Here is a 72089-nt window from a genome sequence, read left to right on the forward strand (position 1 = left end):
GAAAGAACGCACTGCTTCAAACGGAAAACCGCACCACTGCAGACAGTCAAGTGCACTGCATCATTTCTTTTTGTCGGACGTAATTTTCTCACACAAGTTTTTGTTGTCTTTTTTTCAACAATTTTTATGAACGAGAGGTGGACTGTAGAGACGAGGACAAATGAACCGCGACATATGTTAAAGTGAACCTCATTGCTATCTTGTTGTTTTGTTTAAAAATATAACATTTTCATGTTGGGCGCAAGTGAACAGCATCACTCTTAAAAGTAAATCACATCCGAGGACCAAACACACTGCATGTAATAACATAATCGACTGATTTTTCAAAACACACGAAACAAATTGCACTTCATACATAGGGGTGATGAAACATATTCTTTTTTACACAAATTGAGTGAACTTCAAAAAGAATTCTCAAAAAAATGCAAGACATGGATGGAGTGCACTGTGTCGCCCAACTTTTCCATGAAAAGATGTACTACATGCGCATGCGGGAAGAGCATGAGATGCCTCAGTCTCTCATCTCTGGGTGTACAAACGATGAAGAGGGCATAGTCGCTGTCCAGTCTACTAGCCTGCAGCATGTGGTTCTGTAGGTGCGGGCATGCAGCTCGTTGGCGTGCTGCTCGCAATTTTGAAAGGTTGCCGTCCAGCTGCTTGTGGCACACGGGGCTTGTCCTCGGCCTCCCATCAAGATGGGGGAGGTGGAAGGAGGCAGGGTTGCGTCGGTGGGAAGATCGACCCCACCTGCACCTGAGCTGCACGAGAGCATCAACAGGGCTACACAAGAGTGATTCATGTGAGAAAATATGAAATACAGTGAATTGCAAAAACATAGAATCTGATGAAAATGTGATCCATGACCAAAAAAGCACACAACACACCGCACATCCCCGTGTTGGTGAATGTCAATGGGAACCAGGGGGGCTGAAGCTACTTGTTAACGGAGCTCGTGGATCCAGGGATCTCGCATGTCGGCGTCCCAGGAAAAGCAAGAGGAGCCAGTGGTTGGGCATCGTGATGGGCTTGGGAAGGGAGGTCGCCGCATGGGGGCGCCCAGATCCGACAGCAGCATGGGGAGGTACTGGCGGCGGGGATGCTCATCGCCCTCGTCATGCTATAGTTGGAGTTAGGGCGCAGGGGGAACTGCTCGGGATGAAGAAGAGAGCGGCGCCGCGATGCCAAAGAAACTGCACGCGCACTCTTCCTTCACTGCACACATGCGGGAGCAGCTGTGGAGTGCAGGCCGTCAGAGGAGATCTCACCGGAGGAACTCACCATCAGTGGTCCGGTGGTCGGGGGACGGCCGAATCCGTGGATGGAGAGCCATCGGAGCTCTCTGTCGAACTGCATAGAGGAAGCATCAGAGGAGCTAGCGGAGGCCATGGCCACCGGATCCGTGGGAGGGGAAGCCTTGGCGACTACCACGCCGGGTGAGCACCTCGCGCTGGTCAGCAGCGTGGGGCACCACCGCGGCACCGATTACGGCCCGTCCTGGGGCAGGAGAAAGGTGGCTAGGGGCTGGACCCAGCCGGATCCGTCATCGGGGAACCACCGGGGGGCAGGGGCACGACACATCGGGTTGCTGGAGAAGAGGTGACAGTGGATCTCACGGATCCATGGCGGGTTCGGCGTGTAGTGGTCGGGGCCTCTCGGATCTGATGACGGGGGAGGCAAGGCTGCTTCGATCCATCGCCGGTGTAGTGGAGGTTAGTGTGGCGCAGGGAAGGAGGCGACCACGCTGGCTGGCGTCGAGGGCGACGGCTGGTCTGGGAGCGAGTCGTGGCGTGGTGGGGCGGGGCGCTGCGGGATGTTAGGGGGCTAGATGCGGTGGGAGGCCGGTCGGTGGTGGGTGGCCGACCGACACAGAGCTGGTGGCTGGCGTCGACGGCGGAAGAAGGTGAGGGGGATTGGGGGGTCGGGCGGTGCGGTGCTAGGCGTGAGTGGGAGAGAGAAGGTGAGGGAGCTGGGGATCGGGGTGGTGCGTGAGTTGTGAGGAGAGAGAAGAAGGTCGGATAGGGTGGGGGGAAGTTCATTTTTGTGTTTTGGGGTGTTTTTTCTGTACCTGGCGCAGTGGTGAAGTGTTAGCAGAATAAGCAGGTTTGATGTGCAGAATATATATAACACCCCTTAAGACCTTATTCTGCACATCAAACCCGCTTATTCTGCTAACACCCCCGACCCACCCCGTAGCTAGAAAACTAACTACACAAAAGAACCGACCGAACTACGCAGTAAAAAACCCCCCCACCCCCGACCCTATCCTCTCGAACCCACCCACTCCTTTCTCTCATCGTGCTCCATCCAATCCCTGCAACTTCCCCCCACCCAGTCCGCCGCCGCACCACCTGCCTCCTCAACCGGCCGCCGCACCACCTGCCTTCCACCCCGTCGCCAGCCAGGGCTCACGCCGGCCCGCCGCCTCTCACCCGGCCACCGCACCTCCTCGCCAGCCGTCGCGGCTTGTTCTCTTTCCTCTCGGCGCCGGAGTGCCCTCCTTCCTCCCCATGTCGGAGCGCCCATACCTCCTTCTCCCCGTGGCGCGCCGCCCCTCCACCCCGCGAGCCGCCACCTGCCCCATCCCTCCCAGTACTGCGTCCTAATGCCGGCGAGTGCAAGTTCTGTGCCTTCCCTCCCCTAACCTCCCTCCCCCACTGTTTCCCGGATCTGCCTCTGCCATGGAGATGGCGCGGTTCCCCTCCCGGCGAGATCTGGCCGTGGGCACTCTCCCCTGTTGGCCTCAGATCTAGCTGTGACCAGGGGGTAGGGGCATGCTGCCTGCGTGCATCAGTAAGCTGCAGGTCCTCTCTGATGTTGCCCCTTTCACCACTGGTCGCCGGACTGCCGGTCCTCCTCCACTCTCCCTTCTCCATCGACCGCCCCAAGCTGCTGCAGAATAAGGCCGGTGTTAGCAGCAACCCCTGGAGATCGACAGCGCTGCATGTAGTTCACCGGTAAGAACTTTTAGTTTGTGTGCGACATGCAGTTTTGCGCCCCGTCCAGCTCCAGTGGCGCACCGATGCGGTTCACTCCATGTGTGCAGGTGGTAATTGATCAGCCTCGATGAAGTCCTTGTGCACTGGTGCGGCGGAGCATTTTTTTCAGATTTGGTTTTCGTTTCTATGAAGTTCAGTGCAGTAGAGTTCTTGTGATTTTTTGCTCTCTGTATGTTCTTGTGCTCTAGCAGCCTGTGTGTCGTAGAGGGTATGTGTGTGTTCGTGTGTGCGCACACAGTTTGTATGCGGGCATTGCTTGTCGCAGCCCACATCTCCAGCGGGAGTAGCTCGGATTCCGCCGGCGTGCAGTTTCGACAGTGTTCGTCAGCTCGCGTCCCATGCAGCTCAGTTTTGGCAGGCACGCAGTGCGGCATCTCGTATGGTACTGCTCGGTAGCTCATTTGCAGTCTGGTGCCACTACGCCGACAGCCGTTTGACAGCCGTTCATCAGCGCATATGTGCGGATTCAGTAGGACGGGCTTTGCAGACCAGCCGGACGACATATATTACGCAACTGCATGCAGCCCACTATAGATCATCGCGAGTTGAAGTGCGTGAGTGGACGCCTTGCAGTGCTCATAGTTCTCTAATGCAGTACTGAAAAAGCAAGTGAAGGTTTCATGTGTGGTGTTTGTTGTGTAAAAAGAAAAATGGCAGTGTTTGAAAAAAATTTGTATAATACAGGAGAAATTGCACTCATTGTATAACCCCTTCGTTGTTCACTATGAAAAAAAAGTGAAGTTCATTATCAAACGACATTAGTGCGTGTCCACGGTGACTGTAGCCGCTAAGATTCCAGTACAGTGCGCCTTGTGTGGTTCCATTGCAGTGCACTTTCATGATTTTTTTATTCCAATTGTCACATCTCGTTGTGTGGTCCTATCTTTTTTAATGGGGTTCCTATCTTTTTTTAAGAAAAAAATGTGTGCTCTATAAGCAGCCCGCAGCTCACGACACAGGGATTTGTAGTTCTCCACCCTGATGCATGAGGTTCACATCTCGCTTGATGGTTGTAAATGACAAAAAATCATGTCATTTACTTCTATTTGTGTTGCGGTTCACTTTCCTTCCCAATTTGCACTGCATACGTCTTGTGGACTATCATGTGTTTCAAAGCAGCTAATTGCATCGGCACTTAAAGTGCGCTTCGTCATCAGATGGATTTCAATTTTCAATAGTGTCACGGTTCACTTGCCTCGTCTCTGCGGTCCACTCCTTTTTCAAATTTTTTTGAAAAAAAGACAACAAAAACTCGTCTGAGAAAAATTTACGTCCGACAAAAGAAATTATGCAGCTCGCTTGCCCATCCGATGCAGTGCGGTTTTCATTCGGAAGCAGTGCGGTCGGCCGTATGATGTTGTTCATCTCGTAAGTGCAAAAAAATTGTTACAAAAGCGAAAAAAAGTAATGCGGTTCACTTCTTGATAGTGTTGTGGTTCATTCACACCCGATGTGGAGTGCACTCTATTTCCTCGTTCTTGGAAAAAAATACGTTTGAATAAAAGAGACCGTGCAGTTCTCTTAGCCGTCTGATGCAGTGCGGTTTGTCGTCTGTTGTAGTGCGGTTTTCAGTTGGATGAAGTACCCACGTCGATCTGGGTGTCGCGAAAAACAGAGTGTCCGCATTTCGGTGAATTCGAAATTCCTCTTAAACCATAAGGAATTAGAGAGTGTGTTATATATGAAAAAGTTGCGCCTCATCGATACAATTCCAACGGCGTATTGTTTGAATCATTCCGACCAGCGGTTTGCAAAAATTTCGCCAAAAACGACCGCTGTCACTCGTCATCCGCCGCACGATTTTCAAAATTAACTTAAAACCGTAAGGAATTTCAAAAATATTTCAACATATGAAAGTTGTGCCTCATTCGTAGTTTTCCAATGGCGTATCACACACCTCGTTTCGACAAGCGGTTAAAAAACTGGAGCCAAAACAGTACCAAAAATTTGAAAAAATTTGAAAAACAGAATTCCGCGATTTAGTAAATTTGAAACTGCTCTTAAACCGTAACGAATTAGAGAAACATTTATATATGAAAAAGATGCGCCTCGACGATATCTATCCAACGGCGTATCGTTTGCTTCATTCCGATGAGCGGTTTAGAAGAAAACGCGAAAAAACGCTCGCTGCCACTCGTCATCCGCCGCACCATTTTCAAAACTGCTCTTAAACCGTGTGGAATCTCAAAAAGTGTTCAACATGTCGAAGTTGCGCCTAATCCATAGCTTTTCAATGGTATATTATACGCCTCATTCCGATAAACCGTTAAAAAATTAGAGCGAAAATAGTACAGAAAAAATAACGCGTGCAGTTTTTTCCGACGAGAAGTTCACTAGTCTCTATTGCAGTGCTCGTCGTCAAAATGACGTAGTGCGCTTCTGTTGAGCGTGCAGTGCCGAAGTGGTGTGCAGAATAGTTATTCTTCTATATATACAGACGGTCTATTCTGCTAATATTAGCAGAATAAGAGGAGAGGGGCTGCAAGGGGCGCCCCAAGTGGGAGTAATCCTACTTGGGCGCCTCCTCCAAGTCGGCCTCCCCCCCTTCCATATACATCGGAGGGGGAAGGAAAGAGAGGGGGAGGGGAAGGAAAGGGGGAGGCCGAATCCTCCCCTTTCCTTCTCCTTTCCCTTCCTTCTCCCTTCCCTTCCTTTCATTCTCTTCCTATTAGGCCTATAGGGGGCGCACCAGCCCCTTTTGCGGCTGGCCTATCCCTCTCTTGGCCCATTAGGCCCATATAGCTTGCCGGGGGTTGTCCGGAACCCCTTCCGGTGACCTGATACGTACCCGGTAACCCCGCAACACTTCCGGTGTCCAAATACTATCGTCCTATATATGAATCTTTACCTCTCGACCATTTCGGGACTCCTCTCATGTCTGTGGTCTCATCCGGGACTCCGAACAACATTCGGTCACCAAATCACATAACTCATATAACACAAAATCGCATCGAACGTTAAGCGTGCAGACCCTATGAGTTTGAGAACTATGTAGACATGACTGAGACACCTCTCCGGTCAATAACCAGTAGCGGAACCTGGATGCTCATATTGGTTCCCACATATTCTACGAAGATCTTTATCGGTCGTTGAGGGAGTCCTGGACTGTGGGGTCCTCGGGGAGCTGGCCTATGTGACGTGGGCCAGACTGATGGGTCGTGAAGATACGAGATAGAAGGTCTTCCCCCGTGTCCGGATGGGACTCTCCTTTGCGTGGATGGCAAGCCTGACACCCGGATGTGTAGTTTCCTTCCTCTATAAACTGACTTTGTACAACCCTAGTCCCCTCCGGAGCCTATATAAACTGGAGGGTTTAGTCCTTAGAGGCAATCATAATCATACATGCTAGACATCTAGGGTTTAGCCATTACGATCTCGAGGTAGATCAACTCTTGTAACCCCTATACACATAAAAGTAAATCAAGCAGGAAGTAGGGCATTACCTCCATTAAGAGGGCCCGAACCTGGGTAAACATCATGTCCCCTGCCTCCTATTACCTTCGATCCTCAGGCGCACAGTTCAGGACCCCCTACCCGAGATCTGGCGGTTTTGACACCGACATTGGTGCTTTCATTGAGAGTTCCATTGTGCCATCGCTAGAAGGCTTGATGGCTCCATCAATCATCTACAACAATACCACCTTGAGGGAGACTTTTATCCCCGGCCAAGTTTTTGTATTCGGCGGCTTCGCACTGCGTGCCAACTCGATTGGCCATCTGGAGCAGATCGACAGCTACGCCCTTGGTCATCAGATCAGTTTGGGAAACCTGAACTATGTCGCTGACACCCGAGGAGACTTGATCTTCCAAGGGTTCACGGCTATCAGCATTCTAGGAACGGGGGTCCCCAGACTTGCCTGCCTGCGGCCTGCGGCGTGGCTCCACCAGTGGCCCAGTACGGCCCGTCTTCATCAACCAACATTCAAGATCCTTGCGAGGGGCCAAGCCTCGCGGGGCGGACGACACAGGGCCTCATCAGGAGCGGCCTCACCTGGCAGGCTCGTGAGGGAGGCGGAGAGATCAAGGCAAGGGGTACCTCGCGAGGTTCCCATGACGCAAGCCATGATGACCAAGGCCAGGCGGGCACCAGCGTGCGCAGTGTCCTCGTTTCCCCTTTGGTGCTAAGGGGGCAAGCACAGGCAAGGAGTACCAAGGCGTCAAGCAAAGGTTTCCATATCGGTGCAACAAGACCAAGACCAGCAGGACGACATGACGAAGGTCATCGTGGGGCCCAAGACGGCGTCACCACCAGCGCCTTTGGCAGGCGAAGACCACCTTTAGTCAGGATAGCATGTACTAGCTGTCCCCCATCAAAATGGTCGTTGTTCGATCCCTTCCCGCTCAATATTTGGGGAGAGGACCAGGGCCTCTATAAATAGGACTAGCCACCATCGTAGAAAGGGACGGACTGAGTTCATCTACACACCACACCAGCTCAAGAACACCTCTCCTCGTGAGGTTGTTCTTCCTTTGTACTGTTCATCATCAGCCCAAGAGGCAATCCACCACCACCACACAGGAGTAGGGTATTACACCACAACGGTGGCCCGAACCTATATAAATCTTGTGTCCCTTGTGTTGTGAGTTCATCGAGCTAGCTTAGAGATAGAGGCGAGGCTGAGGGCGTGTTTCGGTAGGGAGAAATCTTCGAGCGATCCCGAGTGTTCGAACCTCAAGGGTTTTGCCGGAACCCGATATCTGGCATTTGGCGCGCCAGGTAGGGGTGCGCCAGAGCTCTTCCTTCCGTCGACCCGCTCTCCACCAACACCGCACTTCGCCCTCATGGCGAACATTGCGCTTCCGGCTCCGGCGGCCGGTGCCTACGCTGGGGCCAGGGTGCTCCGAGATTTGGCCCCCGCCTTACGGTAGGTGCAGTGGCCGCACAAGTTCAAGCCAGAGATGCCGCCGCGCTATGATGGCGCGATGGAACCACTGGTTTTCCTGTTGGCATATGAGGAGGCCGTCCTCAAGGCAGGGGTCAACGACAAGGTCATGGCCAACTGGCTTCCCATGGCCCTCACTCGCATCCCCCGCGCTTGGCTGCTCAACCTGCCGGTGTCTCCTGTGGCCTCCTGGGAGGAACTGCGCGACCTCTTCCTCGCCCACTACATAGCACCGGCGCCCCCGGTCGTCGCAGCTCTCCTGGGCGGCTCGCATGTGCCACCCTCGGACCGCCATGCCAAGCCGTTCTTTCGCCAGATTGGCGCCACCCTCGCGTGGCAAGGAGCTCCCCCGGGTTGGGTGGCGCCCAAGGCCGACCTGACCTTCAACTCAGAAGATCACCCCGTCAACACCGCCTCCTCGGGTGCGCTCCCGATGCTCTGCACGCCCACCATCTACCAGGTGGCCGTCACCAAAACCCTCATCGACGGCGGTGCCGGCCTCAACATGCTCTCGGTGGAGGCCTTCAGCCTCCTCCATGTACCGCTGGAGCGGCTCCGACCCAGTAAGACCTTCTCGGGTGTCGGAGGCGGTTCCTCTAGTTCCTTGGGGCAGATCCACCTTCCCGTGACCTTCGGCACCCACGACAACTACCGCATGGAGCTGGTCGACTTCGACATCACCCACATCAGCCTCCCGTACAATGCCATCCTCGGATACCCTGCCTTGGCTCAGTTCATGGCGGCAACCCACCCGGCCTACAACCTCATGAAGATGCCCGGGAGCAGCGGCGTCCTCACTGTAGCTGGAGATACCAAGGAGGCTCTGCTGGTGCTAAAGCTGGACCTCAAGGCCGCTGTGGCGGCGCAGCCCGCCGGCGCGGACGCCTCCAAGGCCAAGGAGGCTGCACCGACCAAAAAGAAGCAGTTGTTCACTGAGGACAAGGCGGAGACCAAGCAGGTGCCAGTTGAGGAAGACGGGTCCTCGGGAGCCACCTTCACCATAGGTGCCGACCTCGACCCCAACCAAGAGAAGGCGTTGGTAAAGTTCTTGCGCTCGAACAAGGAGGTGTTCACGTGGGAACCCAAGCAGCTAGCGGGGGTCCCAAGGGAGGTGATTGAGCATCACCTGAATGTGTGCCCCAATGTACGCCCCGTGAAGCAGAAAGCGAGGTGGCAGTCCACGGAGAAGCAATCCTTCAACGTCCAAGAAACCCGCAAGATAGAGGCTGTTATTCGCGAGGTTCGCTACCCCGAATGGCTGGCAAACCCCGTTGTCGTGCCAAAAAAGGGAGGAAAGGAGCGCATGTGCGTCGACTTCACCAAACTCAACAAGGCCTGCCCTCAAGATCTGTTCCCGCTTCCCTGCATCTACCAGATCATTGACTCCACCACGGAGTACGACCTGCTGTGTTTCCTGGATGCGTTTTCGGGTTATCACCAAATCAAGATGGCGGTGGAAGACATGGAGAAGACAGCCTTCCTGACCCCATGTGGAGTGTACTGCTACACTTGCATGCCGTTCGGGTTGCGCAACGCGGGCGTGACCTTCCAGCGGCGGATGCCCATTGCCTTGGGCCGGAAGCTCAGGAAAAACGCCGAGGCTTACGTCGACGACATTGTGGTGAAGTCTTGGGAGGCAAGGACCTTGATCCAGAACTTGGAGGAGACCTTCGCGAGCCTTCGTCAGGTAGACCTATGACTCAACCCGCAGAAGTGCGTGTTCAGCGTCCCTTCTGGCAAGCTGCTGGGTTTCCACGTGTCCCACAGGGGGATCGAGGCCAACCCGGAGAAGGTCAAGGCAATCGAAGACATGAGTCTGCCGCAAACCCTCAGAGAAATGAAGAAGCTCGCCGGTCGCGTAACTGTGTTAGGACGCTTCATCTCCAAGCTGGGGGAGCGCGCCCTGCCGTTCTTCAAGATGATGAAGAAGAAGGGCCCGTTTGAGTGGACACAGGAAGCAGACCAAGCGTTTCAAGACCTCAAGAAATATCTGACCAGCCCTCCCGTGATGATGGCACCGCGCCCTCTCATGTCCCTGGTGCTCTACCTTGCCTCCACTCCCTACTCCGCTAGCACAGCCCTGGTGGCGGTTCAGGAGGAACGCCAGGCTAAGGCCGCGTCTCGCCCAGCCATGGCCTCAGCCAGGGCGACACAAGACCAGGAAAGGCTCGCAAGGACCACGACAATGACAGCAGGGGACCAAGCTCAGCAGGAAGACGCCCCCAGGGCTGAAGAGGCTGCACGAAGAAACCAGGTGCTGGGGGCTCCATCGTCTCAGGAAGCGCCTCGACCTTCGAAAGACACATGCCACATCAGTGCACCCACTCTTGTTGAGCATCCGGTGTACTTCTGCAGCACAGTGTTGCGGGATGCAAGGGCATGGTACCCCATGCCTCAGAAGCTCTTACTCGCGCTCTTGGTGGCCTTGCGTAAGCTGCGACACTACTTTCAAGGTCACTCCATCAAGGTCGTCTCGGCCTACCCCTTGGAAAGGGCACTCAGGAGCCCCAACTCCGCTAGGAGAGTCGCCGAATGGAACATCGAGCTGCAGGCATTTCAGTTGGAGTTCAACACAACCAGGGTCGTCAAGGGAGCCGCACTTGCTGATTTCGTGGTTGAATGGACGGAAGCACCAGGGCTCAAGGCGGGCGAGGATCGGTCCCTCTCCCTAGGAAGTGAGGCACCAGATGGTTGGGTCATGTACTTCGATGGTGCATTCTCGCGGCAGGGCGCGGGGGCCGGAGTAGTGCTTATATCCCCCCACTCAGGACAAGCTCTACTGAAAGTGCGTTATGTCGACTAGACGGGGGGTGAATAGGCAATTTTTATGAATTCTTCATTGAGGAATTTTCCGGTGAGGAAATTCCTTAGCGAAGAACTATTAGCAGCGGAATAAGTACTCAGAAGTAAGCATAACAGAATACAAGCATGGTCATCATGATGAAATGAAGACTAGCACAGAGTACAGAAAGCGTAATCACAGGATAACACAAGATGAAGACAAACAGACTGAAGAAATTGAACTGAGGAAATTGAGAAAGTCTTCAGTCACAGTCTTCAAACACAGATATAAACAAACATTCAACACAGTAATGAGGAAATGAAAGGGTTGAGGAAATAGAACCAGTTAGGTTGGTAAAGACAATGATTTGGTAGACCAGTTCCAACTGTTGTCTTAGTTGTACGTCTGGTTGGAGCGACTGAGTATTTAAACTCGAGGACACGCAGTCTCGGACACCCAGTCGCTGAGCACGCAGTTCAGGACACCCAGTGCTCACCGTATTCTCCTTGAACTAAGGTCACGCAGACCTCGTCCAATCACTCGTGGTAAGTCTTCAGGCGACTTCCAAACCTTCACAGACTTGGTCACTCGGCGATCCACAATTCCTCTTGGATGCTCTAGACCTTGATGCCTAACCGTCTGGAAGAAGCATAGTCTTCAAAGGTAACAAGCGTCGGATCCACGCAGGATCAATTTCTTCAGTGATGCTCAATCACTTTGGGTTTGTAGGGGTTTGGTTTTGGGTTTTCCTCACTCGATGATTCTCGCTCAAAGTCCTCGGAGGATGGGTTGCTCTCAAATGACAAGTGTCAAGTTCTCTCGGAGCAGCCAACCAGCTAGTGGTTGTAGGGGGCGGCTATTTATAGCCTAGGGAGCAGCCCGACATGATAAGACATAAATGCCCCTCAATGATATGACCGTTAGGTGGATAAGATATTTTGGGACAGCTGGCGCGCAGCACAGCAACGGTCGGAAATTTGACTCTCAAATTCCTCAGGGCTATCATGTTCTTCACTGTGTAGGTAATTCACACTGACGAATTCCTAACTCCTCAGTCAGAACAAATTCATCAGTGACCAGAAGAACTTCGTCTCTGTCACTGAAGAAAGTGACTGAACTGTATGAGATTTCCAAAGGCTTTCGAAGGGATTGGTAGGTGTAGGATTTTGAGTTGAGCATCACATGGAAATTTTTCCTTAGTATTTCCTCGACCCCCTTTAACAGTACGGTGTTTCCTATGACTCAAGAAGGAGAAAATGAAACTACGAAAACAAAAGTCTTCACGCTTCATGTTCCACAAATGAATACCAAGTCTTCAAGGTCACACCAATTTCTTCACTTTCAAAGTCTTCAGAAAGTCTTCAGAATATCAAAGTCTTCAGATGAAGAACTTCATTTTTAGGGGTCGACTTTCTCTGTAAATATCAAACTCCTCATAGACTTATAGACCTGTGTACACTCACAAACGCATTAGTCCCTTAACCTATAAGTCTTCAATACACCAAAATCACTAAGGGGCACTAGATGCACTTACAATCTCCCCCTTTTTGGTGATTGATGACAACATAGGTTAAGTTTTCAACGGGGATAAACATATGAAGTGTATACACTGATATTGAGGAATTTGATTACAAGATATAGTAGAACTCCCCCTGAAGATGTGCATAGTGAGGAATTTGCTTTTGAGGCAACACACATTTGAAGAGTTGAATCATGGAGATCTCCCCCTATATCTTGTAAGTCATACACGCATTCGATATATAATATGAAGAATTTGAAATGCATGATGAAATATGGTGCCTGATGAGATTCCGCATGCGTGCAATGTCATTAACGAGGAATAAGCATGCAGAGCATAATGCAATAAAAGTATCAGCGCACCATCGGGTTTAAGATTACAACTCGATCCAAATAAAAGTTTCAGAAGAACGAGAGTTGTAACTTAAAAAAATGCCCTTAATATAGACCCGCTTGAAGACTAACTTAGATTTCTCCCCCTTTGTCATCAAATGACCAAAAGGATTGAAACTGAGGACTAACGCCCCTGAAGAATTTCAAGTCGATGGAGGAGCGCCAGTGTTGTCGGGGTTGTTTGTTATAGCAGGGCCTGCCGCAGTGTCGTCCAAATCTTCATACTCATCAGTGTCACGCGATGAAGAATAAGAGCTGGCCACCAAGGAAGGAACTTTGACCTTCTTGAATTTCTTCGGTGGAGGTGCAGACCAGTCAAATTCTTCCTTGAGACCCATATTCTTCAGATCTGTAGCGCTGTAGACATGAGAGAGAACAACCCAGGTACGGTTGAAGGTTTCATGGAGGTAGTATTGGTTTTTCTTCACTGCATTGTGTGTTGAGGTCATGTTGTGAAGAATTGAACCAAACTGACGCTTGACCCATTTATGATTGCGATCAACCTTCTGATGAAGACTGAGGAGTAACTCACGGTCAGTCATCACCCTGGGTGCTGTGGCTTGAGGATTTTGCTTGGCTGAGGTATTTGCGGTAGAGTCATGTGTGGCGGAATCGTCATTGGTAGAGTAAGATGCAGCCTTGCGAAATTGACCATCCAATGGACAAATGCCTTCATCGATCACAGCAGCGGCCTTGCCTTTATCATCAGCGGATGAAACTATCTGTTTGAGGACTTCAATGGGAGGCAAATAGCTACCGTGGTTCAGAGTGTTAGCTTTGTAATTCAGTGAATATCTTGCCCTGATGAATCTCATAATCCAAGGAGCATAGGGCTTCAGCTCGAATGGTGACATAGCAATATTGGCCAGAGTCCTCATGAAGAAATCATGGAAGTTGACAGGAATGCCATGAATGATGTTGAAAAGCATATTCTTCATGATGCCAACGACTTCTTCATCATTTGAGTCGTGGCCTTTGATGGGACTCATTGTCTTCGTCAGAATTCGATAGACAGTCAGAGGCACATACAGTAATCCTTGACAACGAATTTGATTCGTGGGGCCTGCCTTGGCTTCAAAGGCTTCATCAGCACTTGCATATAGTGATTTGAAAGTTCTGGTTCATTGTAGATACAACGAGCACCATCAAGTGGAGGACTGAGTGGTAGAGCACGAAGCAATTCAGTTGCTGGTGCCTTGTAGTGAGTATTTTCAGACATCCAGTCTAATACCCATGAGTTCACGTCTTCAGCGTCTCCGGTGATGTGCAGAGTTGCATAGAATTGAAGAATGAGTTCTTCATTCCAGTCACAGATATCAATGCAGAAATTCAGAAGTCCTGCGTCATGAAGAACACTGAGGACTGGCTCAAAGCCGGGCAGAGACTCCATGTCCACATGAGGAATATGTGCATGATCGAAGACTTTGTCTTTGTTGAAGAGCACTAAGGAATAGAAATTGGCTTGGCTGGCAGTCCAGAAACGCCTCTTCCTTATGCGAGCAGAATCATATGGATTATAATCAGTGAAGAATACGTGCTCGGCAAAGAAATCTTCAGCCTTGAACTTCTGTTTGCTTGAGAACGGATTCTTTGGCTTTGGCAGAGGGGTGTCAGTGAGTTGCATCACCACCTCAGGAATCGCGAGCTCAGGTTCTTCAGGCTGAGGAATTTCTTGTTCCTCAACAGGTGCAGTCTGAGGATCAGTAGCAGCAGGTTCATCAGCACTAGTGGCTGGAATTTCTTCATGGACAGATGAAGTGGGATGAGTTTCTTCAGAGCCCATTTGAACTGTTGGTGCAGGGGACTGAGGTATCTGTTGGAGTGGGGTGAAGAGTGGAGAATTTGGATGTTGACTTTCCCAAAAGTCATCGTTCATCACTGGCGTTGTGCTTGCAATATCCACATCTTCTTCAAGTTCCTCAACACCGGCCTCTTCAGCTGTGAACTGAGGCATAGGCAAGGAAATGATTGGGGTTGAAGGGATTGCTTCCACTTCAATTTCTTCATCAATCTGCTCCGACGAAGCAGCAGAATGATTTTCTACATCAGATCCGCTTGGGATCTCATAGTCTTCTCCAAAAGGAACAAGGTCATTTGATGGCATGGAGGAAATCGGAACAGCATCAATTGGATTTTCGAGTGAGCTGGTCATTGGCTTCATTTTCTTCACAGCCGAAGAGTTTGACGCAGCTGATGCCTTCCTTTTCTTCACTGCAGCTTGCTCTGCAGCCTTGGTCTTCTTCACATCGAATGCACATGGAAGAATTGGAGTTGGTGTAGGTGCAGATGGAGCTGAGGAATCTGGTTGATTTTCTTCAGGCGCAACTGATGCAGTTGCCCTGACTTCTTCAGTTTCTTCAGGAGCACCACTAGTGGATGCCCTGGAAATTTCTTCAGCGGCTGGAATGGGATCATCATCCCTAGAACTAGCATTTTCATCAGCAGCCTGAACTTCATCAGCGGTGCTAGCATGTTCTTCAGTCGGCTGAGCTGAGACTCCAGCCTGAGGAATTTCATGTTGCGTTGGGGCAGCAACATTGGTGAATTTCTTTGTCAGGTTGACGAATCTGACTTTAGCTCCTTGCCAATCAGCATAGTAGGCATCAAAGTCATTGCTGAGGGCTTGAATTTCAGACTGAGCCTTGAGAAGTTCCTCAGGTGTCATTTTGACAATGTTTTTCTTCAGGAACTTCTCCTTTTTGTATTGAGCTTTCTTGATCTCTCTTGCCTTTTCAAACTTCCATTTCTCTTCAGCGATGAAATGGGTCAACATATGACTTTGTCCAGGGGTCAGATGAAAATCAGGCATTGTGGTGTTTGGATCCTTGTGCCAGAGATTAATATAATCGAGGATTTTCCTCGGATCCAACAGTAGTGGCACAGATGTGCCTTTGGCTCTAGTGGCCCTTTCTTGGCGATCTCTGATGATTTCCGCAAGTTCATCATCAGAAGCTTCATCATCAGAAGGCACATGGAATGTGACCTGTTTCTTCTTTGGACTTGGCCGAGGACCTCGTCCAGCTGTTGCTTTGGTCTTCAGCAGAGTCGGGCCAGATGATGACTTTGGTGCAGCCGAGGAACTTGCTGAAACACCAGAGGCAATCGAGAAACCAGCAGTCCTTTGACACGTAGCCAGATGCACAGGAGCTGAGGACTTTGAAGGAGCTGTTGAGGACTTTGGTGGAGCTGTAGCAGTGTGATGAATTTGCCGTGGGGGCGCTGCTGAGGAACTTGGCCGTGAGGGCGCTGTTGGTGAAGCACTTGGCTTACGAGCAGGCTTCTTTGGCATGGATTTCCTCGGTTTGACCGAGGCCTCAGTAGCAGTAGCAGTGGCAGAATCCTCATTGAATTTCTTCACTGCCTCCTTGGCTTGTCTTGCCAATTTAGCTTGGCGCTTAGCCCATTCTTCAGGAAAGTCCTCATCACGTTTGATACTTGTGGGATCAGCTACTTGGCCAGGTGCCAATGGAGCTCTTGGGCATGGAGGATTGAGGGCGAATTTCTTCATGTACTTTGGAGTCACATATCTGTATTCCCTCCATTCCCTTGCCCATCTCCGTTCAATCTTCTGAATGCGCACCTTGCGCTGATTTTTGTTTTCTTTGCCAAATTTTGCTTCATCAGGTGTGCAATAGTCAGCATAAATTTCCTCAGGGATTTCAAATGCAGTCATAACCTCAGGTTTCTTTCCTCCTTTCTGCGGCTTCTTACCGTCTGCCATATTCTTCAGTTGAGGAATTTGAACAATTGAGTTCTCTGAAGAAGTATGCATTTTTTCTTCGAGGAACGCTGCAAATGAGTTAAGTTGATGAGAACCTAGTGATTCAACAGCAGACATGAGTACCTGTGAACAGAGTATAGGTGCGAGGAATTCGGAGAGGTCATATGCGTTCTGAGAAGGTTTTTCGAAAAGAACAAGTTTTGAGGAATTTGACCAGATGAACCTTGAGGAATTTCACAAAGCGTTCTTGTCTTAGGTTCCAGAGTTGTACAGATCGAAGATCCACACAATTAGGGAATCTTGAAGAAAATGATTGCTTAGAGAAACAGTTCAAGATCATATGATGTGTGTGGTGTTCATATGTGTGAAGATTTGAAGAATAAACACCTTTGAAGATTTTCAGGAAAGCTTGAGAATCAAAGCGAGTAATAAAAGTAACTTTTAATTACCCGAAGTGAAGAACACGATGAACTGAGAAGAACAGATGGGAAGTTCGTCAGGTTAGATCTTCCTTGCCCTAACTCGGCGGAGGAAGACAGCTATGGCGGCGGCGGAGTGAAGATTTCCGCGGTCGGCGTGCCTATGACGGTGACGAGGTCGAGGCAGCGAAGCTCTTCCTCACCGGCGACGATGGAGTAGCGGCGGCGCTAGGGTTTGAGGAGCTCGAGCAGGAGAGAGAGGTCGAGCGGAGTAAAAGAAGTGAGGATGGAGAGAGGGGTATTTATAGAGACGGTGAAAAACTGTTCGCCCGAAGATTTGGGACGAACGTGCCCCTGACCATTCTCCTTCTCACGACATGTGTCACCCACGTACTGTGTAGTGGAGATCGTGTACGATCGTGGGTGAGTAAAATAATGCATTGTGGGATGCGGAACGGTTTGAGCGGCAAAACCGAAAATTTGGATAAGATTTGTTTTAAAGTTTCGTTCGCAATTTCTTCAGCTGACCAGGACACAGTGAAGATTTTGAACGAGTTTCAAATAGAACGCACATGAAGAATTTGTGAATAGATTGGGTTGAGTATAGCATAGAGGGGGAAGGGTCCGATCACATTCACTTAGCAAAAAAAAACTTGAAGAAATAGCTATAAGTGAATGCTGTAGAGGACATAAATCCATATATATATATAGCCAATGAAGAAAAATGAAGGAACCAGTGAAGATTTTGAAAAGTTGAAGAATTTGAAAAACTGAAGAATTTCAAAAACTGAGGAAAAACTCAAATTGAAGATTTTCAACTTTTTGTGGTGGCGTGACCCACCGTATAAGAATTATGATTTCAGACACCGCGTACAAATGTCGTAGGGTTCTGAGAATCAAATTCTTCATTAATTTCTTCACACTTACAGTGTTGTTCTTCATTGATTGAAGAAAAACGTTTCTTCATGTGTTGCACATCTAAGTCATCAATTTTGTAAATGTTAGAATGTGTGTCCTTTTCAAAGAACATTGGAAGATTCTAAGATATTTAGCTCACACCGCAACTTGCTAAATCTCTTCTCATCCAAGGGCTTAGTGAAGATATCAGCTAGCTGTTCTTCAGTCTTCACGTGCTCGATGGAGATGTCGCCCTTCAACACATGATCACGAAGAAAATGATGACGAATCTGAATGTGCTTTGTCTTCGAGTGCTGAACTGGGTTGTGAGCAATCTTGATGGACTCTCATGGTCGCAGAGGAGAGGCACATTCTTCACGTTGACGCCATAGTCCTTGAGTGTTTGCTTCATCCAAAGCAGTTGAGCACAGCAAGAGCCAGCAGCAATGTATTCAGCTTCCGCAGTAGACAGTGATACGCAGTTCTGTTTCTTCGAGGACCAACAGACCAAAGATCGTCCGAGGAAATGACAAGTGCCAGAAGTTGACTTGCGGTCCACACGATCACCAGCATAGTCAGAGTCAGAATATCCAATGAGATCAAAAACAGAGCCCTTGGGGTACCATAATCCTAGTGTTGGTGTGTGAGCTAGATATCAAAGAATATGCTTCACAGCCTTATGGTGTGATTCCTTCGGTGCAGCTTGAAATCGGGCACACATGCAAACACTAAGCATTATATCTGGCCTAGGTGCACATAAGTACAATAAAGAACCAATCATGGAGCGGTATACCTTGTGATCGAAGTCAATACCATTTTCATCAGTGCATAGATGGCCTTTTGTGGGCATAGGAATTTTGACGCCTTTGCAATCTTGCATGCCGAATTTCCTCAGTACATCTTTGAGGTATTTCTCCTGAGATATGAATATGCCATTGCGCTGTTGACGAATTTGAAGACGTAAGAAGAATTTCAGCTCTCCCATCATAGACATTTGATATTCTTCACTCATCATATAGGCAAATTCATCACTATAACGTTGGTCAGTACAGCCAAAGATAATATCATCAACATATATTTGGCACACAAACAGTTCACCATCATAAGATTTAGTAAAGAGAGTAGGGTCGAGTGAACCAGGTGTGAAGCCATTTTTCACGAAGAATTCCTTCAAAGTATCATACCACGCCCAAGGGGCTTGCTTGAGGCCATAGAGGGCCTTATTAAGTCTGAAGACTTTGTCAGGATTCTTTGGATCTTCAAAACCTGGGGGTTGAGCAACATATACTTCTTCCTCAAGCTTACCATTGAGGAATGCACTTTTCACATCCATTTGATATAAGATGATATCATGATGATTAGCATAAGCAAGTAATATGCGAATAGCCTCAAGTCTAGCAACAGGTGCAAAAGTTTCATCGAAATCAATTCCTTCAACCTGTGTGTAGCCTTGAGCTACCAGTCATGCCTTATTCCTTACCACAAGGCCATTTTTCATCTTGCTTGTTGCGGTAGATCCACTTTGTGCCAATGATATTATGCTTGCGAGGATCTGGACGTTTGACCAGTTCCCAGACATTGTTGAGCTCGAACTGATGTAATTCTTCTTGCATAGCCTGAATCCACTCCGGCTCCAAAAATGCTTCATCTACCTTAGTGGGCTCTGTGATAGAGACAAAATCATAGTGCCCACAAAAGTTAGATAAATGTGAAGCTTTTGAGCGTGTGAGAGGACCTGGCGCTTCAATGTCATCGATGATCTTGTCAACTTGTACTTCTTTTGCAACGCGAGGATGAGCTGGTTGTCGTTGAGGTATTTGATCATTTTCCTCAGCACCATTGTCTTCAGCATTATCTTCAGGTGCGTCAGCTCGACGTTCTTCGCATACTGGAATGAATTCTTCAGCAAATTCTTCAGTAGGAATGACATCCTCAGTTGCCTTGAACTTGATAGAATCCTCAGGTGCTGGTTCATCTAACACAGAAGGTAGGTGCTCTCTTTGCGAGCCATTAGTTTCATCGAACCGCACATCTACAGTTTCAACAATCTTGTGAAGAGCGATGTTGAAGACTCTGTAGGTGTGCGAGTCCTTTCCGTAACCAAGCATAAAACCTTCATGTGCTTTCGGTGCAAATTTAGAATTGTGGTGAGGATCTCTAATCCAACATTTAGCACCGAAGACTTTGAAATAACTCACATTGGGTTTCTTGTCAGTGAGGAGTTCATAGGCCGTCTTCTTGAAGAATTTGTGAAGATATACTCTGTTGATGATGTGGCACGCAGTATCAATTGCATCAATCCAAAAACGATGAGGCATTTTGTATTCATCAAGCATAGTGTGAGCCATCTCAACAAGAGTTCTGTTCTTGCGCTCCACGACGCCATTTTGCCGAGGAGTATAAGGAGCAGATAACTCATGAGTAATACCAAGTTCATCAAGATAGTCATCAAGATCGGAATTCTTGAACTCAGTTCCATTGTCACTTCTAATGTGCTTGATCTTCACACCAAAGTTGGTTGAAGCCCTCGAGGAAAATCGTTTGAAGACTTCCTGCACTTCATGTTTGTAAGTAACAATGTGTACCCATGTATATCGAGAGTAATCATCAACAATGACAAAACCATATAGAGATGCAGCATTAGAGACTGCAGAGTAATGATTAGGTCCGAAGAGGTCCATGTGAAGCAATTCGAATGGACGAGTAGTGGTCATGATAGTCTTTGCTGGATGCTTGGCCTTGGTCATTTTTCCAGCTTCACAGGCTCCGCATAAGTGATCCTTGAGGAATTTGACATTCTCAATGCCAATGACATGCTTCTTCTTCACAAGCGTGTGCAAATTCCTCATGCCTGCGTGACCAAGTCGTCGATGCCATAGCCAGCCTTCTGAAGCTTTTGCAAGTAGACACACGGCTGGTTGTGGTCCTGTAGAGAAATCAACAATATACAAATCTCCTCTCCTAAAGCCTTCGAAGACTTTGGAATGGTCAGCTTCCATAATCACAACACAGCGATACTTGCCAAAGACAACAACCATATCAAGATCACAAAGCATTGAGACTAACATGAGGTTGTATCCTAAGGACTCAACAAGCATGACTTTGTCCATGTGTTTATCCTTAGAGATCGCAACCTTACCAAGACCCAATACCTGACTTTTGCCTTTGTTAGCAAAGATGATATGCTTCAGATGTGACGGTGATAAGGGAGCATCCATCAAAAGATTCTTGTCACCAGTCATGTGATTTGTACATCCACTATCGAGGACCCATTCAGTGGTTTTGGGTTGATCATCCTGCAGATGAATTAGTGTAACTTACAATCTCATATGCTTCATCAGTGAAGAATATGATATCAAGTTCATCAGATGAATTTCATCAAGCGGTAAACAGATATAGCAGTATGAGGACGTGTGAAATGAAAGTTCATTTCATCATGGTTAGCCTGCGTCCTTTCAGGCAATTTTGTCAGGCCCCCAGCAAATTCTTCAGACGTTAAGGCACGTCTGGAGACCTGACCCTGCATAAGAGATTAGTTCTTTTTCTTCACCACCCACATCTGAAGGGGTGGCAAAGAGTTCATCACTCTGCGAGCACCATACAAGAATGGTGGCATAGAAGCCAAACCATTTCGTTTCACATAAGAGGGGTTAGGGTAAGGATATGAATAAGCAAAGAAATTCTTCGAGGACTTATGAACATAATGATTTGAAGAATAATGTGCATATTCGTAGCCCTTAGCTCTACCCTGCGAAAGAGAGTTGTTAGCACGATGATAATCATATGAGGACTTTGATCCATTTGAGGAATTTGATCCATATGAGGACTTGGATCCATATGAAGAATTAGGTCCATATGAAGAGTTTGTTTTGGGGTTCCTATTCTTCACAGGTGGTGTCATGAGGACATTCACCTGAAGACTTTCAACATAACTTTTGGGAACCCAGATTTTCTTCATAGGGGAACCGTTCCTGCAGTTAGTCCCAACATATCTAGCAAATAATTCACCATTCTGATTTTTGAACAGTTTATAGTTGGAGTCAAATGACTCATCAGAAGAATGAGGAGATTCACATGTAAATCCAGATAACTTGGATGGATCAACTGGAGGTCCCTTTGCAGCAACCCATGAGGTTTTGGGGTACTGCTCAGGCTTCCAATATGTTCCATCAGCATTAAGTTTCCTCTCAAAGGCAATACCCTCTTTCCTAGGGTTTCTGTTGAGGATCTGCTTTTTGAGCACATCACAAAGAATATGTGCCCTTTGAGGCTTTTGTACATGCCTATCATGTACAATTCCTTCAGCCCTGCATCGTCAGTGATACTAGCAATGTCCTCAGATGAGGAATTAGTGATAGTAGAGGCAGGTGAAGAATTTGTAATAGTTGAAGCATTTGAACATTCAGGTGAAGAATTAGCAGATTCACGTTCAATGCACTTTAAGCATGGAGGAACAAATTCTTCCTGAGAAGTGCTGATTTGTTGAGCAAGTAATGAATCGCGCTCCTTCTGAAGATCTTCATAACTCACTCTTAGCTTCTCAAGATCTTGCTTTCTTTGAAGAAATTCGTAAGAAAGTTTCTCATGATCAGATAAGAGAGTGTTATGATGACTTTGAAGGTTATCAAACCTAGACTGAAGTCTCTGAAGATTTTCAGTCAGGGCTTTAGTGCGATCCATTTCTTCACCCAACATATCATCACTTTTGTCTAGCATGTTTTGAACCTTTTCCAAGGCATGTTGTTGTTTGGTGGAAATGTAAACAAGTTTGGTATAGCTAGGTTCAATATCATCATCAGATTCATCATCATCAAATTCACAGTTAATAAATTCAGATGAGGAACATTCGGTTACCTCGACACCCTTTGCCATGAGACATGATGCAGAAGATGATGATTCTGGTTCGAAAGTCATCGTTTTGAGAGATTCCTTGAAGTCCTCAAACCAAGGATCATGACGGGTTCGATGACCTTCATAGACGTCGGAGATTCGGTCCCAGATAAGCTTTGCATTGCAAAGATGCATAATGTGCCTGAATTGATCTCTGGATAGGCAGGAACAGATGATATCCTTCGCCATGAAGTCAAGTCGAGTGTATTTGCGAATATCATCTGCGTTCGCCGACTTGCATAGATCAGTAAGACCAATCTCAGTGACGGTCCACAGCTCGCTGTCCCTTGCCATGAGGCGCTTCCTCATCATGGCCTTCCACTTGGGATAATCATGACCGTCAAAGATAGGGCATGTCACTTTCTTCATACCTGCGGTCGACATAACTAAAACTCGAGGCGGTTAAACCAAAATCACACAGAACAAGGGAGTACCTTGCTCTGATAACAATTGAAAGTGCGTTATGTCGACTAGAGGGGGGTGAATAGGCGATTTTTATGAATTCTTCACTGAGGAATTTGCCGGTGAGGAAATTCCTTAGCGAAGAACTATTAGCAGCAGAATAAGTACTCAGAAGTAAGCATAACAGAATACAAGCATGGTCATTATGATGAAATGAAGCCTAGCACAGAGTACAAAAAGCGTAATCACAGGATAACACAAGATGAAGACAAACAGACTGAAGAAATTGAACTGAGGAAATTGAGAAAGTCTTCAGACACAGTCTTCAAACACAGATATGAACAAACACTCAACACAGTAATGAGGAAATGAAAGGGTTGAGGAAAAAGAACCAGTTAGGTTGGTGAAGACAATGATTTGGTAGAACAGTTCCAACTGCTATCTTAGTTGTACGTCTGGTTGGAGCGGCTGAGTATTTAAAGTCGAGGACACGCAGTCCCGGACACCCAGTCGCTGAGCACGCAGCTCAGGACACCCAGTCCTCACTGTATTCTCCTTGAACTAAGGTCACAAGACCTCGTCCAATCACTCATGGTAAGTCTTCAGGCGACTTCCAAACCTTCACAGACTTGGTCACTCGGCGATCCACAATTCCTCTTGGATGCTCTAGACCTTGACGCCTAACCGTCTGGAAGAAGCACAGTCTTCAAAGGTAACAAGCGTCGGATCCACGCAGGATCAATTTCTTCAGTGATGCTCAATCACTTTGGGTTTGTAGGGGTTTGGTTTTGGGTTTTCCTCACTCGATGATTCTCGCTCAAAGTCCTTGGAGGATGGGTTGCTCTCAAATGACAAGTGTCAAGTTCTCTCGGAGCAGCCAACCAGCTAGTGGTTGTAGGGGGCAGCTATTTATAGCCTAGGGAGCAGCCCGACATGATAAGACATAAATGCCCCTCAATGATATGACCGTTAGGTGGATAAGATATTTTGGGACAGCTGGCGCGCAGCACAGCAACGGTCGGAAATTTGACTCTCAAATTCCTCAAGGCTATCATGTTCCTCACTGTGTAGGTAATTTGCACTGACGAATTCCTAACTCCTCAGTCAGAACAAATTCATCAGTGACCAGAAGAACTTCGTCTCTGTCACTGAAGAAAGTGACTGAACTGTATGAGATTTCCAAAGGCTTCACTCGAAGGGATTGGTAGGTGTAGGATTTTGAGTTGAGCATCACATGGAAATTTTTCCTTAGTATTTCCTCGACCCCCTTTAACAGTACGGTGTTTCCTATGACTCAAGAAGGAGAAAATGAAACTACGAAAACAAAAGTCTTCACGCTTCATGTTCCACAAATGAATACCAAGTCTTCAAGGTCACACCAATTTCTTCACTTTCAAAGTCTTCAGAAAGTCTTCAGAATATCAAAGTCTTCAGATGAAGAACTTCATTTTTAGGGGTCGAATTTCTCTGTAAATATCAAACTCCTCATAGACTTATAGACCTATGTACACTCACAAACGCATTAGTCCCTTAACCTATAAGTCTTCAATACACCAAAATCACTAAGGGGCACTAGATGCACTTACATCTACTACGATGTACAACTCTGTTTCTAGCAGGGCGAGAAGGTCTCCAACAACATAGCAGAATATGAGGGCCTCATAGCAGGCCTGAGAGCTGCAACAACACTGGGAGTGAAGTGCCTCATCATCAAGGGTGATTCATAACTCCTCCTCAACTTCTCCAACAAGGTGTATGAGCCGAAGTACGAGCACATGGAAGCATATCTTATGGAAGTACGCAAGATGGAGAAGCAGTTCTGGGGGCTGGAGTTGCAGCATGTGCCCTGCGGCACCAACCAAGAGGCTGATGACATCGCCAGGAGGGTGTCCCGACGGCTGCCTCAGGAGCCTGGCGTTTTCTACGAACGACTCTTCAAGCCATGGGCGGCACCATCACTTTCAAGCACGGCACAACCTCGGGAAGAACTCCCTCAGCCACCTACCACATGAGCCCCGACCTGTGGCCCGACCTCAGGAGCACGCCTACTCTTGGTGCTGGAGCCTCAGGAGGGATGCTGGACCACGGAATTCAAGGAATACCTGACACAAGGGATGATGCCGGAAAAAGAGGAGGACGCAGAACGCGGGGCCCGGCAGTCCACGACCTACTAGATCAAAGATGGTGAGTTACACCGGAAGCGCCCGAATGACGTTTCCCTATTTTGCATCTCTAGGGAACAGGGGAAAGAGCTGCTGGCCGACATACACGATGGAGATTGTGGGCACCACTCATCGTCACGGACCCTCGTCGGCAAGGCATTTCGTGTTGGATTCTAATGGCTTACGGCACTCAACGACGCGACCGAGCTGGTGAAGTCCTGCGAAGCCTGCCAATTCCACGCCAAGCAGATCCATTGGCCAGCTGAGGGCCTGCAGACCATCCCGCTCTCGTGGCCATTCATGGTCTGGGGGCTGGATATCTTGGGCCCATTCCCTCGAGCACCTGGGGGCTACCGCTACCTCTACGTCACCATCGACAAGTTCACCAAATGGGCGAAGGTGGAAGTCGTCTGCAACATCCCAGCTGGCTCCGCGGTCAAGTTCATCAAGGGCCTCGTGAGCCGATTTGGGGTCCCTAACCGCATCATCACCAACAACGGTTCACAGTTCACTAGCAATCTCTTCAAGACATATTGTGCTAACCTTGGAACGCAGATCTGCTACGCTTCGGTGCCGCACCCCCGGAGCAATGGACAGGCCGAACGCGCCAACGCGGAGGTCCTTAGGGGCCTCAAGACAAGGACCTTCAAGAAGAAGTTGGAGGCCTGCGACAGGGGTTGGCACGACGAGCTCCAGTCAGTGTTGTGGTCCATCTGCACCACCGCCACCAAACCAACGGGAGAGACCCCATTCTTCCTCATCTACGGAGCAGAAGCGGTCCTCCCTCACGAGGTCAGGTGTTGCTCCGCACGGGTCCTGGCATTTGATGAGGCACAACATGACATCATGTGGGGGATGGACCTCGTGCTGGGGGAGGAACGCCGCCGTGAAGCCATACTACGGGCGGCAAGGTACCAACAGGCGCTGCGACGGTATCACTGTCGTAACATCCGCCCAGGACGCTCGAGGTAGGTGACCTCGTCCTGAGGCAGGTGCTCTCCAGGGAAGGGTTGCACAAGCTCTCACCCATGTGAGAGGGCCCGTTCAAGGTCGTCCACGTTTCCAGGCCAGGCTCCGCGCGCTTGGAGACCCAGGACGGGGTGCCCATCCCGAACGCCTGGAACATCCAGCACCTCCAGAAGTTTTACCCCTGAAGAAAGGCCCAATGCCTATGAAGAAGGCCCAGTGCCTGTGAAGCCCGCTGCCCGAAGAAAGGCCCGGTGCCTGTGAAGAAGGCCTAGTGCCTGTGAAGCTCGCCGCCCGTGACACTCTCACGCAATAATGAGTGGGGTTGTACATGCCCCGGAGTCTCAGGAGTGCCGCCTTTGGGCCTCGGGGGCTCCCTCCCATGCCCAGTGGCAGCACTTAGCTCCGCGCTGGTGAGAAGACGTCGAAGACTAGACTAGGTGCCGGACGCGGCTTTTCATATGATTTCTGCAGTTGGCTCATTCTTGCTTGTTTGAACTTTGGTTGAAGTTGCTTCTGATGTTCCTTGCCGGTCTTATTCGAATCGCTTCCTGCTTCCTTTTAATGTCTTCAGCTCTTTGTCTGTCTTGCTCTCTCTCACAAGCCTCGCGAGGGGGCTGTCCGGGTGCCCTCGCAAGCCTTTTTCTTCTGATTTTCGCGAGGCTCTCCCATTCGAGTTTGCAGTAGGAGCACCCCTCTTAGTCCGTGCCCCTCGGGCATCGCGACAAAAAGCGCCGGACCATGGCCAGCAGCCCTAGCGACCAACAAGGTTCGGAAAATGATAGTCTCGCAACAAGTTTTTGCAGAGTTTTTGCAGCTCTTAAGGTACCCGATGAGGCCTGAGGCAGGCACCTCGCGAGGCGGAAACTACTTCAAACATACCAAGCTAAGTCATTCCTACACGCCAATGTACAACAACGACGCCGTGATACAGCACATGAACAATGGATGCAACATGTTAACTAGGAAACCATAATTTGTTGCACGCCCCCACGGGTTCCCATACTTGTCTCTCTCGATGCAGGAAAGAAGGAAAACAAAACAAAAGCAACACGTGCCTCGCAGCAGCTCGCGAGGAGGGATCCATGGCGTCCTCCTGAGCTCAGCCAGACTCCACCTCGCACTTCATCAAAGCGCGGCGACGGGACGACCCGCTGCCGCCCTCGAGGCGGGCACGGTGGCATGGTGGTTGATCATAGCCGCCGCTGGAGAAGCTGCCACTGGAGGAAGAGCCGCCGTAGCTTGACAAGCTTTGGTCGCCGCTGGGAGGAAGTTTTCCTTCACCCTCATCACGACTGTCACCAAGACCGAGCACCTCGTCGCCTTCGTTGTCTTCTGGGAAGCACCCAATGCGGTGGCCGTCCTCTCCAAACACCCTCACGTAGAGGGTCGCATCACCATCATATTTGAAGTGGAGGGTGCACCGCCGGCCCAGACCGCGCGCGCAGGCGAACGTCTGCCAGCCTCGGGCCAGGCTGCGTTGCCAGCGACGGAGACTTCCACCGCTACCCAGGAGGCCCTGCTGTAGCAGCCATTCGCCTTCAACCAGAGCCCGCCTGGGCCAGCGGCCGGCAGCTCACCGACGAAGGAGCGAGGGAGCTGAGGCCAGTTGCCGGCCGGGTTATCCGACCACACAACAAACTCCAACAGCACCTCTACCGAGTGGAAGCGTGGCCGGGGAGGCCGCGCAGCCACAGCACGCCTTCCCCAATCAACCGGACTACCTTGACATGGGCGGCCACCACCACGCGAAGGGCCACCGCCGCGACCGCGGGAAGCCACAACAGGGGTCGCGGAGTGTTTGCGAGGACGACCACGTCTGCGCTTGTGCGGAGGAGAGACATGCCCTTCCTGGCGAGCCTTCCCCTTCTCCACGGCCGAAAACCTCTTCGCACACGCCATGGGGGGTGCTGCAAGCAACAGGAGCGAGGGAGAAGAAGCGAGCAGAATGGGAAGAGATGGGCGACAAGGGCTATCGCCCCTCCTCATTTATAGCCCAAAGGAGGCCAACCGTCGACCTCCATGATAGCAGGTAATGATTCCTCTTTTTGCATGCAGCAGGGACTCGTCAAGTCGGGCAGTTGCCGAGGCAGCGTGGGGAAGCGGAGACGCCCATGTCCAATCAGTCGCCATGCGTCAACCAAGGCCGCACGCTGTTGGGGCCCGCGGCGCTCCGCACTTGCCCTTTGGCTTCGCCGCTAAGCCAAGTTGGAGCGCTGATACGTCTCCAACGTATCTATAATTTATGAAGCATTCATGCTATTTTATTATCTGTTTTCAATGATTACGGGCTTTATTATACACTTTTATATTACTTTGGGTACTAACATACTAATTGGAGGCCCAACCCATATTGTTGTTTTATTGCATGTTTCAGTATTTCGAAGAAAAGGAATATAAAACGAAGTCCAAACGGAATGAAACCTTCGGCAGCATGATTTTTGGAACGAACGTGCTCCAGGAAACTTGGAGTGCAAGCCGGGGAAGCATTGAGGAAGCCACAAGATAGGGGTGCGCGCCCACCCCCTGAGAGGGCCCTCCACTCTTGTGGGCCCCTCGAGGCTCCCCCGACTGACTTCTTTCGCCTATATATTCCCATATACCCTAAAAACATCGAAGACAAAGATAGATCGGGAGTTCCGCTGCCTCTGTAGCCACCAAAAACCTCTCGGGAGCCCGTTCCGGCACCCTGCCGGAGGGGGAACCCATCATCGGTGGCCATCTTCATCATCCCGGCGCTCTCCATGACAAGGAGGAAGTAGTTCACCCTCGGGGCTGAGGGTATGTACCAGTAGCTATGTGTTTGATCTCTCTCTCTCTCTCTCTCTCTCTCTCTCTCTCTCGTGTTCTCTCTATGGAACGATCTTGATGTATCGCGAGCTTTGCTATTATAGTTGGATCTTATGATGTTTCTCCCCAGGCCCAACCCATATTGCTGTTTTATTGCCTGTTTCAGTATTTCGAAGAAAAGGAATATCAAACGGAGTCCAAACGGAATGAAAGCTTCGACGGCGTGATTTTTGGAACGAACGTGATCTAGGAAACTTGGAGTGCAAGCCGGGGAAGCGTCGAGGAAGCCACAAGATAGGGGGCGCACCCACCCCCTGGGAGGGCCCTCCACTCTTGTTGGCCCCTCCATGCTCCCCCGACCGACTTCTTTCGCCTATATATTCCCATATACCCTAAAAACATCAAAGACAAAGATAGATCGGGAGTTCCGTTGCCGCAAGCCTCTGTAGCCACCAAAAACCTCTCAGGAGCCTGTTCCGGCACCCTGCCGGAGGGGGATCCCATCATCGGTGGCCATCTTCATCATCCCGGCGCTCTCCATGACAAGGAGGAAGTAGTTCACCCTCGAGGCTGAGGGTATGTACCAGTAGCTATGTGTTTGATCTCTCTCTCTCTCTCGTGTTCTCTCTATGGCACGATCTTGATGTATCGCGAGCTTGGCTATTATAGTTGGATCTTGTGATGTTTCTCCCCCTCTACTCTCTTGTGATGAATTGAGTTTTCCCTTTGAAGTTATCTTATCGGATTGAGTCTTTAAGGATTTGAGAACACTTGATCTATGTCTTGCCGTGCTTATCTGTGGTGACAATGGGATATCACGTGCCACTTGATGTATGTTTTGGTGATCAGCTTGCGGGTTCCGCCCATGAAGCTATGCATAGGGGTTGGCACAGGTTTTCGTCTTGACTCTGCGGTAGAAACTTTGGGGCACTCTTTGAAGTACTTTGTCTTTGTTGGATAGATGAATCTGAGATTGTGTGATGCATATCGTATAATCATGCCCAGGGATACTTGAGGTGACAATGGAGTATCTAGGTTACATTAGGGTTTTGGTTGATTTTTGTCTTAAGGTGTTATTCTAGTACGACCTCTTGAATAGATCGATTCGAAAGAATAACTTTGAGGTGGTTTCGTACCCGACCATAATCTCTTCGTTTGTTCTCCGCTATTAGTGGCTTTGGAGTGACTCTTTGTTGCATGCTAAGGGATTGTTATGTGATCTATCTATTTTATTATTGTTGAGAGAACTTGCATTAGTGAAAGTATGAACCCTATGCCTTGTTTCCTATCATTGCAATACCATTTACGCTCACTTTTATCATTAGTTACCTTGCTGTTTTTATATTTTCAGATTACAAAAACCTATATCTACCATCCATATTGCACTTGTATCACCATCTCTTCGCCGAACTAGTGCACCTATACAATTTACCATTGTATTAGGTGTGTTGGGGACACAAGAGACTCTTTGTTATTTGGTTGCAGGGTTGTTTGGGAGAGACCATCTTCATCCTATGCCTCCCATGGATTGATAAACCTTAGGTCATCCAGTTGAGGGAAATTTGCTAGTGTCCTGCAAACCTCTGCACTTGGAGGCCCAACAACATCTACAAGAAGAAGGTTGTGTAGTAGACATCAAGCTCTTTTCTGGCGCCGTTGCCGGGGAGGCTAGGTAAGCGACACTCACACCCCGTCAACTAAGCTCTTTTCTGGCGCCGTTGCTGGGGAGGTGAGTGCTTGAAGGTATATCTTTAGATCTTGCAATCGAATCTTTTTGTTTCTTGTTTTATCAATAGTTTAGTTTATAAAAGAAAACTACAAAAAAATGGAGTTAAGTTTGTCTCATACGCTTCATCTTTTTAATATCTTTCATGAGTATGATGAAATGGAAAATTGTGCTCAAGTGCTAGAAGAAGAATTACATAGAATGCTTGGCATTAAATATGTGAATGATGAGCATGATTGCAATGTTGTTAGTATGAATTCCTTGAATATCCATGATGCTAATGATATGCAAAGCTACAAGCTTGGGGATGCTATGTTTTATGAAGATGATATTTTTTGTCCCCCAAGTTTTGATGAGAAAATTTGTTATGATGATAGCATGCCTCCTATTTATGATGATTATATTGATGAAAGGGGGTTTGGAAGAGTGTCAACTTTAGGAAGAAGTGATGCCACTATTTTGGAGGATGTTGAATCTTATTGTTATGAACATGAAAGTGGATTTGGAAGAGTGTCAACTTTATTTAGTGATGATTCCACTATTTCGGAAGAGGTTCCAATTGATTATGAGAACAAAGTTGCTATCTATGATGATTATTGTGATGACTTGTATGCTATTAAGAATAATGATAACCATGAAACTTGTCATCATGATTTTAGTTTTCAATTGGATTATGCTTCACATGATAGTTATTTTGTTGAGTTTGCTCCCACTACTATTCATGAGAAGAATTTTGCTTATGTGGAGAGTAGTAAATTTTCTATGCTTGTAGAACTTGAAAAGAATGCTTTAGGTGCTGGTTATATTTTTGAATTCATTCATGATGCTACTGAAAATTAATATGAGGGAGGAATATATGCTTGTAGGAATTGCAATAATATCAAGTTTCCTCTCTATGTGCTTAAAATCTTGAAGCTATGCTTGTTTTACCTTCCTGTGCTAGTTGATTATTGTTCCCCTCAGTTGTTTTCTCACAAAATCCCTCTGCATAGGAAGTGGGTTAGGCTTAAATGTGCTATTCGTATGCTTCATGATGCTCCCGTTATGTTTCAATTCTTATCTTTTAGGTGAGCATCATTGTCATCATCATGCCTAGCTAGAAAGGCATTAAATAAAAGCGCTTGTTGGGAGACAACCCAATATTTACCTTTACTGTTTTTGTGTTTTTACATGATTATGCTACTGTATCAATCATGTTTTATAGCTTTTGTTTCAATAAAGTGCCAAGTAAGACTTTTAGGATAGCTTACGTTGATAGTTGTGTTGATCCTGTTGAAAATCAGAAACTTTTGCACCCAGTAAATTAGTTTTGTTAATTCATAGAAACGTGATTTTGATCTGATTCGTTTTGCTCTGGATTGGTACAACAAATTGCTAAGGACTTCCTAAGTTGGTAGGATTTTTGGAGTTCCAGAAGTATACATTTGATACGGATTACTACAGACTATTCTGTTTTTGATAGATTCTGTTTTCTATGTGTTGTTTGCTTATTTTGATGAATCTATGAGTAGTATCGGAGGGTATGAACCATAGAGAAGTTGGAATACAGTATATGTTACATCAATATGAATTTAAAATGAGTTCATTACAGTACCTAAGTGGTTGTTTTATTTTCTTATACTAACGGAGCTTACGAGTTTTCTGTTGAGTTTTGTGTTGTGAAGTTTTCAAGTTTTGGGTAAAGATTCGATGGACTATGGAATAAGGAGTGACAAGAACCTAAGCTTGGGGCTGCCCAAGGCACCCCAAGGTAATATTCAAGGACAACCAAGAGCCTAAGCTTGGGGATGCCCCGGAAGGCATCCCCTCTTTCGTCTCCGTTCATCGGTAACTTTACTTGGAACTATATTTTTATTCACGACATGATATGTGTTTTGCTTGGAGCTTCATTTTATCCTGTTAGTATTTGCTTGCTGTTATTTAGAATAATGTTTTGCATCTTTATTTTCAATAAAAGTGTCAAGGATAGCCTTTACCATGCTTATTTTGCTAGTATACATGTTGCTGTTTGAAAACAGAAAATTTACCGCTGTTGCAAAAATTCACTAGAAAAGTCAGAGAATGATATAATGTTGAAACTTTTTGCATAATGAGCTCTGATAAATATTCTACAGCTTAGTATTTTTCTTATAATTTTTGGAGTTAGGGAAGTATGATGAATCTTGCATTCTTTACAGACTGTACTGTTTTGACAGATGGCTGTTATGGTTGCATTGTTTGCATGTGTTTGCTTGTTTAATGATTCTATTTGAGGATAGGAGTATTAATTATGTAGAGATATTTAGTATGCAATGTTGAATAATATTTTTAGTGATTTATTACAGTAGAAAATGATAAGGTTTTGCATTGGTTTATACTAACCTATCTCACGAGTTCTTGTTGAGTTTGTTGTGGATGAAGCTTTTGAGAAATAGAGAAACCATGATATGAGAGGAATTAAGGAGACACAAAAGTTCAAGCTTGGGGATACCCAAGGCACCCCAAGATAATATTTCAAGAAGTCTCAAGCATCTAATCTTGGGGATGCCCCGGTAGGCATCCCACCTTTCTTCTTCAACAATTATCGGTTAGTATCAGTTGAGCCTAAGTTTTTGCTTCTTCACATGAGTTGTGCTATCCTTGCAATGTCATTTTGTTTTGCTTTTCTTGCTGTTTGAATAAAGTACTTAAGATCTGAAATTCCTTAATGAGAGAGAGTCTTCACATAGTTACATGATTATTTAGCTACTCATTGATCTTCACTTATGTCTTTTTGGAGTAGTTTTTCTTTCACTCATGTGCTTCACTTATATCCTATGAGTAAATTATTGAATGAGTTGATTGTCATAAATCTTAAATTATATATTTCTCATTTGCTTACCCCATGGGGAGTAATGACTTCACATCTAAGAAGTAGAGGTTGTAAATTTATTGAAGGTTAGCAAGCATCGTATTGGTCATTTGAACAATTCATGAAAGAATATTGAAGGAAGAGAGATTTCAAATATAAATACACTATCCTAGACATCTTTTATAATTGGGAGCACTCATTAAGTATGACATGCTAAAGAGTTGATGTTGGACAAGGAAGACAAAGTAATGGGTTATGTTTTCGCACATCTCAGTTAAAGTATATTGTCATGGATCATTCAAACATGTTGAGCTTGCCTTTCCCCCTCATGCTAGCCAAAATTCCTTGAACCAAGTAGAGATACTACTTGTGCTTCCAGATATCCTTAAACCCAGTTTTGCCATGAGAATCCACCATACCTACCTATGGATTGAGTAAGATCCTTCAAGTAAGTTGTCATCGGTGCAAGCAATAAAAATTGCTCTCTAAATATGTATGATCTTTTGGTGTGAAGAAAATAGCTTTATACGATCTTGTTACGGAAGCAATAAAAGCGATGGACTGCATAATAAAGGTCCATATACAAGTGGCAATATAAAGTGACGTTCATTTGCATTAAGATTTTGTGCATCCAACCCTAAAAGCGCATGACAACCTCTACTTCCCTCTGCGAAGGGCCTATCTTTTACTTTATGTCTTTTACTTTATGCAAGAGTCAAAGGTGATACTCACCTTTCCCTTTTTCATTTTATCCTTTGGCAAGCACCTCGTGTTGGAAAGATCCTGATATATATATATATATATATATATATATATATATATATATATATATATATATATATATCCAATTGGATGTAAGTTAGCATGAACTATTATTGTTGACATCACCCAGAGGTGAATACGTTGGGAGGCAACACTATAAGCCCCTATCTTTCTCAGTGTCCGATTAAAACTCCATAACCATTAGTATTGCGTGAGTGTTAGCAATTGTAGAAGACTATATGATAGTTGAGTATGTGAAGTTTGCTATTCCTGAAAATAAGATGAATTGCAATTGTTTGATGACTAAGAATGAAGTTTAGTTTTCAAGAAATTTTATGGTCTATGCTTTAACATGTGAATAGTTTGTTACTAGATCGTGAGAACTTTTATGAGATGAACTACTGTTATGACATATAATTATGCTAGAAAAGGTGATTGAAATTATCATTGATCAAACTTGTGCACCTTCTAGCATTCACACATCACAAATTCTTTCTTTTATCATTTACCTACTTGAGGACGAGCAGGAATTAAGCTTGGGGATGTTGATACGTCTCCAACGTATCTATAATTTATGAAGCATTCATGCTATTTTATTATCTGTTTTGAATGATTATGGGTTTTATTATACACTTTTATATTACTTTTGGGACTAACCTACTAACCGGAGGCCCAACCCATAGTGCTGTTTTATTACCTGTTTCAGTATTTCGAAGAAAAGGAATATCAAACGGAGTCCAAACGGAATGAAACCTTCGGCAGCGTGATTTTTGGAATGAACGTGATCCAAGAAACTTGGAGTGCAAGCCGGGGAAGCATCGAGGAAGCCACAAGATAGGGGGGCGTGCCCACCCCCCTGGACGCACCCTCCTGAAAGTGCAACTATCCCTAGGTGGTTTTGGTAATTCCTAACAACATATAGCTCATTGAGCTAACATCATTCCAAGATGAATATTTTAGGAAAAGCTCAATGAATGGCATGGCATGGATGAGAAAAGTGGATCCCTCAAAATGCTAAGGAGAAAAGGATTGGCTCAAGCTCAAAAGCTCAAGACTCTACATTTATATTTTAGTGATCCAAGATCACATTGAGTCTATAGGAAAAGCCAATACTATCAGGAGGGATGAGGTGTTGCTTAATGAGTTTCTTGCTCCACAGTTCTTAGTGATATGCTCCAAAACCCTCAACTACTTTCTCATATCCACATATGACCTAAACCAATAGTCAAACTTGGCCCCACCGATTCTTTCTACCCGGCGCCACCGAGTTCAGATGTCATAGCCACTGCCACAAACCCTAGGCAAATCGGTCTCACCGATAGGGATCTCGATCTCATCGAGATGGGGTTGTAATCTCTCTATTTCCCTTCGTAACGTTTCGGTACCGCCGAGATGAGCGATCGGTCCCACGGAGATTGCAATGTAAACTCCCTGTTTCCTTTTCGTAACATTTTGGTCCCATCGAAATGAGCGAACCGGTCCCACCGAGTTTACCTGACCAACTATCTGGTTAGCTTATTACCAAAATCGGTCTCACCGAGTTTGTGTAATCGGTCTCACCGAGATTACGTTATGCCCTAACCCTAACCATATCGGTCCTACCGAGTTGCATGTCGGTCCCACCGAAAATCCTAACGATCACTACATTTGCTAAATCGGTCTGACCGAGTTTATCAATTCGGTCCCACTGAGTTTGGCAAGTTGTGTGTAACGGTTAGATTTTGTGTGGAGGCTATATATACCCCTCCACCTCCTCTTCATTCGTGGAGAGAGCCATCAGAACAAACCTACACTTCCAACTTGCTGTTTCTGAGAAGGAACCACCTACTCATGTGTTGAGGCCAAGATATTCCATTCCTACCATATGAATCTTGATCTCTAGCCTTCCACAAGTTGCTTTCCACTCAAATCTTCTTTCCACCAAATCCAAATCCTGTGTAAGAGAGTTGAGTGTTGGGGAGACTATCATTTGAAGCACAAGAGCAAGGAGTTCATCATCAACAAACCATTTGTTACTTCTTGGAGAGTGGTGTCTCCTAGATTGGCTAGGTTTCACTTGGGAGCCTCCGACAAGATTGTGGAGCTGAACCAAGGAGTTTGTAAGGGAAAGGATATCGCCTACTTCGTGAAGATCTACCGCTAGTGTGGCAAGTCCTTCGTGGGCGACGACCATGGTGGGATAGACAAGGTTGCTTCTTCATGGACCCTTCATGGGTGGAGCCCTCCGTGGACTCGTGCAACCGTTACCCTTCGTGGGTTGAAGTCTCCATCAATGTGGATGTACGATAGCACCACCTATCGGAACCACGGCTCAAAAATCACCGTGTCTCCAAATTGCGTTTGAATTCTCCAAACCCTTCCCTTTACATTCTTGCAACTTGCATGCTTTACTTTCCGCTGCTCATATACTCTTTGCATGCTTGCTTGAATTGTGTTAAGATTGCTTGACTTGTGCTAAGATAGCTAAAATCTGCCAAAGACTAAAATTGGGAAAAGGATAAGTTTTTATTTGGTCAAGTAGTCTAATCACCCCCTTTAGACATACTTTCGATCCTATAAGTGGTATCAGAGCTTTGGTCTCCATTTGCTTTGATTTCCATAGCTTTTGGTGGTCATAGCCTTGGTTTCACAACCTAGGAGAGTATGGCGTCTAGCGAGGGAAATTATCACCATAGAGGTCCTTACTTTGATGGTACTAATTTTGCTAGTTGGAAGCATAAGATGAAAATGCATATTCTTGGACATAACCCCACTGTTTGGGCTATTGTGTGTATTGGCTTGCAAGGTGAATTCTTTGATGGGAGAGAACCAAACCGTGAAGCTAGTGCGGAAGAGTTGAAGATGCTGCAATACAATGCTCAAGCTTGTGATATCCTCTTCAACAGATTGTGCCGCGAAGAATTCAACAAAATCAGCCGTCTTGAGAATGCAAAGGAAATTTGGGATACTTTGCTTGATATGCATGAAGGTACCGACTCCGTCAAGGAATCCAAGTTGGATGTGCTTCAAAGTCAACTTGACAAGTTCAAAATGAAGGATGGTGAAGGTGTCGCTGAAATGTACACTAGGCTTGCTCTTATCACAAATGAGATTGCCAGCTTAGGAAGTGAAGAGATGACCGATAAATTCATCATCAAGAAGATCCTAAGAGCTTTGGACGGAAAATATGATACCGTGTGCACATTGATCCAAATGATGCCCAATTACAAGGATCTCAAGCCAACTGAAGTCATTGGAAGAATTTTTGCTCATGATATGTCACTCAAGGATAAGGAGGAACTTCACAACAAGTCAAGTGGTTCTTACAAAGCCTCATGTGAAGCCCCCACATCATCAAGTGAGAAACAAACCTTCAATGAAGAATTGAGCTTAATGGTAAAGAACTACAACAAGTTCTACAAGAGTAGAAGCAAAGAAAGAAGCTCCAAGTCAAGGTCCTACAATGACAAAAGATCTTCTAGTCGAGAGCACAATTGCTACAATTGTGGGAGACCCGGACACTATTCCAATGAGTGTACTGCACCCCACAAAAGAAGAGAAGAATCACCCAAGAGGAGAAGTAGAAAAGAAGAATCACCACCAAGAGAGAGGAGGAGTAGAGATGATCGTTATGAATGAAGAACATCTCGGAGAAGCAAGGATTCGGAAAGGAAGGACAAGTCATCAAGGAGCTACACAAAACGAAGACATCAAGCTCATGTTGGTGAATGGGTATCCGGCTCCGACTCCGACAATCACTCCGAGAGAAGCTATCACTCTGACTCCGAATATACTCAAGATGAAGGTGTTGCCGGTCTAGCACTTGTGTCAACCAACTCCTACGAAATATTTGATTCACCAAATGAAGGACTTGGAAGATGCTTCATGGCTAAAGGCCCAAAGGTAACACACCCCGAGTATGTTGATTTCAATAGTGATGAAGATGACTTGCTAGGTGATGATGATTTACTTGTTGACAACTCTAGTGATGAATACTATGATGAAACGTCAATTAATCATGCTAATCAAGATAAAATGAATGACAATGATAAGGAGAAGATTGAGCTTCTAACTAAAGAACTAAACACTCTTAAGTTAGCTCATGAAACTATCTTAGAAGATCATCGAGAACTTTTAAGGACTCATGAGAAGTTACGCTTTGAAAAGCTCAACCTTCCGCAAGAGCATGAGTTCTTAAAGGCAATCAATGATTATCTCCGTAAGAAAAGTTCTTCTTACATTGCCAAGCGTTTACTCTTATCCACTTACATGCCTCAAGTCAAGTCCACTAACAAGAACAAGAAGGATTCTTCCTCTAGTAGTAACAATAATCATGCTAAATCCAATGTTGTTGCTTCTAGTAGTTCTCTTGATTCCACTAATGATTCTCTTAGCCAAGTTACACTTGAGCAAGAAAATAGCTTATTGAAGGGAATTATAGAGAAAGGTGTTTACAAGAGCCTTGCCGGGAGTAAGCAATTTGAGGAAATTGTACGCAAGCAAGGAAGGCACCGGAAGAACCAAGGTGTTGGTTTTGAACGAAAGTTCAATGCCAATGGAGTTGAGTGGGGAGAAGATCAATATCCCAAGACGAAGTTTGTTCCTCAACAAGAGAAGTATGATCCTACTTCCTTCAAGGGGACACAAGCTCAAGATGATCTTCCACCACAAGACCATAAGCAAAAAGGCAAGGACAAGCTTCAAGAGGATATTGATGCATTTGAAGAAGCTCCTATGGCCTTGGTCAAGTGGCTTCCCAAGACTACGTCAAGTTCTACTTCATCAAGTACAACTACAACTTCAAGGATTCCCATCAAGATGATGTGGATCCCGAAGAAGAAGAGCTAGAGAGTTCTTGAGGGTGACTCCGCCAACATATTTCACTCATATCATTTTGGCAACAACAAGTGTAATCAACTTCCACATCTTGCACTAGTTCAAGGAGTCACAAACCCTCTTGTTGGTAAGACAAGGGACAAGTTAATCTAATGCTTTCATAGACATCATCTTGTGTGTGCATCACTCTATGTCTATGGATATCCTTGTTTGTTCCTTGTGGGACTAACCCGTGTAGTTATTGAAAGTGCAACACACTCCAAGGGATTGCTCCAAATGATCTACATCGACATTGAGCATCCACATCTTCAACACCTACATGAAGACATCATCGACAAAACCCAAGGTTAGTTTATCCCTCTAAGGGGGGATCTCACATCTAGGGGGAGCTTAACTCTAATAATTGAGTCAAAGCAACTCTAATGGTGTGAACACATCAATGCATTATGTAAAAGTGGTAACCCCACTTGAGCTTAAACGATGAGTATGACCTATGATCAAATGTTATCATTTGACTCCTAAGTCAATATACTCATATATAGATGACCTAGTCATCGCCAATTGTTTGATAGATGCTAGAATTGGTTGTGCATGCTTTGCCACATATTTCATTTGCCATTTTATTGTGTGAGCATGTTGGTTGCATATTTTACTCATTCGAGGACATCCACTTATTTCTTTGATTGATTGGTTTCTTTTTCTTTTGCCAAGTGGATGAACAAGAATGCCTAAGAACCTTCTCTAGCTATCTATGCTTTTCTCGTATCAAACTCTATTCATGCTACATCACAAAATTTGATCAAGTCAGATTCGAACCACTCTGTGTGAGGAGCACTCGGAGTCCCCGATTCGTCATAGACTTAAACTTCCAAAACTTCTTCGTGCATTTTGGTCTGACCGATTCCTCCATTCCGGTCATACTGAGATCACGAAGTCGATCTAGGTTTTCAATCACGGTGCAACCGATTTGAAATTTTCGGTCACACCGAGTTCCTGTAACTGTATACAGTTATGCATCTCGGTGCCACCGAGTTGTTCCACTTGGTCACACCGACAAGGTCGGGCTATATATACTCACGGGCAAAAATTTGGAAACTTTCTCCAAACCCCTTCGCCCGCGCATAGCTTGATCTGCCTCTAGGGTCTCCGGATCGTCTTCCTCGTCGCCAGCCGCCTCCAGTCACTGGTCTCCGCTGCCGTCAACAGAATTCACCCCCGCCGTTGCCGCCGTAGAGACTTCATCGCCAAGCTAGGGTATGGACTCGATGACAGTGCTATCCCCGTCTAATTCCTAGCACATTGTGTTCATCATGATTCTTGCCACGATTGAAACTACTCTATCCAGTCAAAACAATCCATAGTTTAGTAATGAATTGAAAATTTAGGGTTAGGTTTCCGCCGAAACCATCTCAGACCCACCCAGTTGCAGAACTCGGTTCCACCGATTCGGCTAAGGCCATTGCACAAGTGATTCTCGGTCTGACCGAGAGTTGCAAATCGGTGTGACCGAGTTCAGGACTTTGTGAAACCCTAGCAGTCTCGGTGCCACCGAACTGTGACTCGGTCTGACCGAGTTCACTAGTTTAGGTTCCAAAAGCTGCTTCGGTATCACCGAGTTTGCAAATCAGTTGATCCGAAATGCTTTCTGTGGAAAACTAAAACTAAGTTTTTGACTCATTATTTTGCAAAAACATCTGTATTTTGTGATGCTCATCCACTCTATCTCATCTACATCTATTCACAGGGTCAGCAGTCAGTGTTTGCAACATGTCTGATCAAAGTGACAGCCAGAACAGGGAAGAGGAGCAGGTTCAGATGAGTGAGGGCGCTAGTCCCTCTAGTACCTCTGATCAGGGCAGCAGGAGCACCCCAAGCAACTTACCTAAAGCTGCCACCAGAACAAGAAAGAAGAAAACCTCAGAATCTGACGATGAAGACTATGTGGCAGTAGAGGATGAGGCCACTTCCAAGAAGAAGGTTGTCAAGAAAGAATATGGATCAGCTGCAGCCACTAAGCCAGTAGTGCAGTAAAAGGCACCTGCAAGAAGGATACCCACTTCCAAATCCAGGAAGGTTGCCACTGGAGAAACCATGGAGTTTACTATTGATTTAGAAGATGAAGCTGCTGGTCATGACAAAAAGAAGAAGAGAGTCAGAACCACTACTTGGCAATCCCTCTATGAGGATAGACTCTGACGAAGAAGAAGAAGATGAAGAGCATGTTCTGAGAAAGTTGAAGCTAAAGATTCCAGATCACAATGATGCTCACCCTGTGGCTGAGAACATGAAGCTGAGGAAGGATGCATGACTCAGATAGTGGAGGTTGTTTGATCCCTATGCTACCAGGAGAAGGACTGTTGTTGACTATAGGTTCCATACTAAGGAACAACAGGATTTCTATGAGACAGTATTGTTGGACAAGAAGCCTATAGTTTGTGACATGAGGTGGGTGGACTGGACCTACATGAAGGAAAATGAGGAACACTATCCTGGAGTGTATGATAGTTTCAGTGCTTGTGGAGTTGCAGACTTTGTTGGGCACAAGCTCACAAAGTGGAATGATGGGCTCATTATGCAATTCTACTCCGCAGCACACTTCTATCCATATGGCAGGATAGTGTGGATGTCTGAAGGTACAAGGTACCAATCAACTATTGAGGAATGGGCCAATCTGATCAATGCACCTAAGGAGAAGGAAGATGACTTGGATGTCTATGCCAAGAAGAAGATGGATCACAACACTATGGCACATATGTACAAAGAGATCCCAGATGCTGCTGTTGAGACACATAAGTTTGGATCTGTACACTATCTTCTGTCAGGACTGCCAACTATCAACTAGATCCTCAGGCACACTCTCTTGCCCAAGTCAGGTGACGACAACATGATCAGAGGCCATGCAGTAAACTTGCTACACTTGTTTGATGTGCCACAGAAATTCATGGTCACGAGCCTCATTGTTGAGACTATCAAGAGGACAACAGCTGACCAGAAAAGAAGTTGTGGGTATGCCCCACAGATCCAGGAGCTGATAAACTCCAAGATGGGCACATGCACATACTTGCTGGACAAGGAACATTTTGCTATCTATCCAGACTTTGAGGATAACCAAGTGGTTATGAATGAAGATGAGCCATCTTTTGTGCATGCTCAAGCCAAGAAGGAGAAGGCAAGGACAGAGAAGGCTACCAAGATGCCAACAATGGAAGAGGCATCTCAGCACTTTCTGAAGAGCAAACAGGATCAACTAGGCTACTTGATTGCATCCACTCTGAGGATTGAGAAAGGGCTGGCCACCTTAACTCAAAACCAGGAGAGCCTAGAGAGGATCATGGAGTAGAAGTTCTATAACTTGGATGTGAAGGTAACTGAGATCCAGTCTGTTGTTGAGCAGCTTCAGGATGATATGCAGGAGAGGCAGGGCAAGACAACCACTGATGCATTTGCCAGAGTGCCTAGAGCTCAGAGATCAGCTGCAGTGCTAGTGACAAACACCAGAGCCACTTCATCTGCACCAGCTACAGCTCCTACAGCTCCAGTGCAACCAGCTCCAGCACCCACCCCTCCAGCTCCATCTATATCTACTGAAGTCTTCGTCCAAGGAGCCATCTCTACACCACCACCTGAAGATCAAGCCTGAGAGTCGGTCTAGTGCTATGCATTTTCTATGAACTTTTTGGTAACTTGTTGCCAAAGGGGGAGAAAAATGTATAGATCATAGGCTTCGAGAGAGAGTGTTGCTTTTTATTCTCTCTTGCTTTGGTGGTTGAACTTTATTTGCTTGTTTGAGATACTCTATGTTTGTGTGATACTTGATGATCATGTGTTTAAACTTATGCTACATTTATGCTTGTTGGATGACATTATCTCGTTTATCTCTATATGATCATTCACTTTGCTTGGTGATGAGTGCATGTATTCAGTTATTATCATTTTGAGCGCTCCACCCAGATGTATGTGACATGGAAGAGTTACCCATGAGCCTAACTCCTTGTGCATTTGCAGTCCAAAGCAAATCTTAAACTATGCACAAATTTAGGGGGAGCTCTTGATTATCACATACTTCTCAAAGCGACTATGTTTTTCACTCTTTTTATCATTTGTCGAAGCTTTGATCTATATGTTGTCATCAATTACCAAAAAGGGGGAGATTGAAAGTGCAACTATCCCTAGGTGGTTTTGGTAATTCCTAACAACATATAGCTCATTGAGCTAACATCATTCCAAGATGAATATTTTAGGAAAAGCTCAATGAATGGCATGGCATGGATGAGAAAAGTGGATCCCTCAAAATGCTAAGGAGAAAAGGATTGGCTCAAGCTCAAAAGCTCAAGACTCTACATTTATATTTTAGTGATCCAAGATCACATTGAGTCTATAGGAAAAGCCAATACTATCAGGAGGGATGAGGTGTTGCTTAATGAGTTTCTTGCTCCACAGTTCTTAGTGATATGCTCCAAAACCCTCAACTACTTTCTCATATCCACATATGACCTAAACCAATAGTCAAACTTGGCCCCACCGATTCTTTCTACCCGGCGCCACCGAGTTCAGATGTCATAGCCACTGCCACAAACCCTAGGCAAATCGGTCTCACCGATAGGGATCTCGGTCTCACCGAGATGGGGTTGTAATCTCTCTGTTTCCCTTCATAACATTTCGATACCACCGAGATGAGCGATCGGTCCCACCGAGATTGCAATGTAAACTCCCTGTTTCCTTTTCATAACATTTCGGTCCCACCGAAATGAGCGTACCGGTCCCACCGAGTTTACATGACCAACTCTCTAGTTAGCTTATTACCAAAATCGGTCTCACCGAGTTTGTGTAATTGGTATCACCGAGATTACGTTATGCCCTAACCCTAACCATGTCGGTCCTACTGAGTTGCATGTCGGTCCCACCAAAAATCCTAACGGTCACTAGATTTGCTAAATCGGTCTGACCAAGTTTATCAATTCGGTCCCACCGAGTTTGGCAAGTTGTGTGTAACGGTTAGATTTTTTGTGGAGGCTATATATACCCCTCCACCTCCTCTTCATTCGTGGAGAGAGCCATCAGAACAAACCTACACTTCCAACTTGCTGTTTCTGAGAAGGAACCACCTACTCATGTGTCGAGGCCAAGATATTCCATTCCTACCATATGAATCTTGATCTCTAGCCTTCCCCAAGTTGCTTTCCACTCAAATCTTCTTTCCACCAAATCCAAATCCCGTGAGAGAGAGTTGAGTGTTGGGGAGACTATCATTTGAAGCACAAGAGCAAGGAGTTCATCATCTACACACCATTTGTTACTTCTTGGAGAGTGGTGTCTCCTAGATTGGCTAGGTGTCACTTGGGAGCCTCCAACAAGATTGTGGAGTTGAACCAAGGAGTTTGTAAGGGCAAGGAGATCGCCTACTTCGTGAAGATCTACCGCTAGTGAGGCAAGTCCTTCGTGGGAGACGGCCCTGGTGGGATAGACAAGGTTGCTTCTTCGTGGACCCTTCGTGGGTGGAGCCCTTCGTGGACTTGCGCAACCGTTACCCTTTGTGGGTTGAAGTCTCCATCAACGTGGATGTATGATAGCACCACCTATCGGAACCACGGCTCAAAAATCACCGTGTCTCCAAATTGCGTTTGAATTCTCCAAACCCTTCCCTTTACATTCTTGCAAGTTGCATGCTTTACTTTCCGCTGCTCATATACTCTTTGCATGCTTGCTTGAATTGTGTTAAGATTGCTTGACTTGTGCTAAGATAGCTAAAATCTGCCAAACACTACAATTGGGAAAAGGATAAGTTTTTATTTGGTCAAGTAGTCTAATCACCCCCCCTTTAGACATACTTTCGATCCTACACCTCCACTCTTGTGGGCCCCTCAAGGCTCTCCCAACCGACATCTTTCGCCTATATATTCCCATATACCCTAAAAACATCGAAGACAAAGATAGATCGGGAGTTCCGCCGCTGCAAGCCTCTATAGCCACCAAAAACCTCTCAGGAGCCTCTTCCGGCACCCTGCCGGAGGGGGAACCCATCACCGATGGCCATCTTCATCATCCCGGCGCTCTCCGTGACAAGGAGGGAGTAGTTCACCCTCGGGGCTGAGGGTATGTACCAGTAGCTATGTGTTTGAGCTCTCTCTCTCTCGTGTTCTCTCTATGGCATGATCTTGATGTATCGTGAGCTTTGCTATTATAGTTGGATCTTATGATGTTTCTCCCCCTCTACTCTCTTGTGATGAATTGAGTTTTCCCTTTGAAGTTATCATATCGGATTGAGTCTTTAAGGATTTGACAACACTTGATGTATGTCTTGCCGTGCTTATCTGTGGTGACAATGGGATATCACGTGCCACTTGATGTATGTTTTGGTGATCAACTTGCGGGTTCCGCCCATGAACCTATGCATAGGGGTTGGCACATATTTTCATCTTGACTCCCCGGTAGAAACTTTGGGGCACTCTTTGAAGTACTTTGTGTTGGTTGGATAGATGAATCTGAGATTGTGTGATGCATATCATATAATCATGCCCAAAGATACTTGTGGTGACAATGCAGTATCTAGGTGACATTAGGGTTTTGGTTGATTTGTGTCTTAAGGTGTTATTCTAGTACGAACTCTTCAATAGATCGATCCGAAAGAATAACTTTGAGGTGGTTTCGTACCCTACCATAATCTCTTCGTTTGTTCTCCGCTATTAGTGGCTTTGGAGTGACTCTTTGTTGCATACTGAGGGATTGTTATATGATCTATCTATGTTATTATTGTTGAGATAACTTCCACTAGTGAATGTATGAACCCTATGCCTTTTTTTCCTATCATTGCAATACCATTTACGCTCACTTTTATCATTAGTTACCTTGATGTTTTATATCACCATCTCTTCGCCGAACTAGTGCACCTATACAATTTACCATTGTATTGGGTGTGTTGGGGACACAAGAGACTCTTTGTTATTTGGTTGCAGGGTTGTCTGAGAGAGACCATCTTCATCCTACGCCTCCCATGGATTGATAAACCTTAGCTCATCCACTTGAGGGAAATTTGCTACTGTCCTGCAAACCTCTGCACTTTTTTTTGAGGAAACACAGTGGGGAAGACCCCCACTGTAACTCATTTTCTATTAATTGATGGGGCAATTACAGATGGTTATACACAAACACATCCAGGAGTGTAAAGATGAAAAAATTACAATGTGTCTAACCAAGCTAGCATTCCCTCTTTAATGCTAGGTTTTGCCTGCTTAATGATAGTGTTGATGTGCTCCTTGAAACAAGATATACAGTATGCAATGTCTTTGGTCTTGTTGTCAAAGATGATAGCACTTCTGTGCTTCCAAATGCTCCAACATGCTGCCATAATGCATTCCTCAAACCCTATTAGTTTGGTTCTGTTTTTGGCTTCTATTATCATTTCATCGATATTCAAATCAGTGTTCCACTCCATGTTCAAATTCAACCAAACATTTTGACTGAAATCACAGCTGAAGAAAAGATGGTTTAGATATTCATTGGGTTCCTCTTCACATAGGACACAACAACTATGTTCAATGTAGAAATTTTTCCTCATCAACATATCTCTGGTATTTAGTCTATCCAGTAGCAATAACCAGAAAAAGAATTTTTGCTTTGGCAGACAACATGATTTCCAAATCCATTGGAAAGGTTTAGGAGCTTCAGGAGGGTTTCCAATAAGATGAAGATATTTTTTTATTGGAGTAGTGCTTAGATTTGCACTTGAACTGCCATGAGTCATTATAGTCTCTGTTGGTGATACTTCTCAATATGTTGAACAGAACTTGACTTTGCTGCACTGCAATCGATGACATTGGCAGGTGAAACATGTTGTAGAAATCATTATCAGTAGAATCTATTGCATTGGCAATTGTGATGTTCTCATTCTTTGCAAAAGAATGGAGCTGAGGAAAGATGTTAATTAGAGAATCTTGTTGCCAGATATCCTTCCATAACAGAACAGTGTTACCTTTAGAAGGTTTGCAGATTGCCATTTCTTTAAAATCATCTAGGATAGCACAACAATCCCTCCACCAGAATGATCCTACTCTGGTTGGGTAGGTGGGAACAGAGCCATTAGAGTAGTATGTGTCCCATATCATTTCAACCCATGGTATATCCTGATTATTAAAAAAATTATATAGGAATTTGACTAATAAGGTTATGTTTGCTTTCTGAGATCAAGAACTCCTAAACCTCTAGATTTTTTTGGGAGACATATTGTTTCCCAATTTACCAAGCATTTACCCTGCTTGTTTATTTCATTACCATACCAAAGGAAACTCCTTCCTGATTTTTCAAAATGATCAAAAATTGTGAAAGGAACTCTGATGGAGCACATAGCAAAAATAGGAAGTGCAGCAACAATTGCTTTCAGATGAACCAATCTTCCAGAATAAGTCATCATGCCTGCTATGCCAGATAATCTTTTATCAAGTCTTGATACCATGGGCATGAGATCATCAACTTTAGGTCTGGTAGATCCCATTGGGAGACCCAAATATGTAAATGGCATATTTTCTTTCTTGCATCCTATGATATTTGCCAGGTCACGAGCAATTGTTTCACTGATGTTGATGGGGACAATTGATGATTTGCTATAATTTACCTTAAGACCAGTAAATGATGAAAAGATCTCTAGAATCTCTCTCATTTTAATCAACTGTGCAGGGTCGCAGGCATAATAATTAGTGTATCATTAGCATATTGGATGACAGGATATCTTTTAGCCCCAGGATATTCAACAGGTAGATTAATCTCTCCTCGCTGCCATGCTTTGTTCACCAGGATTTGCAATAGTTCTGCAACCATCACATATAGGAGAGGAGAATATGGATCACCTTGTCTTACACCTCTTCTACATTTAATAAATTTACCAGGTATATCATTAAGGATAAGAGATGATGTGGCAGTGCTGAGTAACATTTTGGTCCATCTAATCCATTTATCACAGAAACCAAGATGTTTCATCATGAAGTAAATTGCATGGTGATCCACTTTGTCAAAAGCCTTTTCAAAATCAATCTTGAAAATTATAGCTTGATTTTTAGATTTGTGGCACATGTGTATATACTCAAAACTCCATGCCAAGCAGTCCTGGATATGTCTTCCTTTAATGAAACCATATTGGTTTTTACTGATGACAGATAGGATGTTCTGCTGAGCTCTGTTGGCCAAAAGTTTATTTATGATTTTTGCAGGCATGCTAACCAGGGAGATAGGCCTAAAATCATTAGGTGTCTCTGGATTGTCATTTTTAGGAATGAGAGAGATGAAGGCACTATTGATGGGCTCCAGATTGACCTTTTCATCTTGAAAGTCCTTAACAAACTATAAAAACATTCCTTAATAATGTGCCAACATTTTTTCATGAAGAGACCATTAAACCATCAGGCCCTAGAGATTTGTCATTTGGCATGCATTTAATGACATTGTCAATTTCCTCAATTTTGCAAGGGTTTGTTATGTTGTCATCAATCTCTTGTAGAGCCAAGTCTTGGATATCAAAAAGCTGCACAATATCTTCTGTTTTGCCAATTCTATCTTTGAAGGATTGCCATAGAATGGCAGCTTTCTGTTCATGTTCATGTACTTCAATGTTATCAGAAGACTTGATATAGGAAATGTAGTTATGTCTGAAAACTTGAGTAGCAATAGCATGAAAAAAATTTGTATTCTCATCTCCAAGATTTTCCCATCTAATGTTAGCTCTGATTCTCCAGTATTTTATTTTAGCTTCAAGAAGTTTATTAGTATGCTTGATCAAGGCCTTCCTAAAGTTACTGTCAACCCTAGTCAGAAGTCTTTGATCTTCCACACCATCCAGCAGTTTAACATAGAAACAACAGTGCTCAATAGTTTTGCTTAGTTGTGAGATTTTCTTGCTCCAAACTTTGAGACCTTTTCTGGTAGATTTGAACTTAGCCACTATATTCTTAGCAGAATATGTGAAGAAAGTGTTGTTCTTCCAGTGATTTTCCACAGTTTCAATAAACCCCTCAAATTGAGTCCAGAATTCCTCAAACCTGAAAAGTTGACTTTTGGGGATTTTGCTATCAATTTGTAACTTAATAGGTACATGATCTGATGAAATTTTAGCCAGAGGAAAAGCCATAGTGTTTGGGTGATCAGTTGTCCATTCAGAGCTGGTGAAAATCCAGTCAAGCTTTTCCAGGAGAGGTGAGTCCTGCATATTACTCCATGTGAATGCTCTTCCTTTTAAAGGGATTTCAACCAGATCATGATTGATAATAATGTTGTTGAAAATCATCATATTGTTATGGTCTCCTCCTGCCTTGTTCCTATTTTCTGGTCCTCTAATGAAGTTGAAATCACCAAGGAACATCTAGTATTTATAAGAGCTAATATCCAGGTTGGTAAGCCACTGTGTAAATTCATTTTTGCCTGCAACAGAATTAGGGCCCATAGATATTGGTAAGCTGCCAAATGGAGTTATCCATGGTGGATGTGAATTCCACAGTAATCTGAAAGTAACTCTATGACATTAGCTTACCAGAGAAATGACCGCCATTCCATATTGTTATGATACCTCCTGAATTTCCTGTTGAAGGGACATGTAGGAATTTGTTAAACCTCTTAGGGCAGAATTTTTTGATATATGAAATATCAAAATCATCTCTTTTTTGTTTCCTGAAGTGCTATAATGCTACAAGCACTTTCCTCAATTTTCAGTCTAATGTCATCCCATCTTTCTTGAGAATTAATACCTTTCACATTCCAGCAAAGTACATTCCAGCTTCTATTCATTATAAATTGATTTGAATATTCTAATCTCATATATGTCATAGCATGATATGAGGCATGGAAGGTAAAAACTTTTGGGAAGAACATCATGTGAGGTATCTTGGCTAGGAGCAAACTGAACTCTCAGATCATAGCAAATAAACTGCATTGAGAACCATAACAACATAACAACTTGTCCAATAGTGATGTCACGCCCAATATGCGATACTATCCTAAAGAGACTCGAAGGTCCCACCAAGGATAGAACCGCATATTGATACGCTTTTGCAAGGTGGATATCATTACATCAACATTACATAATAGATAGGGATACATACATAAGGCATACAATGCCACACGAATACAACAATACAACACATAAGAGCATCATCCGACTCCGGACGAAACACAAACAGAAACTCAAACGACATCCACCCTGCTATCCCAGGCTGCCGACCTGGAACCTATCCCCTGATCGAAGAAGAAGCAGAAGAAGAACTCCAAAACAAGTAACATCGCTCTCGCGTCAAGATCATCGCACAACCTGTACCTGCAACTGTTGTTGTAGTAATCTGTGAGCCACGAGGACTCAGCAATCCCATTCCCATGGGTATCAAGACTAGCAAAGCTTAACGGGAAATGAAGGGGTAAAGTGGTGAGGTTGCAGCAGCGACTAAGCATGTATGGTGGCTAACATACGCAAATAAGAGCGAGAAGAGAGCAAATGGAACGGTCGTCAATTAGTAATGATCAAGAAGTGATCCTGAACTCCTGCTTACGTCAGACATAACCCAAAACCGTGTTCACTTCCCGGACTCCGCCGAAAAGAGACCATCATGGCTACACACACGGTTGATGCGTTTTAATTCGGATCTGGTGTCAAGTTATCTACAACCGGACATTAACAAATTCCCATCTGCCCATAATCGCGGGCACGTCTTTCGAAAGTTTATACCCTGCAGGGGTGTCCCAACTTAGCCCATGATAAGCTCTCGCGGTCAACGAAGCATATTCCTTCTCCCAGGAAGACCCGATTAGACTCGGAATCCCGGTTTACAAGACATTTCAACAATGGTAAAACAAGACCAGCAAAGCCGCCCGATGCGCCGACAATCCCGATAGGAGCTGCACATATCTCGTTCTCAGGGCAACACCGGATGAGACATCCTACGAGTAAAACCAGACCTCGAGTTTCCCCGAGGGGGCCCCACGGTCTACTCGGTTCGGACCAACACTTAGACAAGCATTGGCCCGGGGGGGGGGGCTAAAATAAAGATGACCCTCGGGCTCCGGAAACCCAAGGGAAAAAGGGCTAGGTGAGGCAAATGGTAAAACCAAGGTTGGGCCTTGCTGGAGGAGTTTTATTCAAATCAAACTGTCGAGGGGGTCCCATAAATCACCCAACCGCGTAAGGAACGCAAAATCCGGGAACATAACACCGGTATGACGGAAACTAGGGAGGCAAGAGTGGAACAAAACACCACGCATAAGGCCGAGTCTTCCACCCTTTACCAAGTATATAGATGCATTAATTAAATAAGAGATATTGTGATATCCCAACATAATCCTGTCCACCATGGAGCAATCTTCAACTTCACCTGCAACTAACAACGCTATAAGAGGGGCTGAGCAAAGCGGTAACATAGCTAAGCAATGGTTTGCTAGGAAGGGTGAAAAGGTTAGACATGGCAATTTGGGAAGGCTTGAAGAACAAGTGATAGGTAGCGCAGCATAGCTATAGAACGAAGCAACTAGCATAGCAATGATAGTAGTGAGATCCAGGGTAGCGGTCATCTTGCCTAAAATCCCGCTACGAAGAAGAACGAGTCCATGAAGAAGACGAAGCCACGAAGACGAACCAAGCATAGACAAATGAATCCTCACGATCGCAATGAAACGGGAACTATCGAGAAGAAGCACACAACATGGTAAACACACCACACATGAACAAGGCATGATGCTCAACCAAGTATAATGCAAGACACGACTACATGAAGCTACTCATGGAAAGAGATGATGCAAACAAGAGCAACACATCAAGACAAGTTTAAATGAGGCCGGAAACAACATATAACAATCCCGGTAAGTCCTCATATGCAAATTTCGAAATTGGTCCAGATCTGAATAAATTTTATGTTCAAGTTATTAAACAGAAAGTTAAGATGCACCAAGATGATCTACACGAGATTCTAGTCAAGTTACATATAAAGTTCATTTAATTCGGAGCTACGGCCTAGAAGATATGAGCAAAACAAGTTAAACATGGCATTGATGGAAAATGCATTCAAACATCAAGAAAACACACCAAAACATGGATGCAACAAGGTAATATGAAACTACATGCAATTCTAAGCAAGTTTCATATAGAGCACACTCAAAACGGAGCAACGGTTCAACACACACACACACCAAACAAGGTATAACATCAATCTGTCCAAAACAGCAACTAGGCATATTGCAAGCATCAAAATAATATTTTATAGCACCTCAACATAAAAACAAAAGGCATGGGCATGATGTACAGGTAAATCATAACAAAACAGGAACACTGAGCTATCTCCAGAAATCACTAGAACATACTCAAAAACACATGGCAAGATTGCATATAATAACAGTTTCAGATTTAGCAGAAATAACATCAGGTTGCAATGTTTAGAGCTATCAAAAAACATGTTACAGGAACTTAACATGGCAAACAAAGGCATGGCATGAATCTACTGAATGCATAGAACAGAGGTCCTTTACCGACCATGAGCCAAAAAGGAACAGAAGATATGATGGCACCCATGTAAACATGGCAAATAAAATGACAGATTCGAACATGGCAGGAACAACAATTAGTAGGCATGTTGGTGAGCTTTTACCACTCACCACAGAGCATTACATGGCATGACAAGGCAACCAACAGTAATAAGACATGTTTATGAAGCTAAGCATGGGAATAACAAGTTCATAGGGTGCATGGATCACTAGAAAAACACATGGCAAAACTGAACTTAATGTTAACAGGCTGACAGCAACATTATTTAGCAACTTTGGAGCATGATAACAACAATCTACAGGAAGCTATAAATGCAACCAGGGGCATGGATGGATATATCATAACATGTATAACAAAACATACTTAGTGAACATCTCCAGATTATGCATAGAATGACTTGTAGCAGTAGGTTTACATCACAACAAAATATAACAGAAACAGCCTAGCAAAACAGTCGCAGCAAGTACCGTACTTAACAAGCTTGATGCACTCAGTACAAGACTCACAAAAATACATAGATTAGTAAATATGGCAAGGCATAGTACAAAACACATGTAGACATCAAGCTCATAAGATGCACACACAAAATGCAACAAAAATGACGAATCACCAAGTTATAACAGTTTCAGCAGGTTAACATCATATAGCACTCTTGCAACGATGATTAGGGTATCAAGATGGACTCAAAAAACATGACACAATGGAATGAAATGTAGAGCATCTCATGATGAACATGTTGATATATTACACGCACGAAACGGAGCAGTATGCACAGAGTTATGATGCCGTGAACAGGGCAATATAATGCAAGATTTTTCCGGGACAGCCGATTTTCATAAAAAACAAGACGAGCGTCAAATAGTAACATGTGCGCAGGGAGGGATTTAGGCGGCTCACCACTGGGCTTGGCCCAGGTCGGGGGAGAGGGTTGGCAGGCCGGGGCGCTGGGCTGGCGGCCTGGCGCTGCTGGGCCGGGGCCCACATGGCCCAGGAGGGCGAGGGAGAGCGCCCTGCTCGATCCCGACGAGCAGGAGGCCGGCGGCGGCGATGGAGCACCTCCGATGGAGCTCCGGCGAGGCGCGGGGTCGCCGAAGGAGTTCGATGGAGGCGGGGACGCACACCGGCGGCCGGATCCGGTGGCGAGCTCCAGGCGAAGGGGCCGAGGCGGCGCTGCGGTCGGGCGACGGCGAGGAAATCCGGGCGGCGAGATCCGGCGACTTCCAAGCGGCGGCGCGACGAACCGGGGTGAGCAGGAGGTAGCCAGGCGACGATGGTTCGAGGCGGCGGGGTCGGCGCTGGAGTCGGCAGGCGGCGCTGGTTGCTGGCGGGGCGGGGCGACCGGCGGCGGAAGCTCTGGATCGAGGGGCTCCTCCCCTCGAGCGGTTGCGGGAGCGAGGGCAGCGGCTTGGGCCCGTTTCAGCCCAGGGTGGGCTCCTCGCGGGCCTAGCGGGCCGCGACAGCTGGAGAGCGGGAGGCGGACAGGTGGCGCTCGGCGGTAGGGCGAGGGCGGTTGCGCGGCGGCGGCTGGCCAATGGGGCGCTGCCAAGTGGCGGAGAAGAGGTGGCCGGCGCCGGATCTGGAGGGGGAAGGCGGAGGCATGGCCCCCAAGGTGGGAGGAGGCGCTGAAAATGAGGAGGGGAGAGATTAGGGGGGTTAGGGTTGTCCAAATTAGGAAGGAGGGGTGTTTATATAGGGTAGGTGGCTAGGGTTTGGGGGGTTTCAGTGGTTTTTGAACCCTCCGATCTCGATTGGACGGCACCGGCGGAGAGGAGGGGTAGGTTGGGCCTTGTGGGCTGTGAAGAGGAGGTTGGCCTGAGATGAGAGGGAAGGAGTGCAGCCCGGCAACTGTTTCCGGATACCGAAAACGTCCGACGAAGGTACCGATAACGGTACTGCTATAAGTTTAACGGTTGGGCAGTCAAACGAACTCCGAATGCGACGAGACTTGACAGGCGGCCTGTCTACACTATAATAAGACCGCACGCCAACTTTCATCCCATTCCGAGAACATTTTTATGCCACTAATAAAATAATATTTCGGAGGTGCCGCGGGCGCGTGCGAGTGTGGCTGTGCTCAGAACGGACAATGCCGAGAACCGGCGGAACCCGAACGGATGCAAGTTTTGGAAAACATGCAGATCCAATGCATATGATGACATGATAAAATGCAACACGCAAGCAAATGCCATGGCAATGACGATGAAAAACTGGCGGACACCTGGCGCATCGAATCCGGGGCGTTACAAGTGACCCCTAAGTTTTCGGTAGCACCATTATTACAAAGCAATGTGAACCATGGTGCACGCAGGTACACATACCATAATAAGGGAAACATAGCATAATTCAAACTGAGAGAAAACATAAAAAGATGACATTTAAGGTGATCATCTATCACCAGATGCCCTGAAGATGCTGTAATCATCAGAACTATCATAGTTCAGAGCACAGGCAGACACCTCCTTAAGTGGCATCTTGCAGGCCCCAGCACCAATGGCCTATAGGGTTTGCACTGGGATTGGTGGGGGAGGGGGGCATTCTTGTCTATCACAATAGAGTCAAACTTGGGCCCCAAGTTTATGGCAATTTAGTCTCTGTCCATCTGTGCAGTAGAGGTCTCACCTTCAGTGTACTTCTTAGTGCTCTGTATCTTTTGGCTGGCAGCAGTTGTAGATTTTTTGTCCTTAAAGCCCATGTTGATTTTGGCCAAACAATCACTTCTCCTGCAGAGTGCCTCATCAACAATGGTACTTTTCTTTCTCTTGTTTCCCATGTTGTTTTGCTTGCTAGTAACAGCATATTCTTCTTCTAAAATTTCAACAAGGCTAGTAGAGCTAGTGTTCTGTGGAGCTTCATGAACAGTTTGAATTTGCAAAAAACATCTCTTATTGGTTCCATTGGTGCCTTCCACATCAACAATGTTGCATTTAGCATTGATGATTTTGGCACCACCCAATTTAGGGATGATATCCTGAGCATTAGATACCAGACTGCCAATCAGACCTGCAGAGCAGCAATATCCTCATAAACCTCAGCAGCAACCTGTTCTGGAGCAAATTCAACATGTTCATTGTAATTCATGTTACTGTTGTGAGGGGGAAAATAGGGCTATCAAGAGGAATAAAGCTGTCAGCCTCCTGGTTTTCAATAGCTGTGGCATTGTTCCCCACTGGATTGTTGAGGACATTATTTTCCATGATGTTGCCATCAGTACCCTCCTCCTGAGTTGCACCATGAATGACAGTAGGAATAGGTTCATGCTGGGAATTAGTGAGACCATGTTCCCCCTCAGCAGCATTGATATTATTGTGTTGATCAACACCAATGTGAACATCCTCATATGGAGCACCAAGACCTTCATTATGTGGATTGATCACAACTTGTTCCACAGGAATGTTGCCAAGCACTTCATCATGCCAAAAACCTGCATGGACATTGGGAAGGGGATGTGGATTTCCTCCATTAGGGGGGAGAGGATCCTCATCTCCTCCCTGCTGCCCAATAAGCTCTCTGGAGAGGATATATGCTGGGCATGTCCATGAATCTCAACAGCCCATGTCATCCAGGTTACGCAGAACAACAATACTGAGTGGGAGAGTGTGTGCATTCATGACTCTAACCTTCACAATAATTCTGGTTTTATCCCTAGTATCCTTGTTCCAAATAAGAAAATGACCATATGGTGCTAATGTTCTACTAATAACATGTACATCCCAGCATTCTAAAGGATAGTTCATCAGCAGCATCCAGATATCATGAGTGAAGGTAATGCTTCTGTAGTTAATACCACAATCCTGTCTAGTTACTCTAAGTACTGTATCTCCAATCTGGAACGGACTATGGCTAACTATAGTGTCACAAGAGCATGCTGTGGTAAACTGAATTAAGACAGGTCCCATACCGCATCTAGAGGAGTAGTTGATCCTCCACCCTCTGTTCTCAAAGAAGTTGATGATCATGGCATTGGCTCCATGGAATTCCTCAGGAGCGATCCTAGGTTCAAGCGTGGCAATGGCCCATTCATCACATGCCATAGGGAGCTCGCCGCTGACGACCACATAGCCATGCTGCTCACGGAGGGGGCCTGGTGGAATGATGGCCGTGCCTGGTGGAAGGTGGGGGTATGGGTTGCACGGATAGCACGCCATGGTGGCGCTGACAGCTTCTGGCAGAGGCGGCGTGGCGGCTGGTTGTGGCGTGGTGGTGGCTAGCTGTGGCGACGTAGTCGATGGAGGAGCAGAGGGGGCAGGGATATGAGGCCGCGACTCTTGGGATTTCACCCTATATACCCGGCCTTTGTAGTTTGTTGAGGCAATATCTCGCTATGTGGTTATATTGGTAACAAACTCTGCATCTTACTCTGTTTTTGCAGGCAGGGCGATAATGATCAATACCAAGGCATCGGGAACAGAAGCGAATCTCCATATCAGATAACGATTGATCCCCGGACTCTCCCGCTTCCAAAAAGATGGGCCTAGTAGTGGGAGTGATAATTGGGCCTATAGTCGGCTCACCAAGGAGGGCCGTGTTGCCGGACTGGCCTACAACCGCCGATCTACTATGCATGGTAGGTTGACGTGGACATGCAAGATCATTGCGAGAATTCCGATCATGATCAACGTAAGAAACATTTCCAATAGGGAGTGAATTAGCACCCGTCAATACATTGTTCGTGTTAAGATCCCTGGTAGTACCACTGTTTGGCAGGAGATTGCTTGCAATCCTATTAAAACATTATTAATAGGGATCGTGGGAAGGCGTTGGTTACCTTTCTTGCACGAGACGGTGGTACATTCTGCATCTTGTTCACGATACCAAGATCGTTCTTCAAACATCCAATTTGGGCCTCCTCCACTCCATAGGTGGAAGTAACATTTGAATGCATTACATATGAAGTACTTCTTGCGCACGAGGAAGAAACCGATTGCCTTAGAACATACCGAGAAACGATATACTTTGCCATGAATATGTAGCACATCCAATGAGTCGTAGGCACCTCCAGTGCATGATGATATAGAAATGCTAACATTCTCCTCATTCAAACGAAATGATGCACGGCCGAAGGATATCACCATTTGAAAACCCAGATCTGGTGAGACAGGATGAACCGAAGATTTGAAAAGATCACGAACCTTGTATCTGAAACGATGGCCAAAAGAGAAATCCAGTTGGTGGGCGATGGAGAGTGGATCATTGACGGGATCCATTAGAGGGATTTAGGGTTTTGTTGGGTGGATTGGTGTGGATCATGGATGGGCGCCATGGTCGCCCGAGGTGGAGACGTGGGTGGTGGGGGAAAGAGCCATCAAGGTATTGTAGAACTCAACTTCAACTTGATTGGCAACAACTAAAATGGTTGTGTAGTAGACATAAAGCATGCCTTGGGCCCGACGGCTACTGTCGGCATTCTGGGAACGGGGGTCCCCAGACTTGTCTGCCTGCGGCCTGCGGCATGGCTCCACCAGTGGCCCAGTACGGCCCGTCTTCATCAACCAACATTCAAGACCTTTGCGAGGGGCCAAGCCTCGCAGGGCGGACGACACAGGGCCTCCTCATGAGTGGCCTCACCAGGCAGGCTCGCAAGGGAGGCGGAGAGATCAAGGCAAGGGGTACCTCGCGAGGTTCCCATGAGGCAAGCCATGACGACCAAGGCCAGGCGGGCGCCAGCGTGCGCAGTGTCCTCGTTTCCCCTTTGGTGCTAAGGGGGCAAGCGCAGGCGAGGAGTACCGAGGCGTCAAGCAAAGGTTTTCATATCGGTGCAACAAGACCAAGACCAGCAGGACGGCATGACGGAGGTCATCGTGGAGCCCAAGACGGTGTCACCACCAGAGCCTTTGGTAGGCGAAGACCACCTTTAGTCAGGATAGCCTGTACTTGCTGTCCCCCTTCAAAATGGCCGTTGTTGGATCCCTTCCCGCTCAATATTTGGGGAGAGGACCAGTGCCTCTATAAATAGGACTAGCCACCACCGTAGACAGGGACAGACTGAGTTCATCTACACACCACACCAGCTCAAGAACACCTCTCCTCGCGAGGTTGTTCTTCCCTTGTACTGTTCATCATCAGCCACAGAGGCAATTGATACGTCTCCGTCGTATCTACTTTTCTAAACACTTTTGCCCTTGTTTTGGACTCTAACTTGCATGATTTGAATGGAACTAACCCGGACTGACGCTGTTTTTCAGCAGAACTGCCATGGTGTTATTTTTGTGGAGAAATAAAAGTTCTTGGAATGACCTGAAAATCCACAGAGCAACTTTTCAGAATTGATAAAAAATACTGGCGAAAGAATTAGCGTCAGGGGGCCCACATTGTGTCCACGAGGGTGGGGGCGCGCCCCTCCCCCTGGGCGCGCCCCCTGCCTCGTGGGCCCCCTGGACGTCGACCGACCTCAACTCCAACTCCATATATTTGCTTTTGCAGAGAAAAAAATCAGAGAGAAAGTTTCATCGCGTTTTACGATATGGAGCCGCCACCAAGCCCTAATCTCTCTCGGGAGGGCTGATCTGGAGTCCGTTTGGGGCTCCAAAGAGGGGGATTCGTCACCGTTGTCATCATCAACCATCCTCCATCACCAATTTCATGATGCTCACCGCCGTGCGTGAGTAATTCCATCGTAGGCTTGCTAGATGGTGATGGGTTGGATAAGATTTACCATGTAATCAAGTTAGTTTTGTTAGGGTTTGATCACTAGTATCCACTATGTTCTAAGATTATGTTGCTATGACTTTGCTATGCTTAATGCTTGTCACTAGGGCCCGAGTGCCATGATTTCATATCTGAACCTATTATGTTTTCATGAATATATGTGAGTACTTGATCCTATCTTGCAAGTCTATAGTCACCTATTATGTGTTATGATCCAGCAACCCTAAAGTGACAATAATCGGGATACTTCTCGGTGATGACCATAGTTTGAGGAGTTCATGTATTCACTATGTGTTAATGCTTTGGTCCAGTACTCTATTAAAAGGAGGCCTTAATATCCCTTAGTTTCCACTAGGACCCCGCTGACACAGGAGGGTAGGACAAAAGATGTCATGCAAGTTCTTTTCCATAAGCACGTATGACTATATTCGGAACACATGCCTACATTACATTGATGAACTGGAGCTAGTTCTGTGTCACCCTATGTTATAACTATTACATGAGGAATCACATACGACATAACTATCCATCTTTGATCCAATGCCTACGAGCTTTTCACATATTGTGCTTTGCTTATTTACTTTATCGTTGCTACTGTTACAATCACTACAAAACTGCTACTAGTACTTTTACTACTATTACCGTTACTATCATACTACTGTGCTACTAAATACTTTGCTGCAGATATTAAGTTATCCAGGTGTGGTTGAATTGAAAACTCAACTGCTAATACTTGAGAATATTCTTTGGCTCCCCTTGTGTCGAATCAATAAATTTGGGTTGAATACTCTACCCTCGAAAACTATTGTGATCCCCTATACTTGTGGGTTATCAAGACTATTTTCTGGCACCGTTGCAGGGGAGCATAGCTCTATTCTTTGAGTCACTTGGGATTTATATCTAGTGATCACTATGAGGAACTTGAAAGACGAAAGAACTAAGATTTTTCCCTCAACTACGTGGGGAGGTAAGGAACTGCCATCTAGCTTTGCACTAGATTCTCCTTCTGTTTTGAGTAAGCTTGCGACACCTAAACCTGCTACTTCTATTAATTCTAATATGTCACATGTTATTGATGATGCCACTTCTGCTATGCATGATACTTATGATGAAAATACTTCTGTGCTTGATACTACTGTGCCATTAGGTGAATTTCTTAATGAACAACTTGCTAGGGCTAGAGAGAATGAAATAATTGAAAATGATATTATTGAAGATAGTGATGATGAAGGTTCTCCCCCTAAATATGAATTGCCTGTTGTTCCTGAGGGTTATGTTATGGATGAAGAAACTACTAGAGATATTATTGCTTGCAATGATAGATCTGATCTTAAGAAGTTACTAGTTAAACTAAAACAGAAATCTCTAAATGCTAGAATGAAATATGACCCTGCTTTTGCTACTTCACCTATCTTTGTTACTGATAAGGATTATGAATTCTCTGTCGACCCTGAGATAATTACTTTGGTTGAATCTGATCCTTTTTATGGATATGCATCTGAAACTTTTGTGGCACATCTTACTAAACTAAATGATATAGCCACCCTGTTCACTAATGATGAGAAGTATCACTATTATTATATCCTTAAGATATTTCCATTCTCATTAAAGGGTGATGCTAAAACTTGGTTTAATTCTCTTGATCCTGGTTGTGTGTGTAGTCCCCAGGATATGATTTATTACTTCTCTGCTAAATATTTCCCTCCTCATAAGAAACAAGCTGCCTCGAGGGAAATATATAATTTTGTGCAAATTGAAGAAGAGAGTATCCCACAAGCTTGGGGGAGGCTTCTCTAATTACTTAATGCTTTGTCTGATCATCCTCTTAAGAAAAATGAATTACTTGATATCTTTTACAATGGACTAACCGATGCTTCCAAGGACCACTTGGATAGTTGTGCTGGTTGTGTTTTCAGGGAAAGAACAGTCGACCAAGCTGAATTGCTATTGAATAATATGTTGACTAATGAAAATAATTGGACACTTCCTGAACCAATTCCTGAACCGATTACTAAACCAACTTCGAAGAAGAGGGGTGTTCTATTTCTCAGTCCTGAAGATATGCAAGAGGCAAAGAAATCTATGAAAGAAAAAGGTATTAAAGCTAAAGACGTTAAGAATTTACCTCATGTTGAAGAAATACATGGTCTTAATCTACCACATATTGAAGAAACACATGGTTTTGATAACCCGACACATGTAGTAAAGGTAAATTCTCTCTATAGATATGATAAAGTTGAAATCCCGTCTACTAAGTTTCCTAGCCAATGTTTGGATGAATTTGATGACTTTATGGCTAGACAAGATGTTGGTAGAGAATTAAAGAGTAATGCTTACATGATTGGACGCTTGAGTGATTGTATGGCTAGAATTAAAGGTGAAATTAAACTCATTAGTAAATATGCTTCTATGGTTACCACTCAAGCAGAACAAGTACTTAAAGCTCAAAGTGATTTGCTCGATGAACTGAATAATAAACATGATTTTGCTGTTAGAGTGGCTACTAGAACTGGTAAAATGACTCAGGAACCTTTGTATCCTGAAGGCCACCCTAGGAGAATCGAGCAAGATTCTCAGAGAAATAATATAGATGCACCTAGTCCTTCTAAAAGGAAGAAAAAGAAAAATGATAGGACTTTGCATGCTTCTAGTGAACCTGTTGTAGACACACCTGAGAATCCTAATGATATTTCTATTTCTGATGCTGGAACACAATCAAGTGATGAACATGAACCTAGTGATAATGTTAATGATGATGTTCATGTTGATGCTCAACCTAGCAATAATAATGATGTAGAGATTGAACATGCTATTGATCTTGATAACCCACAATCAAAGAATCAATATTATGATAAGAGAGACTTTGTTGCTAGGAAGCACGGTAAAGAAAGAGAACAATGGGTTCAGAAACCCATGCCTTTTCCTCCTAAGCCATCCAAGAAAAAGGATGATGAGGATTTTGAGCGCTTTGCTGAAATGATTAGACCTATCTTCTTACGTATGCGCTTAACTGATATGCTTAAAGTGAATCCTTATGCTAAATACATGAAGGATATTATTACAAATAAAAGAAAGATGCCGGAAGCTGAAATTTCCACCATGCTTTCTAAGTATACTTTTAAGGGTGGAATACCAAAGAAACTTGGAGATCTAGGGGTACCACTATACCATGCTCCATTAAAAGAAACCGTCAGGCCCCCGATCTTATGCCACACCGATCTAGCATGTAACACCTCATATCCCTTTGCGGCCTCACGCACGGTATTCCCACGGGTGTCGCCTTACCAGGCCCAGGACCATTTGCGCCTTTTGGCTCACGTATATGATAGTGTCGCTAGCATCCATATGACAAAGAACCCGGGCTGACATGGCTACTCGTAAACCCAAAGTGGCACTAACTTACAGGGACATGCATACATGACCCAACAACAAATGTGTCGGTCATCAGCGAGTGAATCCGGGCTGTAGCAACTAGGCTAGCAGGACTCTGGTAAACCGGGCTGTAGCAGGCTAACAGGACTCCGGTAGACACCGCGTGACATTTCCCCGAAGGGACAGACATAGGAACGAAGAAGGACACATGCTGGCCAGCTAAGTGTCCGGGAGCAGTAGCAAGCTACCAGGGCTCAGTGGAAGCACTAGGAGACATTTCCCGGTAAGAGAGGCTACCAAGGATAAACAACTAGATAGTCAGATCCCGCACATACCAAGCATTTCAATAACATACACACAATATGCTCGATATGTGCAAATACAACATGGCATCACAACATGACTCTACAACTCAAGTATTCATTCATTAGGCTCCGAGGAGCGAGATATTACAAACATGGGTCTCACGACCCCACATTCAGAGCATACAAGTCAAAGCACATGCGGAAGCTTAACATGTGTGAGTACAGACAACTATAAATGAAAAAGGCCGAGAAGCCTGACTATCTAGCAGATCCTGCCGAGGGCACAAGATCGTAGCTGAGGTAACAAGCTAAATGTTGAAGTCCACGCGGGACTACTAGTGAGACTGAAGTCTCTCTGCAAAACATAAATAGGCAAACGTGAGTACAGTTGTACCCAGCAAGACTTACATCAGAACTAACTACATGTGCATCATTATCAATCAAGGGGATGGTGGGGTTTAACTGCAGCAAGCCAGCTTTGACTCAGTGGCTATCCTGAACTACGACTACAAGTAACTCTTTTGAGGTGACGCACACGAGTCCACATATTCACCATATCAATACACCACTATGGATCCGCTCCCGTCTCCCTACGAGAACGCCATCCATAGCACTCACACTTATCTTGCGTATTTTAGAGTATCCACTATCACCTGTCTATGAACTATACAGGCAACCCAGAAGTCCTTTACCGTGGACACGGCTATTCGAATAGATGATGTTAACCCTGCAGGGGAATACTTCTTCACACACGCTCTCACCACTTACCGCCGTTTACACGACATGTACTCGACAACCTTCAAGCGGAAGCCCAACGAGGGTGTCGGCCACGGCCTACCTAAACACTCAAGTCTCTAGTCCAGGTTTATCGCCTATTCAGGTTCCATCTGTAGGGAGTCCGGCTGAGGTTTCCACATACGGCCCCGAACGATGTGTACAGGGTTCCGCGACACCAAACGGGCGCCCGGCATACCCGGCCACATGCCTACCGCATCACAACCCACCACTCGGGTTAGCGCCACGCACGGTCTCTAGCATACTACAAACACCAGAAACTACTTGCAACTCCTGGACAGAGGACAAGGGTGGTTAAGAAGCCGAGAGGGTCCATTGGTTTTGGGCCCAATGCGTGGTAGTAGTTGTTTCATGGATCACAAACACAGAACTCAGTTCCTGAGGACAGCTTCAATGAGACAACCCACCATGTACTCCTACATGGCCTCTCACCTCTACCTTTACCAAATCGTGTTCACACACTTAGCTCACACATAGTAGGACATGTTCACACACCTCAGATTCATCCCCGATGAATCAGACCTGACTCAACTCTAAGCAGTAGCAGGCATGACAAACAAGCATGAATGAGTAGGCACAACAGGGCTCAAACAACTCCTACTCATGCTAGTGGGTTTCATCTATTTACTATGGCAATGACAGGTCATGCAGAGGATAAAGGGGTTCAGCTACCGCATCAAGTAACAGATGAATCGTTGTTGTCCTAATGCAGTAAAAGAGAGCAGGAGCAAGAGATTAGGATTGTATCGGAATGAATAAGGGGGTTTTGCTTGCCTGGCACTTCTGAAGATAGTATAGTTCTTCATCGGTGTGATCGATCACATCATCGGTACACGTCTACTGAGAGGGGACAAGCACCGACAAACAAAGAAGAAACACAATCAATGCAATGCACAATATGATGCATGATCATGACATGGCAGAATGAGTGTGTTGGGCTAATGCAACTACAACTAGATGGGTTTGAGCCATTTTGAACCAAAAGTTCAAATCCAAACTCAACTTATGAATTTAAATAGTGGCTTATCATGTTTTGCACTAAACATCAAGGTTAAGTTGCTTTAACATGCATGAAACCAGTACAGATGGATATATTGGATTTTTCTGATAATTTTTCATATCTAACTTATTTCATTCTGAGCTATGGTTGATTTTCTATGATTTTTAGAAGTTTAAGACATTTTCTGGAATTTCCTGGAATAAACTTAAATCCCGAAAATGCTTTACTGCATAAGCATTGCATCACTATGACGTCAGCAGGTCAACAGGGGCTGGCCCGGGTCAAACCTGACGTGTGGGGTCCGCACATGAGTGTAACATGGCAGGAACAGAGGCTGACCAGTGGGTCCAGGTCAACGTTGACGTGGCCGGGTCAAACTCACACGTGGGGTCGGCTGTATTAACCTAAACTAAATAGGGAATAAATCCGGGGTTAATTAGGGCATAGGGCCCATGTGTCAGTGGCTGTGGGGTTGGTTAGCGGGGTTATTAGGAGGTGGTTAGGTGCTAATGATGGCGCCACGTCGGCCTCACCGGAGTTCGGCCGGCAGTGACCAAAACCGTGGCGGCAATTCGCCGGAACTACGCTACAGGCGGCGGATGGATGTGCGGAGACCACCAGGACGAAGCCTAGGCTCGGCCGCATCTAGGGGAGGCAACGGATCGACGCGGGGTGGTCGGAGCTCGCCGGAACGGGGCTCGCGGTGGCGCCAGAGTTCGGGTGTTTGTGGGGTTGGTGCTACGGTGCACGGGGGGGCGAGCTGGTGGGCGTTCTTGGCTCATGGGAGCACGGTGAGTTCGGTGACACGCTCAAATGCGAGCACCAGCGACTGTGGATGTGGCGGCGACATGGACGGCGGCCGGAAGCTCACGGATCCTGTGATTGGCGTGGCTAGAGCGAGCAAAAACGCGCGGGGAGAGAGGGGAATCGAAGAGGAGCTCGCGGTGGCGTCGACGACAGTCTCAGTGGGCTCGGGGATGGCTTGGTGACACGAAATGACGACGGTGATCTCGGGCGGCTGACGATGAAGACGACGGCGGTGGTGACATTCCAGGCCCTCCCGGCTCGCATGGCTCGTCATGGACGAAGAAGACAACATGGCGGAGCTTCTGGGCGTGTGTCAGTGAGGCGTGGGGTGGCCGGTGGCCGCGGGAACGGCGAGCGGCGTGACGGGCGGGTTCGGGCGGCTGTGCGTGAGAGAGACAGAGGAGGGGAGAAGCACGGGGAGAGTGAGAGAGAGGTCGGTAGGGGTGTGTGGCATCACCCGAAGAGGCCAGGGCAAAGCGGCAAGCAGAAGGTGGCCGGGCGTGCGCCGGCATGCGTCGGCCACGCGCCCATCCTCCTGGCAAAGGAGGAAGACGACAGGGGAGGGGGCCAGTTGGGCTGGGCCGGCCACTTGGGCCGTCAGGTGGCTGCACAGGCGAGGTGAGCCCAGGTAAGTTCCTTTCTCTCTCTCTCTCTCTCTCTCTCTCTCTCTCTCTTATTTTGTTTCAGTTTTCTAGTTTTCAGTAATCTTTTGTGGCTTTTCTAAAAATACCTAGACCCTTTCAAAAATCACCAAACTGCACATGCCCACTGTATAGAATATATCCAACATGGAACATTTCAGTTTAGGATTATCTGTGCATTTAAAAAAATTACTAGCATTTAAATTCCCAAATTCAAATAACATATGATTTAATCCAGTGACCTTTGGATGACCTAGAAATTTGTGCACCATTTTTGTCAGAGGTTCTAGACCAAGGCAAAAATGATGAACATTTTAGAAGGGCATTTTGGGTTCATTGAAAATGATTTTAGTAAACCCTAGTTGGTTTAAGGGGGGTGTTGGGGGTTCTGTCATCCCCATTTCAAGTTTCTAAGGAATTTAAACATGATGCAACACCAACTGCTAGCACTAAGCAGTACCAGTAGCTAGGGATGTGACAACTCACCCCCACTAAACAAGAATCTCGTCCCGAGATTTAAGACGTGAGGTAAGAAGAAGGGGGAACGCACTCTTCATGGTCCAGGTTGCACTTCAAATGAACGTTGATTCAATCACCATCTTTGTCTCGTCGTCTTGCTCTAAGAACTCCAGCCACACGACAACGAGAGGAGAAGGAGACTCTAGAAGGATCGATCTTCTCGAAGATTGAACAACTCAGGATTAACTCACAGAATGAGACATAGCAACATCTCTCGAGTTGAGACACAAAGCACACATCTAGACGGATGGAGTGGAACAGATGACGAGGGTTCATTAGGTAGACAACAATTCCACACTTAAAAGGGTGGTGAACGGTTATCAACATAGAGAGGAGTTGAGTTGCCATGATACCACAGCGAGACATCCTGGAGGAGGGTGATTCGTAGATTATTACCTTGAGTGGAAAAAAGAATTACCTTTGATATAGATATCATTGAGACTCTCTAAACTAGCCTAGGGCAATTCTTGAGCGATCGTTTGGAGGGGTTTGGTAGAATGGCATACCCGGATTAGAATGGATGATGTGGATTACCTTGTTGAAAACAACACAAGGGATGATTTTAGTAACTGGGGAGAAGCTCAATAGTAGAGAGTGAGTCCACTATTTGAAAAGTTATAGTATAACCGAGGAAAACTGGGAGCAATCCTAGTTAGTGCCGGTGATAACACCTGGTGCTTGTGCATGCTCTCAAGAACTTGAGTATTTCCATATTCATCAAGGCTTTACCAATATCCGTGCCAAGGATCCTGGCAACACAACATACTACCATGACGAATAGCGATGGATGATACAGATGCAAAGGAAGATGACACTTTCTCAGATTTCACCTTAGCGAGGCCAATGGGACAAAATCTGGATGATCGACCGAGAGACATTTAGCACTCCGCTTCTAATGTTCTCCTTGATGTGCTAGCGCAACCCATTTATTAAACTAGGTTGATATCTAGGACATCAAGTAAAGGCTGGACTTCTGGAACACAAAAATTATAAGGAATAACTACGGAAGTAAATCCGTACGAAATCCTCATGGGGAGGTGGCCAACTTCCTCCATCAAGATACTACAATAATGGGTCTTCCGGCTGGTGTGTTGGCCATGACATCCAATTTACCGGGTTACAGAGAGTCCAATATTATAGCTCTTGGGAAATGTTCCAACCATCATATCTGCCTGACATTCAGATCTGGTTGGTGTCAGATTAATCCAGATTCATCGAGTCTAGGAAGAACAATGAAAGTTTGCAACACAAATCGACGAGATGACGTTGCGAGATTCTCGGGGAATGGACTACGATAGAAAGCTCCAAAACATGAGAGGTTTCCGCTACAAACATGTGAACACGCTGTCCCAGACAAGCATGACCACATGGTAGTCTTACAATGAAACACTACCAAGTTCTTGTAGGAAACCATCATTAATGATATCGAAGTCTCCACGAGTGGAAGTCCAAAGAATTTATCTTAGAACAGACTCCTTTATCTTGAACAAATCAACCAGTGTCTTGGTGTGCTAGGGACACATATAGAATGGAGGTAATTAATCTACCAAACCATAGAATACTTCGCACGAATGCATGACTGACTTGGGATGATTCCAAGGGAGGTAAAACAAGCTCTCTCGAATTCACAGCGGCAACTTGCATCAAATGCACATGAACTAGAGGAAGTCACTTCTTCCATCCAAGCATAAGCTTCATGAATGGATCACGAAAGCATTGCTTACAAAATTTCCAACACTAGCTTAATGTCCAACAAAGTCATGGAGAAGATAGGGATGTTGTCAATGGGCTCAACAACAATTCATCCAGGTTTCCATGAAGATGGAATTCCATAATTATGAGATCAAGTGATAGCATTGGTCAGAACCAAAAGATATAACGGTGTATGCTCGAGGAAAATCCATGAGTAAGACAACATTACAAACATCGTTGGTTCTGATTTGATTTGAGGATAGCTGTCGGTGTACTAGAACAGGGGTACCCTAGTACCCCGAACTTGTGCACGGGCAGTTGCAGCGCCCCGCGGCAAGGCTTGCCGGGCGACCGCCAAGGTCCTCCGTGGTTCCCTTGGAGCCATTCAAGAACAAAGTATTTAAGCTCAGGAGACAAGGCCCCGGCAAGAGGAGCTTGCCGGGAAGGCTAACCAAGGCATCCCAAGGAACTTGCCGCGACGCGCCACGCGTCCCAGCAAGGCAACAAGGCCCCGGCAAGAGGAGCTTGCCGGGAAGACCAACCAAGGCATCTCGAGGCCCGGTGAGCGACAAGCTTCCGGACCTGACAAGACAACGGCCGTGGCAAGGCGCTTGCCGCGGCAGGCGGCCACTCTGCACCCACGCTCCAGCGCATCCACCAACGTGTCGCTCTGGGGGCCTCTCCAAGCGCGCGTGGCGGAAGGCAGTGCAGCCAGCGGTGCGCAGTGGCATGCGAAGCTGACAAGACTGCCATCGTGGCGAGCGGTGGCGTCCCTGACGGTACCTTTCTGCACTGTTTGGGTGACGCAGACGGGCATTTAATGCCCTTGTCCCCTGCCGACAGGGTTAGGTAGGGTGCACTGTACAAGTAACTGTAACAACCACCTCTCTTTTTACACTTTTACCCTTCTCTGCGTTGCCACCTGTCGGTGACCCCTTTAGCAGATAAAAGGAGGCCCGTGCGCAACGTAGAGGGGGTTCGGATCATTCAGAAGCCAGAGAAACACTTAGCTCACTCTCGAGCAAGAACATAATAGAATCAGACAAGCAGCAGAGGAGTATTATCTCTCCGGAGAGCTCCGAAGCTGGGTAAACTGCTCGTGTGCCTCGCCTCGATCTGCTCTTCGTGCGACCTCCGCCCCCCGCCGAACCGAAAGGGGCCACGGTCCGCCGGCCCCATAGGTGTTCGTCGATCAGTTTCCCCGACATCTTTGGCGCGCCAGGTAGGGGGCGTCGAGGTTGTGTGAACCTGATCCGGCGTTCACACGAGTTAGATCTTCACTTTCTTCATCAACATGCCACCGAAGAAGAAGGCTTCGGAGGCAGCTGATCCGTCCGCGTCGATCCCACCGCCACCGGAGCAAATGGGTGGTGGGGTAGACGCCGGCGGAAGGACGGACGTCGACGAGGAAGCTCACGACGCTGCCAGGTCCAAGGGCAAGGCGGCGCAGACTTCGACGTCCGCGCTTGTTCCGCGCCCATCTCAGGAGGCGCAGGACCGACAACGTCATGGTACTCGTAGTACCATACGTTTGTTGGGCCAAGATCAAGCTGGTGGATCCCGGGGCGCTCGAGACCAGCATGCATGCCAGCATACCAGCACGAGCGAGACACGGTCGCCCGGACAGGATAATGCTCCTTCTAACATAGTTAGAAGTCCGAGCACATCCCGCTCCTTGCGCTGTCCGCCACTGCCACCCACCACTCCGGCAGAAGCTTTGGCGCGAGCTCAACTGCTCCTGGATTACCCTCTGACGTCGGACAAGATCGACGAATGGAGGGCCACCATTCAGAGTCTCATCGGCTACGCCAACGGCGACACTCCGCGGCAGCCGAGCGCGTCACTGCCGCGGCAGGGTTGCCAGGCGCGAGCCGGTGGCAACGAAACTGGTGGAGGTGCAACCACCATGCAATCACCACCCCGAAGGCCAAGATCGCCGACTCGTCGGATCCACCTCGACAGCGACTCCACCGCATCATCGGATCCACGAGCTCGTCGCAATCAGCGCCAAGTTCTTCACAATCGACAGCAAGAAGACGCTCGTACTCGCATCGAGCGCCGAAGAGAAGCGCGACGTCAATCCGACAAGCGTGCTGGGCCTTCTATTGACATGCATGCGCCAGGGGAACCAGGCGATCTGCCGTACGCGGTAGGTTGCCCTGCGTTCACTCGTGAGCTGCGGCAAGTCCAGTGGCCCAGCATGAAGAACTTCAAGCCAGACGTACCGGAGAAGTACGACGGCAAGATGCATCCGTCGGAGTTCCTCAGCATCTACACCATTGCCGTGCAGGCTGCCGGGGGATGGGAGGACAAGATCCTTGCCAACTACTTCCCGCTGGTGCTCAAGCCCAACGTCAGATCCTGGCTCATGCACTTGCCGGACAACTCCATATCCTCTTGGGCCGATCTATGCCATCAGTTTGTTGGCGCCTTCACAGACGGCCACAAGCCTCACGGCCAAGAGAGTGACCTTCATTTGCTCGCCCAGAAGGAAGGAGAGCCCCTGTGCAAGTACATTCAGAGATTTAGCAGTGTACAGCACAACATCCCAGATGTCCACCCTGCCGTGGTGATCAGCGCGTTCCATCAGAACGTGCGAAACCGCAGGATGCGGGAGGAAATGGTGATGTGGAAGATCAGAGATGTCAGTGAGCTATACGCCCTGGCCGACAAGTGTGCACGAGCTGAGGAAGGGAGGAGACTCCCCGGAGAGAACATAGGAGCAGGAGGATCTGACAGTGAGGATGCCGCCCCGCAAAGAAAAACTAGCGACGGAATAACAGGAGGAAGAAAGGAAAAGAGGTGCTGGTCGTTGAGCAGTCCGGCAAGACGCCCAAAGCTGGCAGCTCCGGCAAGGAGGTTGCCGCGGAGGTGGCAGTTGCCGACAAGCAGGACGGTACCAGCAAGCAGTATTGCAAGATCCACCGCACCAAGGGCCACGATCTCCAGAGCTGCAAGAAAGTCGAGCAGCTTGTTGAGCAACAGAAAGCTGAATACGAGCGGCGCGACAAGGAGAAGGCCCAGGAAGGTGCTGGGGGATCCGGCAAGAAACGTCCCAGCCGAGGAGGACGCCGCGGCAAGGCCAAGCAGCGGCAAGGGGACAGACCTCCTCGCGGCCGCGACAAGGATGAAGATGACGACGACGATGAAGACATGGATGATGAGGAGACCCATGAGCAGGAGTTCCAGAAAGCCACAGAGGTCTTGTGCGTTAATGGTGGAGCTTCTCTGCATACTTCGCACCGCCAGCTCAAGCAGTGGGTGCGGGAAGTTAATGCAGCAGAACCACCCGTGGAGTCACGCAAGCCTCTGAAATGGTCCGGCACGCCTATCATCTTTGATATTGAGGACCACCCTGATCGCATAACTGCGGTCGGGTGCTTGCCGATGTTGGTTTCACCAACTATCCGCAACCTCAAGGTCACTAAGATGTTAGTTGACGGCGGGGCCGGCTTGAACCTGATCTCCTCCGCGGTGCTCCAGAAACTCCAGATCCCTGACAGCGAGCTCGAAGAAACCGGCACATTTCAAGGAATCAACCCGGGAAGGAGCCAGCCGAAGGGAAAGATCACATTGCCGGTAACATTTGGCAGCGAGCTGAACTTGAGGACTGAGAGGGTTACGTTTGACGTTGCTGACTTTCCATTGCCTTACAATGGAATCCTTGGCCGTCCAGCACTCGCCAAATTCATGGCAGCCTCTCACTATGCCTACAACGTACTAAAGATGCCAGGCCCGATAAGTGTCATCTCTGTCCCCGGCGACAAGAAGGATGCCCTTATTTGCGCTGACAAGATCTACCGGGAAGCAGCAGCCGCCGCAGATCGCCAATCTCTTGCCGCTGAAGCTCCCGGGGC

The sequence above is a fragment of the Triticum dicoccoides genome, chromosome 3B, assembly GCF_002162155.2.
Source record: "Triticum dicoccoides isolate Atlit2015 ecotype Zavitan chromosome 3B, WEW_v2.0, whole genome shotgun sequence".
NCBI classification, from domain to species: domain Eukaryota; kingdom Viridiplantae; phylum Streptophyta; class Magnoliopsida; order Poales; family Poaceae; genus Triticum; species Triticum dicoccoides.